Source organism: Nomascus leucogenys, chromosome 2 (assembly GCF_006542625.1).
Source record: "Nomascus leucogenys isolate Asia chromosome 2, Asia_NLE_v1, whole genome shotgun sequence".
NCBI lineage: Eukaryota > Metazoa > Chordata > Mammalia > Primates > Hylobatidae > Nomascus > Nomascus leucogenys.
Genome location: NC_044382.1, coordinates 3,140,885 through 3,212,973, shown reverse-complemented (window position 1 = coordinate 3,212,973; position 72,089 = coordinate 3,140,885). Strand labels below are relative to the sequence as shown.

Sequence of the window (72,089 nt, the reverse complement as noted above, 5' to 3'; positions counted from 1 at the left end):
CCAACACTTTGGGAAGCCGAGGCGGGTGGATCATGAGGTCAGGATATCGAGACCATCCTGGCTAACACGGTGAAACCTTAAAAATACAAAAACGAAATGAGCCAGGTGTGGTGGCGGGTGCCTGTAGTCCCAGCTACTAGGGAGGCTGAGGCAGGAGAATGGCGTGAACCCAGGAGGCGGAGCTTGCAGTGAGCCGAGATCGCACCACCACACTACAGAGCAAGACTCTGTCTCAAAAAAAAAAAAAAAAAGAAAAGAAAACCTATAGAATGGGAGAAAATGTTTGTAAATCAAATTCCTAATTAAAAATTAATATTCATAATATGTAAAGGACTCCTATAACTCAACAACAACAATTAAAAACTAGGCAAAGGACTTCAATAGACATTTCTCCAAATAAGTTATACAAACGGCCAATGAGCACAGGAAGAGATGCTCAGCATCACTAATCATTAGGGAAATGGAAACCAAAACCACAGTGAGATCCCACCGCACACCCATTAGGATGGCTACTATCGAAGAAGCAGAGAATAGCAGGTGTTGGTGAGGATGTAGAGGGATTGGAAGGAACTCTCGTGCATTGCTGGTGGAAATGTAAAATGGTGCAGCTACTATGGAAAACAGCACAGAAGTTCCTCAAAAACGTAAAAATAGAATTACCATATGATCCAGCAATTTTGTTTCTAGGTGCATAACCAAAGGAATTGAAGGCTGGAACTCAAAGAGTTATTTGTACACTTATGTTTGCAGCAGCGTCATTTACACTAGTGTGAAAAGATCATCGTGGGCATGTTAACATTTTAAAGCATTTATTTGAGCAGACAATGATTCATGAATCGGGTAGCACCAAACTGCGAGTAGTTTGGGCTCCACCAAGAGGGTGTGAGGTGAAAATTGTTAAAAGGTGTTCATGAAAGCAAGACAAAGAAAATATTTGATTGGCTAAGGCAGGAAGTCTCCAGTTAGAGGTCAGCTGGAGGTTTCTGATCTGTAAATTCTGTAGTGAGAGGTTAGTTAGCAGTTTCTGAATGGTTAAGCTGGGATTTCATTTTCCTAGGCCATGGTCACTCACACTGAAAGGGGTTTCATTTTGCTTATGTAGGAATCCAAGGTGCTGGGTTCTCAGCCAAATGGACTCCAAATTAATTTTTTTTTAACAATAGCCAAAAGGTTAATCAGCTCAAATGTCCATTGATGGAATGAGTCAATGAGTCTGTTTACTCGTCTATGAATGAGTAAACAAAATGTGGTATATACATACAATTAAATATTATTCAGCCTTAAAAAGGAAGAAAATTCTGACCCATGCCACAATGTGGATGAACTTTGAAGACATTATGCTAAGTAAGATGAGCCAGTCACAAAAATAACAAACTCTGTGTGATTCCCCTCATAGAGGGTCCGTAGTCAAATTCACAGAAACAGAGTAGTGGTTGCCGGGGCTGGGTAGAGGGGGAGTCATGGTCTAATTTGTAGTGTTAAATTAAGCTTAGCCTAAAGCTGACTGCTTACATATTTTAAGTTCAGCCCAAAGATTCCTCCATACATGGTGAACTGTCCCCTAACTGGATGTATGAACAGACTGTAACCTACTCTTGTACCAGTCACTGAGTTTCTGCAAATCAAAGGTGGCCAGCCCCAGTTTAAATAAGGCAAACATTGAGCTGTAGCCAATACAGTAGTTTCTGCACCTCACTTCCACTTTCTGTACATTACTTTCCTTTTTCTGTCCAGCAATCTTTGACCACACTGCAGCAACAGGGTCTCTCTGAACCTATTCTGGTTTAGGAGACTGCCCAATTCACGAATCTTTCTTTGTTCATTTAAACTCTGTTAAATTTAATTTATCTGAAGTCTTTATTTTAACAATTACAGAGTTTCAGTTTTGCAAAATATAAAGAGTTCTGTGGATAGATGGTGGTGATGGTCTCACAACAATGTGATGGTAGTCAACGCCGCTGATCCGCACCCTTAAACAGAGTGAAAATCGTCAATTTCATATTATTTTATCACAATAAAAAGAAAAGGAGGTCAGAGCTGAGCCATCAGGCAACAGTCTCCGGAGTGATGCTCTGTCCTTGCGTGCTGTTGAAGACCCCGGTGCTTCCCTGACCCCTCCATGGCAGACCTGAAGGATCGGCACTCCTTTCTAGCCTGTGAATGCCCCGTTATGTTTACCATCAAGTCCCCTTTTGGACGAAGTCACCCAGTGTAGGCTTCTTTTTGCCAAAGAACATTCCCTGAAATGCCAGCATTCTACATAAAGTGGCTGCAGCTATCTGCCTACCAGACAGCCATCCCCAAATTGTTCTATGGAACAAAGAATACCTGCCGTTTGCTTGCCACCCCTTACGCATCCTGCTGCCACCTCGTCCCAGGGTCATCCTAAGCCATCCGGAATGAAGATTTATTTGGCAGTACATTCATGTTTTTATTTTGGTTTCTCTCTAATATTCTTTCCTATTTTCTTGTTGTTTTTTTTTTTTTTTTTTTTTTTGAGACGGAGTCTCACTCTGTCGCCCAGGCTGGAGTGCAGTGGCGCAATCTCAGCTCACTGCAAGCTCCGCCTCCCAGGTTCACGCCATTCTCCTGCCTCAGCCTCTCCGAGTAGCTGGGACTACAGGCGCCCGCCACCATGCCCGGCTAATTTTTTGTATTTTTAGTAGAGACGGGGTTTCACTGTGTTAGCCAGGATGATCTCAATCTCCTGACCTCGTGATCCGCCCGCCTCGGCCTCCCAAAGTGCTGGGATTACAGGCCTGAGCCACCGCGCCCGGCCTATTCTTTCCTATTTTCATTCCTGTAGGTGACATGTACCACAGTTTATGGGCCAGTAAAAGCTACCAATTGCACCAGTCCTGATTCCTGGGCATGATGTGATAGTCTGCACTCATCCCGTCTGGGTGAGGAGCTTGTGCAGACATCATCTTCATCTTACCCAAGAGAAAACAGAGGCTCCAAGAGGGGAGGGGATTTCCCCAAAGTCTCAGAATGAATAAGATGATGGAGCCAGTGTCTTGCCCAGCCCTGTCTAACTTCAAAGACCATAATCTCTATCCATTGGAGAAAGTGTGGCTGGGATGTTCTGTATATTGGAGTAGCTCTTAAATCAAATGCTGAAGAGTCAGAGATAACTCTCCAAATCACATAGATTGATTTGAGACTAAGACTCGTTATTATTACTTAGAAAATAGATTTTGTAAACTACTTACAGCATGAAAAACAAATCTGCAAACTGAAACAAGGCAGTCAATAGATCAACAGATGTCATTTTTTAAAGCCAAATTTAACACATTCACTAGAGCATATGAGACTCAGTGGCAAAGCAAGAGATCATGAAATTAAATTAAATTTACTTTAATTAATGTGTAAATTTACAATTTAATTAATTGGGTTAAATTACTGCAAAACACAGCCAATCTCAAATGGAGGGGTTTCTGAATCAAAGCCAGTATAAAAATGTTGTTCTAATGAGAACACATGGACACAGGGAGGGGAACATCACACACAGGGGCCTGTCAGGGGGTCGAGGGGGAAGGGGAGGGAGAGCATTAGGACAAATACCTAATGCATGTGGGGCTTAAAACCTAGATGACGGGTCGAAAGGTGCAGCAAACCACCATGGCACATGTATACCTATGTAACAAACCTGCATGTTCAGCACATGTATCCCAGAACGTAAAGTAAAATTTTTTTAAAAAATGTTCTTCTATATTTGCTGCAACATAATCAATGTCATGTTATTGCTCATATATGTTGCAGTGAACACACACGCCCAAAAAATCATGATGACTACAAAACCAACACAGTGAGAAGGAAACTAATGTTTTGTTGGTGCCCTCTATGGGCCAACTGTGATGAAAGTTTTATCATCCTTGTTTTGAATATGAAGAAACTACAGCACTGAAATACTGGTTAACTAGCCCGAGGTCATATACTAATAAGAGGCAAAGCCGAGCTTCATACTTGATTCTATCTGATTCCAAAGTCTGGCCTTGTTCCATGATCTTTCAAGTTTACGTATTCATTTATCCAATGACGTATTTAGACACACACATTACGCACACTGCTCCTAAATCACCGTGAATTTATTTACAATTTATAATTGTAATAATTTCTATGAAAGAAAGCAAACAATAGGAAGTATTAAGAGAAAATACAGACCGGGGGTGACCTTTTTGGTAAATTATTGTTCATAATATTTGCTTCCTGTCCTTCGGAGAATATTCTACTTGTCCAGCTCATTGACTTCAGGCTTAGCTATGGGACTTTACACATCCCTAAGGAACACATGCTTTGTACTCTATGGGACTATTATAGGTCCCCACCCTGGGGAACTGGGGAGTGTCCATGTGACTTGATTTAGCCAATAAAATGAGGCTGGAGAGATGTGTATTATTGTCAGGAAGAAGCCTGGTTTTTATGCTTATGGCTCACCGTCTTTCTTCACTCCGCCCTAAGTCCAGCAATGTCCCAGTGAAGGCAGTTCATCAGCCTGTGTCCCAGAGTGAAGTCTTTGTGAAGAGGAGCTGCAGCTGGCCCTCGATAGCACTGTCATTGTTGGACCAGGCACAGTGGCTCACGCCTGTAATTCCAGCACTTTGGGAGGCCCAGGCGGGTGGATCACTTGAGGCCAGGAGTTTGAGACCAGCCTGGCCAACATGGCAAAACCCGGTCTCTACTAAAATATAAAAGTTAGCTGGGCATGGTGGCACACGACTGTAATTCCAGCTACTTGGGAGGCTGGGGCATGAGAATCACTGGAACCCGGGAGTGGCCGAGATCGCGCCACTGCACTCCAGCCTGGGGCACTGAGCAAGACTCTGTCTCAAAGACAAAACAAAACAAAAAAAGAATTATTATCATTGTAAGTCACTGAGATTTGCGGATCATTTGCACAACATAATTTGACCTATCCTGATGGATGAGCCTTCTTAACTTGGGGGTGAGTGAAGACCCCTTAGAAGAAGTGACATTTGAGCTGAGACCTGAATAAAGAGAAGGATTCTATCTGTGAAAGAGCCAGGAGGGAAGAGATTTCCAGACAGTGCAAAACAGCCAGTGCACATGCCCCAGGGTGGGAGAGAACTCAGCACACTTGAGGAAAGGAGGCCTGAGTTACTGAACTGACAAGAGTGGTGAGGGATGAAGCCAGAGATGTGTCCACGCCTGAGCACAAGGGCATCGCCAGCCACGTGAGGAGGTTGGGCGGTATTCCATGTCTGACAGGAGGACACCCAGGGAGCCAAGCGGTGGAACGATGTGGTCAGATTCAAGCATGTGAGATTGTCCTCAACGCTGGGTAGTAGAGGAAGCAGAGAAACCAATTAAGAGGCTTTGTTCAGGCCTGTTAAGGGCCGAATGGTGTCCCAGTAAATCACATGCTGAAGTACTAACCCCCAGTAGCTCAGAATGTGGCCTTCTATGGAAATAGGGTGGTTGCATGTATAATTAAATTTAGATGAAGTCACACTAGAGGAATGTGGTTCCTTAATCCACGTAATTGGTATCCTTATGAAAAAAAGGAAATTTTGGGCCAGGCGTGGTGGCTCATGCCTGTAATCTCAGCATTTTGAGAGGCCGAGGCGGGCAGGTCACGAGGTCAAAAGACCGAGACCATCTGGGCCAACATGGTGAAATCCCATCTCTACTAAAAACACAAAAATTAACTGGGCGTGGTGGCACGTGCCCGTAGTCCCAGCTACTGGGGAGCCTGAGGCAGGAGAATCACTTCAACCCAGGAGGAGGAGGCCGCAGTGAGCCAAGATCATGCCACTGCACTCCAGCTTGGCAACAGAGTGAGATCCTGTCTCAAAAATATAAAATAAATGACAAAGACGAAATTTGGGTGCACACGGACACACAGGGAGAATGCCATGCAATGAAGGCAGACATTTGGGTGGTGCTCACACAAGCCACAGCATACCAACAACTATCAGCAAACCACCAGCAGCAGAGCCAAGGGCATGGAACAGATCCTCTCTCACAGCCCCAAGAAAGAACCAACCCTGCCGACACTCTGAACTTGGACTTTCAGCCTCCAGAACTGCAAGACAATAAATTTCTGTTGCTTAATTCACTCAGTTCATGGTACTTTGTTACGTCACCCTAGCAAACTAACACAAGGCTAGAAACCGTGGTGCCTTGGACTGGGGTCATAGCACTAGAGGTGGTCAAAAAGTAGATGAATTCAAGGTTTTTTGGGGGTTTTTTTGAGACACAGTTTTGCTCTGTTGCCCAGGCTGGAGTGCAGTGGCGCTATCTCGGCTCACTGGAACCTCCACCTTTCCAGTTCAAGAAATTCTCCTGCTTCAGCTTCCCCAGTAGCTGGGATTACAGGTGCACACCACCATGCCCAGCTAATTTTTTGTATTTTTAGTAGAGACAGGGTTTCACCTTATTGGCCATGCTGGTCTAGAACTCCTGACCTCAAGTGATCTGTCCACCTTGGCCTCCCAAAGTGCTGAGATTACAGGCGTGAGCCACCACGCCCAGCCTCAAGGTACATTTTTGAAGGTGGAAATAATGGAAGTTTCTATTGGATTAGACATAGATTAAAATGGAAAGGGAGGAATTAAAGAGGAAATTCTCAAACTTGTGTATCATGCACTGTGTTCAATGCTTTCAAGGATTATTGCCTAATTTCATCTTCACCAAAGTCCCATGTATCAGTTGGGTCCCCTGGGATGCAGACACTGAGACAAAATTAAGAATACAAGAAGTTTATTGGGGGTAATACCTGTGGATGATAAAAAGGAGAGGAAGCAGGATTGGGCAGGGAAGAGACTGCGATGCAGATGTGACAGAAGAGTCAGCCATCCCAACCCAACAGGGATCTTCGGAGCAAAGATTTCCCATCACAAGCATCGTGCATTGGCAGAAATAGGCCCTAGTGTTCCCACCATGCTTGGTCATTGGCTGGCAGGAACTGGAAACAGTGTGGCCTCTGCTCAAAAGTGAAGGTGGACCCTGAAGGCTCTGACAGCTAGAAGCTGTCAGCTAAATTCACTCCTAACAGTGAAACAGCAAGTTCTTATTTGAAGAGAGATCCAAGCTGCTCACCATGCTCTGTAACGTACAATTTCTAACCATATTTCTCAAATTAGGAGACGGAGGTTCAAAAATCAAACTTTGAAACGTTGCCTTGAATGTGAAAATATAGACTCTGGCTCTGCTCCTCTAACATCATGGTCTCTGCTGAATTATGGTGAGTACTTGTGGCAGAGACTGAAAGCTGGCTCACTCAGCACCCATTCCAGTACCCTCGAAGCTTGCCTCACAGCACGATAGGGGATGAAGAGCTAAAAAACAAAGTCTCAGATTCCTTTGCAGTGTGGGTGCAGGTGCGTGACCTGCTTTAGGCCTGTCTGATGTATCGCTAGACTTGGTCATGACTGTCAGAAGTGAAAGGTAGGACTGTGGCAGCTAAGACGCTCACCTGGACAGCTCTGTGGCTAAGTCTCTAGACCCACAGGTGCTGAGTGGCAGGTGGTTAACAGCTGCATTGTTTTTGCTAGAACAACCCTTGATATGACTGACTGATTCTCCCAACTGTGTTGTGCCTGGTTCTTTAAACACTCCGGAGTTTTGCAAACTATCCAATATCCTTTAACAAATTACCTTCTGTTTACACTAGGAGGAAGGACCTCTGTTGTCTGCAATAGAAAGCCTTGAGATTCACAATACTGGCTAGAGTACACTGAGCCATACAGACACAAATGCACTACTTAGCAGAGAAATTGAATTGAAATCCAAGTGCATTTTTCAAGCTCTGGCGTACTCCACTGCAGCCTTTCTCCTAAATGAATCGAACACATTTTGGCCTTAGCCGCATGCAAACATGTCTAAAAAATCAAGTACACATCTGGCAGGCAGTATGTTGGTTAAAAGGGTCTCAGGTCTCCTAGAAATTGTTGTGCAAGAACCAGACTTTTTTCCAGTTGTATGCAAATTAACTATCAGCATCTTTAAACAAAGCAAAATACTAACTGAAAAATCGAGTGCCTCAGCTACAACATAGAATAGGTGTTCACAGATTTTTGTTTAATACAAGGCCCTCTTAAAAAGTCCCATTTTTATCTCTGATGTAATTCAAAGAATGTGTATGATTTTTTTCCTCCCTACCTGTCCATCAAAAGCAAATCAAAGGCCTTTTTCCTCAAGGAAGTTTCCACACTATGCAACAGCCAAGAATGTCAAGAGCTGATTTGCAGGCTGAGCTCAGTCACATTAGGGACTTCTTCCTATGCAAGCGGGGCTGTTGAAGGCAACAGTGAGATTAGTAAGGGTGATAGTCAAAAACCTGGACCCTCCTCACAGCCCGGCAAAACGACGCTGACTGCGTAGTGCAAGCTCTCCCTTCCCTGAGCCTCTCTGTCCTCCTCTGCAATCCTGCCTCAAGCGGTCATTTTCAGGATTGCGCTGAAAATCTGACAAAGCAGGAAGCTGATACGGTCTACAGAGATACTGAATAGAGGTAAACAGAAATTTCAGAGGCCACCTCTGCATGGAGAAGCCACAAGCAGAACCGTCCAGTGCACCACCACCTCGGACCACACCTCCCCAAGTCATCCAGTCCCCAGAGCCGCCTTTTTCTGTTGTTCTGCTTTTTCTTTAGAGATAGGATCTTTCTCTATTGCTCAGGCTGGAGTGCAGTGACATGATTATGGCTTACTGCAGCCTTGAACTCCTGGGCTCAAGCCATCCTCCCACCTCAGCTTCCTAAGTAGCTAAGGCTACAGGCTCTCACCACCTTACCTAGCTAATTTCTTTACTTCTTTTTTTTTTCTTTTCATAGAGACAAGGTCTGGCTGTGTTACCCAGGATGATCTCAAACCCCTGGCCTCAAGTGATCCTCCCACCTTGACTTCCCAAAGTGCTGGGATTACAGGCATGAGCCATCGTACCTGGCAAAGCCTCTTGGCCAAAAGCCCCACTCCAGTGGCTCCCAAGAAGCTGGTCTCAAAAATCCTATCTGTTCAATGGATAAAAAATCCAGCATCCTTATACAATGGAATACTACATGACAATGAAAAGGAACAATGCACTGATGCACGCAGCAACGTGGAGGAATTTCACAGCCATTGTGATAAGCAAAACAAGACAGACACAAAAGACATGCTATAGGGATTCCATTGATTGGGCATGCTAGAAAAGGCTAAGCTAATTTAGAGTTACAGAAAGCAGACTAATGGTTGTTGGGGATGGGGGCTTGACTGCAAAGGGGCACAAGGGAAACTTTTTTGGACACTGGATATATTCTAAATTTCAATTGTGATAGTAGATATGCAAATGTATATACCTTGGTCAAAACTCAACGAACTATACAACTTACCGTGAATTGTGCATATATAAACTATGCCTCAATAAAGTCAACAAGAAGAATCCTGTCAGGATGACTAAGACTTTCTATGTGAAAACCCCTTTTCTACGTGTTCCTCTTTAAATACCTGCCCCCTTGTTCTCTCTGAGGGCATAGATAGTTCTGCTGCCAGTTAAACCTGAATTACAGTTAACCTCATCCCAAAATGTTGTCTGAGAAAAATATGTAGTCTCTGCACTTACTTTCTGTGTGACTTTGAGTATAATACTTCACCTCTCTGTGACTCAGTTTCCACATGTGTACTATGGAAACAGCAGTACAAAGAGGGCTCAACAACACAGCTTACACAAGACAGCCCAGCCCAGAGCTGGGCATATGCTGTGTGCTCAACAAAGCCTGGTTTCCTGTCTTCATGCCGTCAGTTATGGCTCTTTGGATTGCATATAACAGAACATCTGGCCCAATTTATTCAGAGGCGACACTAATGGCAGAAGAGCCCAGCGCTTGTACTAACTCTAGAAGGTCAGCATCGAGGCCAGGCACTGGATTTCTCTCCCTCTCTCTGCCATGCACTTGGGCACGTCAGCATAATCCTCTGGCCCCATGTGGTGCACTCCCTCCCAGCAGCACCCACCTCTCCCTTTGAGCCTCCAGAGCTCTCTGCCTCCCGTGCCATCCTGGAGGCCCTCTCTCTGTCCCCAGTTGGGACACACACCTTTTGTCTTAGCCAAGAACTGCAGCTACGGGCATGTAACATGCTAGTAGGATTAAGCAAATCATCCTGGAGCTGAAATCTGGATTCTACGCTCCCCAACCAAGTGGCTGCTACAAAATGGGGTACAAGTGACTGCTTCTCTCAGCAGAAGAAGGGGAGTAATGATATGGGAAGATAATCAACAAATGTCCATCCAACACTTTCTGTCTGTCCGGGAGTTCATCAGGAAACAGAAAATACAGAAGTTATTTTAATAGAGGATTTAATCTAAAGAATTGTTTTAACAGGTGACAGAACACTGAAGCCATCACAGCGTAGCAACTGCAGGAATCAGCTACCATTCCTAATACCAGGGGAATGAAGAGGAGAGGCTGGGATTATGAAATCAGAGAGACTCGGGGAAAAGAGAGCACTCTTTGGCTGGTGCTCCTGGCCCTGAGCTTAGAGGAGAGGCCCTTTGGTTCTAGGACCCAGAACCCTGAGGAGAGGTGCTGGGATCTCTAAAGGGGTGTAATGGGGCTGAATCAGGGTGTGTGGAAAAAAACTAGCTCTTGGATGAAGAAGCAAGGCTGGAGTGATGCCAACAAGAATAAGATGCAAACAGGAAGGGACCTGTCTCTCCTTCTGCTTTCAGTCTTTCCCCCCTCCCTAGGCCTGCATTAGGGCCAGCTGGCAAAGCACAAATGTGGCTTACAGAGTCATAGAATCACAAAGCATTGTACAAAAAATTGGGTTTGGAGCAGAGAGACGATTACTTAACAACTAGCCCCCAAACTATTCCACAATCAGGGTATCAGTGAGGACATTTTCGCTGCAAGAAGTAGAAACTCCAACTTAATTAGCTTAAGCAATGAAAACATTTTCTTCCCCAGGAAGAGCTACTCCAGATTTGCTTAATAATTCCACTGTCCAACATTGCTGTTAAAGACAAGGTTCTTTCCATCTTGGAGGAGACGCTTCTTGGTTCTGGAACCCAGAACACTAAGGGGGAGTGCTGGGGTCCACACTGTGGATATGTGTGTGGATATATCACATATGTGGATATGCATATGGGCACCTCAGGAGGTTTGCTGTCATGCATATACATATATACTATATGTGTATATATATGCTGTATATATGTGTGTGTATAGAGAGAGGGAAAATTTATTTTATTTTTTAATTTTTATTTTTAGTTCTGGGGTACAAGTCCAGGATGTGCAGGTTTGTTACATAGGTAAATGTGTGCTGTGGTGATTTGCTGCACCTATCAAGCAAATTTATTATAAATATGCTGACATAAAGGATGTGTAGAGCAAAATTTACAAATGATAATAAATTATACAATACTCCTCATTCTAAGTTTCATGTAGGCAACTGGTTCTCACAGGATGCTTTCATTGATTTTTGCCAAACTCTTGGATTCTTTTTTTTTTTTTTTTTTTTGAGACGGAATCTCGCTCTGTCGCCCAGGCTGGAGTGCAGTGGCGCAATCTCGGCTCACTGCAAGCTCCGCCTCCCGGGTTCACGCCATTCTCCTGCCTCAGCCTCTCCGAGTAGCTGGGACTACAGGCGCCCGCCACCACACCTGGCTATTTTTTTGTATTTTTAGTAGAGACGGGGTTTCACCATGGTCTCGATCTCCTGACCTTGTGATCCGCCTGCCTCGGCCTCCCAAAGTGCTAGGATTACAAGCGTGAGCCACCGCGCCCGGCCTAAACTCTTGGATTCTTAGCCAACCTATGGTTGCAACTGATCAAGTATAGTTCAGGCATGACCTTGCTTAATGTAGTAAGACAAACTGAAACCATAAAGAGGTATGTGTGAACTTCACTTATTAGCCAATAACATGAGCATCTCCCATAATTGAGCTAAAAAAAAAATCTCTATCTGGAGCCCTCCTTCCACCGGGGTGATTGAATGTTCATCTTAGTTAATTCAAAGTTTACCTATCTCCTCATTTTCTAGGGATTACATCTGATTTCCAGGACATAGTGGGAGGGCCCATGTGATCTTGCAACAGTTCAAAGAGCTCACTGTTGACATAGTTGCTCATCCGTCTGTCAGTACTTGTGTTTACACATCCCTCATTCCCGTCCGTGGGACGCTTTGGATCTGCTGGCTCTGTTTCCATATCCCACACTGAGAGCCCAAGAATCTCCACGAAGCAAAGTCCCCATCTCCCAAGACTCATCAGCATGCTCTGTCAGGGAAGCAGGATGCAGATTCCTTCTCCCTGGAGCACATTAATATCTGAGTTTTCCACGTTTTCCCTCTGCTCTCCTCTTCCTTCAGACTGATGAAATCATTTCCATTCTGTGGGAGCAGTAAATCCCTACATGCCTTAAATGCCCTGATCCAGTTTAGCTGAGAGTGCAAGGGAAACTGGCTCACTCTTTGAAGAAAAATAAAGCTGAATCCCTACCTCTCATACTGCATACAAACTCTAGACAGATTTTAGATTATATTTTACCTTCTAGATGAATGAAAGACCCAAATGTGAGGTGTAAATTATACAACTAAAGCATTAAACATTAGAACAAACCTTTTAAGCCCAGTGTTGAGGGAGACCTTCTCTAATAAGACGTCAAAAGGCCAAAACAAAAGAAAAACAAATTGATGGATTTAATTACACCGATGTTCCAGATAATCTGTTCAACAAAAGTACACTGTTGACAAAATTCACAGCAGGATGACAGGGTGGGGGAAGATATTCACAATGTTTTTGGCAGACTTGGAACACTTACAAAGATATAAAGAAAAGGAAAAAAGGCAACAAACATAAACAAGTGCTAATAAGTAGAGGAGAAGATTCTCAAATTTTTTAATAACCAAAGAAATACAAATTAAAATGACAATATAGCACTTTATTCCCATCAGATTGGCAAAACTTAGAAAGAAGAATAACATCAAGTCTTGGTGAGACATGAAAAAAACAGGAGCATTTTTGCACACTGGTGTTGAGTTATACAATGACTCATCTGGAATGATATTCCAGAAATATCATTCCAGAAAGTCCTCTTGCAGTGCTATCTAAATTAGACATGCAGGTATCTACAGAAATTTCACCCTTGGATATGTTTCTGGAGTCCTTATTAAACAAGACCATAATTGGCTATATGTTAATAAGTTTTTGCAGGGTTTATGGTACTGAGAAGTACCATAACACATCCTAGGTAGTAGATAAGTAAAATGCATCCTAGGTAGTAGATAAGTAAAACGTGGTGGCTCTACACCAGGGAATTTTATCAGGAGTTAGAAAGAACAAACTAGATCTATACAAAACAACATAAACAGATCCCAAGCACTCAGTAGTGAGTGACAAGTGAGAAAGCAAATGGGATCTCCAAAAGAATACCATTTTTATAACTTAAAACCATATGCCCAAAGCATTACATATTCTGCAAAGATGTTTTGTAACGTGTTAGAGCTGTTGCCTACAGAGGACAGGAAAACAGAAATGGAGGGCGGGAATAAAGTGAATGATTTCTTTCAAACATCTTGTCTCCATTCAGGTTTTCTCCATCCCCCTAAGGATTCAGATTTATTGGCCCTAGAGTTCTGAGTCTAGAGCCTTTCTTTCTGCCTTGATGCAGCTTATCATTGAGAAAATTAGCCCAGAACAGCTCAGTCATTGGATGAGGAAGGAGAGGAATAGCAAAGGGAGTTGGGGGTTGGATCAGCTAATCAGCTAACCAGCCAAAATCTTGATGTATCATCCCACCACGAATGTTTCAGGGTTCTTGGTGAGAGTTTTCAAATCCATAACAAAATAACCAGAAAAAGAATGTCTACTCTATGTTGCAATTTGCCTATGACTTGGGTGAGTCTGTTTCAAATGACCCTCCATGAGGACTGCCACATTCAGTTGTGCAGCCTGTGCACTGCACAAAGATGCTCCTGCCCAGGGGAGCAGGAGGAAGCTGGAATTCACCAGGGACTCTGTTTAGGAGCTGGGCCTGCCTGGGGCTCTTTCAATCATAGAGAGGAGCCTCAGGAGGTCTGCTGTAACTTGTCTGCCAGAAAGGGTAACCTTGCGAAATTCCTACAATGGTGCTGTATGTACTTGCTGGAGCCCTGACTTAGTTTACCCTCAGTCTCCCCATGCCTCAGTCTGGTCAATATCCTTATCAGAAATTCACACTAGCTTCCTTTACAATCTGCCTTTAGGACAGTCCTGAGGCAAATTTCACTTGTTCTTCCCTCTGCCTGGAATGCTCTTCCCCAGATAGCCACATGGCTCACTCTCTTCCTTCACTCAGGCCTCTGCTCCAACATCACCTCAACAGAGAGGCCTTCCCTCCACATCTCCTCTAAAATAGGCCCCCATCCTGCCTTGCTTTCGCCTCTCATCCCACATTCTTCATCCTGCTTATCACCCACGGAATGTGTATGTATTCATTTATTGCAAGCTTCTCAAAAGGAGGGACTCAGTCTCACTCACTAATTGGTGCCTGTCCTGCACTGGCACAGAGTAGGTGCTCAGCAAATACATGTTAGATGAATGCATGGATTGGATCTAAACAGCAAGCAGAGTATGGTATTCCTCTCCAAAGAGTGCAGGAAATAGAACAGCAAATGCTGAACGAGGGCAAAAAGAAATGTGAAGTATTACTTCTTCCTTAATTCTGCCCTATTACATATAATAAGATTAATTTGACTAATGAACCAGTTCCTTAAAACCCATAATGGAGTGGCTCAGTTTTCTCAGAATGATAAACATTGTCTTTAGCCTCTAGGAACTATTTCAAAGACATAATTGGCTTCTAAGCGATGCTTAGCACGCTTTATTTTTAAACCAAGAGCCAATTCATGATGTGTTCTTCAGATGCTTTGTATGTGAGGCTTACTGGGCTTTCACTCTAAAACAAGAAATGCTGGCCAGGGGGATGTGAGAGGGGTAACATTAGGACAAATACCTAATGTAAATGACAAGCTAATGGGTACAGCAAACCAACATGGCACATGTATACATATTTAACAAAGCTGCACGTTGTGCACATGTACCCTAGAACTTAAAGTATAATAAACAAATTAATTTTTAAAAAAAGTTTGTGCTTGAATGTTCTTGGCTGCTTTATTCATAATAGCCCCAAACTGGAAATACTGTAAAGGTCCAACAATTGAAAAATGGATACAAAAGGAAATGTGATATGTAACAGAATTCTATGCCACAATGGGAAAAAAATCCAACACTGTGGATAAATCTCAAAAACATGCTGCGTGAAAGAAGCCAGACATATATACACACATAAGTGTAGCCATATGATTCCATTTATATGAATAATAAATGTTTCAGAGCATGAATGAGTTCCAGAACAGGCAAAAGTATTAGCTTGGTGCAAACGTAATTGTGGTTTTTGCCATTGAAAGTAATGACAAACAACGCAATTACTCTTTTTTTTGTTTGTTTTTTGTTTTTTTTGAGACGGAGTCTCGCTCTGTCGCCCAGGCTGGAGTGCAGTGGCGCAGTCTTGGCTCACTGCAAGCTCCGCCTCCCGGGTTCACGCCATTCTCCTGCCTCAGCCTCTCCGAGTAGCTGGGACTACAGGCGCCTGTCACCACGCCCGGCTAATTTTTTGTATTTTTAGTAGAGACGGGGTTTCACCGTGGTCTCGATCTCCTGACCTCGTGATCCGCCCGCCTCGGCCTCCCAAAGTGCTGGGATTACAAGCGTGAGCCACTGCGCCCGGCCCGCAATTACTCTTGGCTACTCCAGACAAGTGGTTAGGGAAGGCACCTCTGAGGAAGGTGACACTAATAACTGAAAATTAGTGTCAGAAATTATGGAAAGCCGGTGACAGAAAACAGGATAACGTGATGTCAGGAGTGCGGGTATCCTGACTGAGAAAGGGCAGGAGGGGACTTCTGCGTCTCAGTGGGAGGCAGGCGTCATTGGCCTCTACAGGAAAGGTCTGATGTTGCCTGGCATGTGACCTCAGCTCAGCCAATCAGATGCTCCTGCCCAGACAGTGGAGACTCCATTCTGGTAGTGGCTGCAGCAACCAGTTTCAGGAGAGGAGTGACTTTCATCCAGTGTTCAGGGGTGGAGACCACAGAGTCCTCACCACAATGGTTCCGTGGCATAATCTGGGCTGTGACAGTAACTGCAGGCACTTTTCAAGGAGCTGAGAATATAGCAGGGGATAAAGAAGACAGGATTCCTGCCCTTATGGTAGAAAATTCTAGCTGAAAACATAGAGAAGAAACAAATCAAAAATAAGTAAACACGGTGATTTTTTGTTTAGTTTGTTTTGGGTTTTGTTTTGAGAAAGAATCTTGCTCTATTGCCCAGGGTGGAGTATAGTAGAGTGATCTCACCACACTTCAGCCTCAACCTCCCAGGCTCAAGCGATCCTCCCACCTCAGCCTCCCAACTAGCTGGGACTACAAGTGTGCCACACCATGCTCAGCTAATTTTTTAATTGTTTGTGGAGATCGGGTTTTACTATGTTGCCCAGGCCGGTCTTGAACTCCTGGGCTCAAGTGATCCTCCCACCTCAGCCTCCCAAAGTGCTGGGATTACAGACATGAGCCACCATACCTGGCCTAAAGGAGGTAATTCTGAATAGTGACAGTATGACAAAAGAAATAAACAAGCAATGAGCTCCAGTGTGAGTGAGAGGGGCTACTCCAGGTAGGTGATCAGGGAAGACATCCCTGAAGAAGTGACATTGGACCTGAGAGCATTCCAGGCAGTGGGAACAGCATATGCAAAGGCCCTGTGGTAGGTAAAGTTGCCCTGTGGAGCCAGCATTACCATGAGCACGGGGAGCAGTGGTATATGGTAAAACTGGAGAACTGGAACAGGACAGATCATGAGGGTCCATAGGCCACAGTAAAGAGTTCAAATTTTATCATAAGTATAACTGGAAGCTGTTGATGATTTAAAAGCAGAGGGAGCATGATTTTATTTACCTTTCTAAGAGATCAGGGACTGAACAGTTAGAGGCAAGAGTAGAAATGGAGATGTAAAATCAGGGGTAGATTAGTGTGACGGTTGCTTTTATGTGCCAACCTGGCTAGTCTATAGAGTGAATTAATCAAACACCGATCTAGGTGTTGCTGCGAAGGAGTTTTGTAGATGTGGTTGATATCTACAACCAACTGACTTTAAACAAAAAAGATTACCCTCGGTAATGTGGGTGGACCTCATTCAATTGGTTGAAGGCCCTAAGAGGAAAACCTGATTTTCCCGGTGAAGTTCAGCCTCAAGACTACAGCATCAATTCTTGCCTGAGTTTCCAGCCTGCTGACCTGCCCTAGAGATTTCAGACTTGCCAATCACCACAATTATGTCAGCCAGTTTCTTAAAGTAAATCATTCTAGACAAATAGATGGAGAGAGAGAGATGGATGGAGATATAGTATATATAGAGAGATATAGATACAGTGTATTGGTCCATTTCTCTAGAGAAGCCTGACTGATATAAGTAGTTAACCCCTCAGGGTTCCAGTGAAGACGAGAGAAGATATTTGTGCAAGTGGTTAGGGTATGTGTTGCCTGCCCTGCTCACAGTGGACACTCAGTTACTGGCATTCCTCTCCCTCCTTTCTGTTAGGCTCTGCGGAGTTTCTGGACCCAGAATCTCCAGGTCTTCCCTCACCTGAGAAGAAACCACACTGAATCCAGTGTGCATGAGTGGGTAGTACAAAAAGACTTTTTTCGACAGGTGGGGTGGACGCTGACACACCTGCTCCATGAAATGTTCTACAGCCATTCAAACAAGAAAGGGCACCTTCCCCTAGGTCTTCCCTGACCTCGCTCCCTGTCACCCCCATACCCCCTTCTTTGTTTACTTATAGGACTTACTACCTTCTAACATGCCATATATTCTACTTTTTTTTTGGAGACAGAGTTTCGCTCTTGTTGCCCAGGCTGGAGTGCAATGGTGTGATCTCAGCTGGCCACAACCTCCGCCTCCCAGGTTCAAGCAATTCTCCTGCCTCAGCCTCCCAAGTAGCTGGGATTACAGGCATGCACCACCACACCTGGTTAATACTGTATTTTTAGTAGAGACGGGGTTTCTCCGTGTTGGTCAGGCTGGTCTCAAACTCCCAACTTCATGTGTTCTGCCCGCCTTGGCCTCCCAAAGTGCTGGGATTACAGGCGTGATCCACCACGCCCAGCCTTATATATTCTACTTATTCATTGTGTTTATTGTCTGTCTTCATTTCCTACACAGTCAACTGCGTGAGGGCAAGGGGCTACATGTGTTCCATTCACTGTAGACTCCTTAGCACTTAGAATAACGACTTATGTAGAATCAGTCAGTGTTCAATAGGCATTTAGCGAATCAAAAGCATGAAAGAATGAATAATGAAGATTACGATGTGACTTGAGAACATGTTTATAAAATATAACTTTGAGTAAAGAAAGCAAAACATAAAACACATGGACCAGGATTCTCACCACATATTTAACAAACAAATACAGCATTCACTGGATGTCCTGCTAGACACTGGGGACAGAAAGTTGAATGACACCGAGTTTCTTGTTTGAAAGAGTTCATGGTCTAGAGAGAAGACAGGACTGTAAAACTATGCAGAGAGAGTTTATGAAGCCGCAGGAGCCATGAAGCTGGAACTCTAAGAAAAACAGCTCTCAATTATCAAGGCTCACCATTGACCAGGCACCCTGCTCATCTCTGCACATATGTAATCTCAGGTAATGGTCACGATGGCCCCAGGTAAGTGTTAGTCTTACCCCATTTAGACATAAACCAATGCACAGCAAGATCAAGGAACTAATTTGTGTAGGGTCTCACACCCGATCCAGGCAGAGGTGGAATCAGAACCCAGGCAGACCCGTCTGCAGATCCTGTGTGCTTAAGCACTGTGCCACGTGCTTCTGGGCTTCTGCATACAGAGAGCTGAAACTCAAGCATGGGATGAACAGAAGTTTGATGGGTCAGAAAAGGAATGAAAATATTGGAAGGGAATACACTAAAAATCTAGCAGGGAGATTTCTGGGAAGTAGCATTGAGTGTACACTTGTACTTTTCTGTACTTTCAAATTCATTTGATTACGTATTTCTTTTATAATCAAAAACAACGTGGCGGCCAGGCGCAGAGGCTCATGCCCGTATTCCCAGCACTCTGGGAGGCTGAAGTGGGTGGATCATGAGGTCAAGAGATCGAGACCATCCTGGCCAACATGGTGAAACCCCGTCTCTACTAAAAATACAAAAATTAGCTGGGCATGGTGGCGTGCAACTGTAGTCCCAGCTACTCCGGAGGCTGAGGCAGGAGAATCGCTTGAACCAGGGAGTCAGAGGTTGCAGTGAGCCGAGATCCCACCACTGCACTCCAGCCTGGCGACAGAGTAAGGCTCCAGGAAAACAAAAGAAAAAAAAAAAAACCATGGCTAATATCTTCTGGAATTTAAAGTTTTCATTAAAGAGTTCATTTAAACAAACAACAAAAAATATGGTTCTCATTGGATTACCTGTCCTGTCCTGATGAAAACTTCACTTTGTGATACATTCAGCAAGATCTTTCCTCAGCTCCCTGAACTTTTGCTATGCTCAGAAATGCCCCTAACCTTTGCTGATTTAAGCGCTGTCTTGTTTTTGCTGTTCCCTGAATGGTCAAAGTCCGTATTAAAATGCAAGGGTTTTGCAACTTTTGTTGATGCAAGCCTAGCAAGAATTCCCAAGTATTCGTTTTCTGAATCAAAGAGAAATGTCATTTTAGCTTTATGGAAGCTGTTTCTGAAAGGGTTGTAATTGAAACAATGACTGGAAATCATATAAACCCTTTCTTTCCACTTTTAATTCCCTCTCATTTTTCTTCCTTCATCCATCTGCTTTTCCCGCTTTTTCAAATCTGGTCGCACTAGCTCGGATGTCACCACCTCTATGAACATCTCCTCTCCCCAGTTAGTCAGGGATGGAAATTCAACTCACAAGAGCTTAAGATTTTAAAAACAAGGAAAAAAGAAAAGGAAGGGAAAAGAAGAGTTGGGGCAGGGGATGGGGGTTACTGACTCCCATAGCGGGAAGCCCAGGCGGTAGACCAGGAGGCAGACCTAGCCTCGGGGCTTGGCTGAGTTCGGGGCCTGATATGATGTCATCTGACCTCTGTCTCTCACATCCTTTAGCCTGGCTTCACTTCCACAGCTCTAGCAGCCCTTAATCCACATTCTCTTAGATTAGCTGTCCCAATATATGTGTGTGGTGGGGAAGGGAGGCGGGGAGGAGAGGTTACTTCTCTTCCCCAGCGCCTACATATAAATTCAGGGCAGAATTCTGTTTGGCCCAGCTTGGGCCATGTACCCATGACTGTGGCGGGCAGGAGGAGATCAAGTACCGTGATTGATAATCGGACAACGTCAAATGAAATGCGGGAGGGGAATTCCCCAAGAGAAATTGAGATGCTGGAAAGACAAAAACTACACGTGACAGAATTTTTGAAGAAAAAAAAAATCCACAATTCTCCACGAGTCTATATGTCTACACCTGCTTACCATGTTGCTTGGCAGCTCCTCTCATCAAAAGATAAAGTCTATTTCACCCTGAATAGGGGCTGGCCTTGTTGACCTGCTTTGACCAATAGGATGCCTTGGAAATGAAGGTTTGCAAGTTTCAAGCCTTGGCCTCAAGAGGCCTTGAGTGCATCTACTCTCTCCTTTCTCTGCCTTTGCCATTTGAACATGTCCAGGCCAGCCTACTGGAGGAATGAGAAATGGAGCAGAGCCATCCCGACCCAGTTATCCCAGCTGAGGCCCCAGACACATATGAGAGAGCGCTGCCAAGATCGGCAATGCCGCTGATGGCCCAAAGGTGACCACAGACACATGAGCAAGCTCTGCAGAGCCCAGCTCAGGTCAGCAGAACCTCCCAGCCAACCCATACACTCAAGAACAAAACTAAATGTTTACTGTTGCATAGTCCCAAGATTTTGTGGTTGTCATATAGCATTACTGTGGCAACAGACAACTGATACATTTGTATCTACTAAACCTCTTCCACATGCCCATTCTGCAGGCAACTAGTCAATCCCTTCTCTGTGTTCTCATGGCTCTTAGTTATACAATATATTCCACATTCTACTGTTGCAAGTTTTCTATTGAATTGTTAACCATTTATTTTAAACAGTTATTTACATGTTTACCGCCTTGCTCATAAGCTCTTTGGAGAAACTGGTTTTGGTTTTTTCTTTTGTAAATTTTTTTATAATTGTTAGTTTTCTTTTGTGTGTGTGAGAGAGAGAGAGACAGGGTCTCACTCTATTACCTAGGTTGGAGTGCAGTGGCACAATCTCAGCCTACTGCAACCTCCACATCCCAGGCTCTAGCAATCCTCCTACCTCAGCCTCCTGAGTAGCCGGGACCATACGCCACCATGCCCAGGTACTTTTTTGTATTTCTCGTAGAGATGGGGTTTTACCATGTTGTCCAGGCTTAAACTTCTGAGCCCAGGTGATGCACCCACTTCAGCCTCCCAAAGTGCTAAGATTATAGGAATGAGCCACAGTGCCCAGCCAAGAAGGGGCGATCTTTTATATATCTTTTTGAGCCGAGCACTTGGCACAGCGTATGGTACAGAGAAAAAGCTAGTTAAACATTCATAGGAATTTGGAGGATGAGGAATACCACTCAAAATATCTGGGGCATATTGCTTAAGTTTTAGAAGTTTTGTTTTTCACGTTTGGATCATTAATCCACCTGGAGTTGAGTTTCATGTATTATACAAGTAGGGATTTGGCTATCCCGGTACTGTTTAATGAATATCTAACCTTTTTCCCTGACCTGTGATGCCAACTCACAGCAGGTTTCTACATGTGCAGGTTTCTACATGGATAGCAACTCTATTTGGCTCGTGAGGCACTTTGTTGACCCCGGAGCAAACACACCACCTTTCTTATTTACCAATGTTTTATAACAAGTTTTTTATCTGTAGGACAAGCCACTCTGCCTTGCTCTTTTCTTAAAAGCTTGTTTGGCTATTTCTGGCTCTTTATTTTTTTCATATACATTTTGCAGTCCGCTTGTGCAGTTATAACACACACTCCACCATGCACACTAGTGTTGTCGAATTTTTTTTTTTGAATTGTCATAGGTCATTTGGGGGAGAATTTACATCTTTAAAAATGGAATCTTCCTATGTAATTTATGATGTAATTCACCATTTATTAGATTTCATTTGCCCTTTAAATATGCCCAGGTTACCCACCTGGTCCAAAACACCATGATTCCTCTCCTTGATAACCACAGCGTCTCGCTAAACAGCCTCTCTGCCTGCACATCCCCTCCCACACAGTCTGTTCTCCGTAAAGAAGACAGAGTGCTGTTGTTGTTGCTGTTATTGTTGTTGTTGTTTAAGACATAAATCAGGTCGTGGCACTAAAGTCCTAAAATCGCCTTGTAGCGCCAGTCTTGCCAAGCTCCACACTTTAATTGGGTAAATGAGTGCGTGAATGGATGCTGGCTATGCCAAGGCCCTGGGAATAAAGAAATGATAAAGAAGCAGTCCCTTAAGGGAAACCCAAATGGAACATAGTGGCCCCAGCCCGCGCAGAGCCCCACACCACCGTGAGGATGGGCTTGGAGTTCCTCGTGGAGCCGGGGCGCGGTCGCTAAGCCAGAAGCGGAGTCGCGGGCGCGGGGCGGGGCCTGGACCCGGAGGGCGGGTCCCTGGGCCTCGTAGCTCCCGGGCCCGGACGCGCGCTCGCGGGCCCGCGCGAGGACGCGCTCCGGGGACGCGCGAGGACGCCGTGGCGGGAGAAGCGTTTCCGGTGGCGGCGGAGGCTGCACTGAGCGGGACCTGCGAGCAGCGCGGGCGGCAGCCCGGGGAAAGCGGTGAGTCGCGGGCGGCAGGCCCAGCCAGGTGGGTGGGAAACGCGCAGTGGGCCCGGCGGAGGCGCGCAGGCTCGGGCAGGCTCTGGCCGTGCACCCGCGGGCCGGCTGCGGGGAGACCCCGGGCTCGGAGGTCTGAAGCCTCTTTGCGGACTGGGGATGCCTCGGGCCGGGGGGTCCCTGCACCTGGGGATCCTTGCCATCCTGCGGCCGGACAGCACCCCGCTTCCAGCATCCCGAAGCCCAGCATCCTGTGGGCCTCGTCCCCGGTGGGAAGGGCCCTCCGCCGCATCCCCGCGCGCCTGGCCGCGCTGTCTTCGGCGCCTGCGTGGCGAACTCGCCCCGGAGACACCAAGATGGCTGCCTCGGGGGCAGCGGCAGCCAGGTGGCCCGGTGCCTGGCCCAGCGCTCGGCGCTCTCGGCTTTGCCTCCTGGTGCTGGGGGTCGGAGGGGAGACCACCTGGTTCCTGCCCTAGAACTCGCAATCCAGTAGGGAGGTGATGTGCAAGGAAGTAGATTCTTGGAATAGTAGTTGGTCCTACAGGGACCTTGCGTTTTCACGCTTTTCTCCTGAACTTTCACATCTGTCACAGGTCTCTAACCTGCCCAGAATGACAATAAACAGTCTACTAAGTGCGTGCCAGGTGACTTAGGTCCATATACTTTTACGCCCTTCCGGCCCTGCGAGGTACTGGGTGTTGGCTCTATAATCCAGATGAGAAAACTGGGGCTCAGAGAGGTTGAGTGCCCAAGGTCACACACCTGGCCATCCATAGTCCAAGGCCATCGGAGTCTCAGTCGTAAATGCTGCGTTCTCAAAGACGCTTTTCCTTGGCTATGTTGTCTAAAATTGCACCCCCCCATCCCCATACACACCCTTTGTAACACAAACTCTGGGTTTTTTCTCTTGTCTTTTGTCACTAGTTGAAATTAAAGGTGTTTACTTGTTCTCTTCTCCTCATGTGAACAGGGCCTATTTTGTGTTGCTCAGCCTGTCTATCCCCTGCGCATAACAACTGCCTGCACCAAGAAGGTCCTCAGTGAATATTTGTTGACTGCCTGAATGAAAAAGCGTAGCTCTGCTTCACTCCAGAGCTTGGGCACTTAGCTGCTCCGTAGGCAACTCTTTTCTGCGCCCCCATAGCTTTTTCCTTGTACATTTCTCACAGTCCTAGTCCCTCTTCTGCCTTGACTTCTAGATTTTGACTTGGGTGCCTCTGGATTCTCCCTTCTTTGTCCATCCCCCTTTTACTGATCTGCTTCAATGTTCTAGGCATTGTTATAGGTGCCCAGGGAGGATGCAGGTAAATGAGGAGGTTTTGCAGCTCCTACTGCTTCAGACTTGATACAAAAGATGAGAGGGAACTGTTTGGGAGGATGAATGGGGTGGCTACCAAGAAGTTCTGGGACCTCAAGCAGATCCTTTCTCTCCTCAGCACTGAGCAGGTGTCTTACTTTCAAATATACAGTGTTTGGGCCGGGCGCGGTGGCTCAGGCCTGTAATCCCAGCACTTTGGGTGGCCGAGGCGGGCGGATCACGAGGTCAGGAGATCGAGACCATCCTGGCTAACCCGGTGAAACCCCGTCTCTACTAAAAATACAAAAAATTAGCTGGGCGTGGTTGCGGGCGCCTGTAGTCCCAGCTAGTCGGGAGGCTGAGGCAGGAGAATGGCGTGAACCCTGGAGGCGGAGCTTGCAGTGAGCCGAGATTGCGCCACTGCACTCCAGCCTGGGCGACAGAGCAAGACTCCATCTTAAAAAAAAAAAAAAAAAAAAATACAGTGTTTGGCAGGGAGGAGCTATCAGCTCCCATCTCAGCTCAGTACGTATTCAGAGGTTAGATTGAGGCTTTCAGGCCACATGGATGTTCAGAAAAGGGATGATATCTGTGGTTACAGTTGTCAGAGAGGAACATATATGGCAAGGGGTGTCATAATTCACGATCAGTGAAGTGTTTAGCACGTTCTTAATTTTCTGTAAAAGTTCTATGAAATCCCATGGGGATGGATGCAGAAAGGCACCAACTGGCAGGGAATATCCCTTCCTGCTCCTCACTTCCTGCAGAGAAAGCTGAGAGGACAGCCAGGGCAGCAAAGGTGGTAGGAGCAGACCCGTCATCAACCGTTGTTGTTCTGGAAGACTTACATTGAAGTCAGGCATCTGTATACTGTTGTGTAGCAGTGGTGAGCTGCATTCAGTTAGAGTAGAACCATGAGTGTGACCAATTTTTCCTTTGTGGGTAAAGGTAAGAAATCAAAGTAGTGAATCCATTTTTTAAAAAGGGGGGAACAAAGGGCTGTTGTCCAGAAAGTGAAAAGTCATTAAATTAGACTGTATCAAACCTGCACTTAATTACACAACGTTCAAAGTTACTAAGTTTTTCTTTAGCAGCTGTTAATTTGTAAAATAGTTTTATAGACTTTGGTATATGGCATCTCTGAGTTGATTCTTATAAATGGATGGTAAAACTTCATCCAGATATGTCTAAAATACTAGTTTGGTGGTGTTCATCATTTTTTGCAGGCTGATATCACCATCTCAAATAGAAATCAGTAGATTTTTTTTAACTGTAATAACATCACCCATCCTAAGATACTGCTTAAGAAATCCATGCCCATAGTTGATCTTGAGGACTAGAATATGAGCAATGGTTGTAATGTTACATCCGTGTTTTTGTTTTTTGTTGTTGTTGTTTGTTTGGTTTTTGAGATGGAGTCTCGCTCTGTCGCCCAGGCTGGAGTGCGGTGGCACGATCTCAGCTCACTGCAACCTCTGCCTCCCGGGTTCAAGTGATTCTCCTGCCTCAACCTCCCGAGTAGCTGGGATTACAGGCGAGTGCCACCATGCCCGGCTAATTTTGTTGTATTTTTAGTAGAGACGGAGTTTCACCACGTTAGCCAGGATGGTCTCGATCTCCTGACCTCGTGATCCGCCCACCTCAGCCTCCCAAAGTGCTGGGATTACAGGTGTGAGCCACCGTGCCTGGCACATGGGTGTTTTAAAGTTAATAGAATAGTGGGACCTGCATGGGAGGGGAGAACATGGCAGAGGGAAAGGCAAGGCCTTGATTCTCCATGTCTTCCTGATTCTAGGCAGGCCCCACATCTCCATACAGAATTATCCTGAAATAGGGAAGCATATGCAACACAAATCCATTGCTGAGTGGAAATAGAATGAATCTAATGCTTTGCACAGAATTCAACTCTCTGATATATAATTCTATCTCCTGTGTGGCCATGCCCATAAAAAAGGGATACTATATGCAGGTGACCAGCCCAACAGAAATCAGGGAATTTGGTTTTTAGGCTCCTTGAGTTAGTGTGATTGTCCTTGGCAGACACATCTTCTCTGGCCTCCAAAGAGTCAGAATTGAGTTTCAAAGTCAGATAGAACTGTGAAGGCTATGTCATCTTGGGCATGGTACTAAATTTCTCCGAGTGGCTCTATAAAACGGGAAAATATCTTGAAGGGCTGTCATAAGGATTTAGCAATCTAACAATGCATGGAAAGCCTAGTGTCTGGGTGCTCCATCATGTCCCCTGGACAGTGGACAGCAGTGACTGACGGGCTGTCTCACACCTGCCTGGCCCTAGCTAAACAAACTGGGCAGTCAGACTCTTTCATAACTCTTTCAAAATACAGTAGTTTTAACCAACAGCTTTCCAGCTTAATAACGCAGTTATCATTGTTAATCTTTAGCCAAGATCAAAGGTCTTTGTACTAATTCCTAATAAAGCACATTCCCTGCTAACTTGTTTTCTACAAAATTTTGGAAAATTCTTTTTTTCTCCAGTAGTTAAGCATTTTCTTAGCATGCAGCTAAAAATTTGAAATAAAGTTTATCTTGGAGATAAATTCTTTTTCTTATATGTTTCTGATCATCTTCAGGAGGCTTAGGAGCCATTCCTGGCACCAGGAGCTGCATTTATGCACAGGACTGTGGCCAGTGAGGACAGGAGCTTCCACTCGTGGAAAGCCAGCTTGTTAATAATGATCCCACTTTTGTTTGGCACCTTAATGAAGATTAATAAAGGCCTCTTATACTCTTCAGTTTGCTGATCCTACCAACTCTATGAGCCAACTCTTATCTGTGTTTTATAGATGGCAGAAGTGAGGCTCAGAGATGTAAAGTAATTCACCCAGTCACATGTCTAGAAAGGAAATGACAGAATCAGGACTGAAATCTAGATTATATTTGCTTAAGTCCAGTTCTCATTCCATAGGTTATCAGGGTAGATGCTCAGGAAATTACGCCACAGGGCGGGGGGCCTCCATCAGCAGAAACCAGCCAGAAAAAAACAGCTGTGTTTGGTCTTTCCAAACCCAGGACCAAGCCAGTGTTGAGCACATAAGAGGCCTTCAGTGGATATGGAAGGCATAAGTTAATTTTGTTTGTGAATGAATAAATAAAAAGACTTTGAGAAAGCTATTGGGATGAGGCTCCATGAAACTATATTTACTCAAAACCTTAGTTAAAAGATTGAATTTAAACAGTTTTTAATTTCTCTATGAAATTATTTCTGTCTCTTTATAGGGGTAAAATAATTTTTCAACATATATCATCTCTAAAATAATCTGTTCACTTAAATGCAGTATAATGTCATAATTATTAACAGTTCCAGATAGCCAGCGTCATTGTGAGAATGCCTTTATGTGATAAAACCTTAAAGTCATTTTTCTCCTTAGCATAAGTGGCATCAGCCAAACACAGAATTTTTTTAAGTCCCACTTTTTTCTCATACCCCACCAAAATTTCTTAATACGGTTAAAATCCAAATATTTCTTTAAAATCATTCATGAAAAAATTCTTAGAATTAACACCTCAGTTGGCCAAGCACCAGGAAGCCACATTACAGCTATTGCAATACACGGAGACCGTCTGTCACCAATCATTTTCTTCTAGCGCGTCTGTTCTAGCCCCTTTCTCTTCCCTCCACACCCCATTGCACCATTTCTTCAGTTCATGAAAACTGAGCTTGCTGGACATGAGAAACCTGCCAGTGTGGTGCTGTGTAAACCATAACATTTTGCTGCTGCCTTTCTGCAGTCCTGAAGCCAGCTAATAACTGCTCAGTGAGCGCCTCTTCCACAGCTTCCCTAGGTCGCTCTGTGTCTATGGTGGGCTGGGTCCTGCTCCCCTGTCTCCTAGCCTCTCTGAGTGCCTGAAGGCACCACCCCAGCGCTTCTGCATAACTCTCAAAGCCTCAGGTGAACAGGGCAAAGAGAGCACCCTCCCCACTGACTGTCTCCTCACTCTCCCTGGCATCTTTCACTTGCTTCAGGTGCCGTGAAGCTGATGAACCCACACATTCTTGGAATGGAACACATTCTTTGGCGTCCTGTGCAGTCTGTCCCTCTGAGGGACATTCTTCATGATCCTTGCTGCATCTGCAGTGGGAACGCAAACATCTTGTTCTCCAAAACTTTCTTTTGAAGCATCTGTGGTTTCATGATTATTCACACTGTTCCCAGTGTCAGCACAAGGCTGTGCAGCACGACTTCCTCCAGCGCAGTCTGCAGAAATCCGGAGTCGAGAAGCCTCTGTCCTAGCACTGCCCCATCCTAGGTCATGAAAGACTGTGATTGATGTTCAAGACACCTCTGTAACAAGATATCTGATCTTTACCCAGTTTCAACCTTCCAGACAAGCCCAGGGGCCATAATTTGCCAGATGGATGGCTGCATAAGCCAGACCATGGAAAAACAAAGGCCGTTGCTGCAGTCACCCCCACCCCAGGACCTCGTTCCCTCCCCACGATGGTGCCCGCGGCAGCCCCGCCCCACAACTGGCCCTGCTGACCCGTCAGTACCAGGTGTGCGGGGCACATGCCCTCAGCGCGTCTCTGCCTTGCCCGGGGCCAGCAGGTGCACGCTGGAATGCTGCGGACCAACCAAGTGGCCCGGCCAGCCCTGACCCCGGCGGGTGTAAGGGGGTGCACCCTGGGGATCCTTACATAGCGGCCAAGGCCTTAGGGATACCAGCATCTCGCTCCCTGAATAGACTCTAGACACAAAGTGAAGCCAGCCCAGGGCGCGTCTGGGCGCACCCTCCTCAGCCCAGGCCCCACGCATGAGGAGCGATCCATGTCAGCGTGCTTGCTAGACCCCACTGATTTTTAGAGACAGGTTTTACTGTGTTGCCCAGTTTGGTCTCCAACCTCCTAGGTTCAAGCAGTCCTTCCACCTCAGTCTCCCAAGTAGCTGGGATTACAGGCACGCACCACCACGCTCAGTGCTGTTGACTTTAATGTGAATAGGAAATAGGTTTTGGTGTTTGTTTTTTTTAAGTGGGACTCCTGTTTTTTAAAAATGGATCAATTTATCTGGAGTGCAGGCTGCTCCTGTGCTTGAAGGTGGAAGTCAGTTCATGCGTGAAAGAAGTCTTGCCTAATTGAAACATGGCATCATGGTTAATAATTAAAATGTTATCTGATTTGAGATCAGCTGTTTTTATGAGAATGCTAATGTGGCATTCCTGATTAGTCTGTATGTTTGTTTGTTTGTTTTTAATTCCAGGGGCAGAGGAACACAGATTATCAAATCCAGTTGGTATTTCTTACGCCACTATAGTACAACTTGAAATCCTTTTTAAGTTGAGGAAACAGTGTTGTATTCATTTCCTATTGCTGTTATAACAAATTACTACATATTTAAGGAGCTTAAAACAACACAAATGTATTATCTCAGAGTTCTGGAGGTCAGAAGTCTACAACAAGTGGGCCTTCCTTCTGGAAGCTCTAGGGCAGAGCCCCTTTCCCTGCCCTTTCCAGCCGCTAGGGACTGCAGCTCACAGCCCAGCATCACTCCAACCTCTGCTTGTTCCCACATCTGTTTCTCTGGCTCTGCCTCTTCTACCTCCTTCCTTCTCTTATAGGGAGCCTTGTGATGACATTGGACCAACCAAATATTCCAGGATCATCTCCGCATCTCTCAAGATCCTTAACTTAATCATATCAGCAAAGTCCCTGCACCATGTAAGGTAACATATTCACAGTAGTAGGTGCTCAATAAATAGATATTAAAGATAGCAGTATTTTTTATTAGACCTTCTCACAGCTTCTGGGGATGAGAATGAGACATCTTTGGCAGCCATTATTCTCCTCATCACAGGTACATGCAGTAGGCGCTTCCAGTGCCAGGATTTTGGTGGGTTTAACTGGAGTGTGCAGATAAGTAGTTGGAGTCAAGAACTCCTGCTTCTTCCGTTGCTGGAAAGATGGGGTGGCTTTGAGTGACATCCCAGAATCTGATTCTTCTGTCTGAAAAATGTGTATAGGATGTCTGAATCACACTATTGTTATGAGAAATGAGGTAGAATATTCTCTAATGTGGCAAGCTTAGGCCAGCATCTAGCCCAATTCCTTGTATATAATGGAAATTCTTAAGATGTTAGGGTTGCCCTCTCCATCTCTCTCCTTTTTCCTTCCTACTAAGGAAGACATTTTTTGTGAGGCCTCCACAGCATTCTTATTCACTTGTACTGTAGAGTAACCTTAAGGTTATTGTAGTATAGAACTTCATAGTGTAAAGGTCAAGTTTTTATTTAAAGGAAAAAAGGGGGGGCTTCCAAGATATCATTTCTCTGCAGACATCAGTTGGTGTCATACTTCAAGAAAAATGGCTAGAAGAGAGTGGTGAGTGGAAAGCTGGCCAGTGCCCTGGAGGCTGGTCCTTCTTTGAGTTCTCCCAGACTTGTTTCTGCTACCAGCATCCGCCATGCAACCTGGGCAAGTTATTTCCCCTCTGGACCTCGGCTTCCACATAATAAGCACATTGGATAAATCATTTTTAAAAGCATCCAGCTCTTATACATGATAATACTTATATTTTATAGAGTAACCAGATTTTTGGCTGGGTGCAGTGACTCACACCTGTAATCTCAGCATTTTGGGAGGCCAGGGTGGGCAGATCCACTTGAGCCCAGGAGTTCGAGACCAACCTGGGCAATATAGTGAAACCCTGTCTCTACAACCAGTACAAAAATTTAAAAAAACAAAAACTAGCTGGACATGGTGGCAGACACCTGTAGTCCTAGCTACTCGGGAGGCTGAGGTGGGAGGATCACCTGAGCCCAGGACATCAAGGCTGCAGTGAGCTGTGATTGCACCACTGCACTCCAGCCTGGGTGACAGAGTAAGACCCTGTCTCAAAATAAATAAATAAATAATAAAGTAACCAATTCTAAAATGAGACCGTGATGGCAGCAACTTGCCCTAAAGGTTGCCTTATATTTAACAAATTAGGGATAGTTTGTTATTAGGAACTAGAATTCTATAAAAGCTACATATTAATTTTTGTTTTCATTATTTATGTTAAGCACAAAGGAAAAATAGTGATAGTGAGAATTATAGTTAAAAGGGAAGAGAGATTCCTTGGTATTCAATTTTCTGAGAAAAACCCATAACAGATCTCCACCGGTGAACATCACAGATCACCTAGGCCCGAGGGCAGGCACAGGAGGGTAGAGAAGGGTGCAGGGAAGGAAATGGCTCACGGCCTCACATACAGCCACAGCCTAGTGTCCGTCCAGCACGAGGTCCACACCCAGAGCGCATGCTGAATCCCATGCCCAGCCGTATGCTGGACCTCCTGGATCAGAACCTCTAGAAGGAGGATAGTATTTGTCTTTATAAGAAGCTCTCCAGGTGATTTTGATGTGTTCCATTGGTGCAGAACCATCAATCTACACCAGCAGCTTTGCAGGAATAAACAGTTTCCCAAGGAGGGGAGGTTTAACGTGTTGTTCCTCTTGCTACCACCATCATTGCCGTTAAATCCACCTCCTCCCGCTTCACTATCCAGAAATGGAAGTGACCAACTACCAAGGTGTCTTCCTTTTGGCCAGTCAGGCTACCAATAGATTTACCTCTCATCTTTCAGGATGCTACTCTCTCCTGGTTTTCCACCCACCAGTCACTCCCCAGCCCACTTTGCTGTGCCTTCAGTCCTTTCTGACCTCTTCACATCAGAGTCCTTGGATCTCTTCTCTATTTACCTTCGCTTCCCTGGTGATCTCATCACATCGCATGACTTTAAATATAATCTCTGTCTGACAACTCCCACGGATAATCTCCAGATTACACTTCTCCCCTGAACTTAGACCTACTTATTCTGCTGCCTGCTGGACATCTCCACTTGCTGCCTCCTAGGTGCCTCAGACTTACTCCGTGCAAATCTGAGCTTCCTGTCTTCTCCCTTGGCCCTCTCCTCCTCCAGTTTTTCCAACCAAATACCTTAGGAACCATGCTTTTTCTTTCTCTCACATCCCACATCTAAGATGTCAAGAAATCATGCTGGCACCATTGAAGAAATACCCAGAATTCCAGTACCTCTTGCCACCTGCGCTGTCCCCCGGCTCTGTCTGGATCTCTGCAGTAACCTTGCCACTGGTTCCTCCTGTGTTCACTCTTATCTCCCCACTGTCTGTTCTCCACACAGTAGCCAGAGAGATCCTTTTAAATTGTGAGTCCGTTTATTTCAGTCCTCTGATCAGAACCTTCCAGTGACTCCCATTTTTTGTAGAGTGAAATTCAAAGACCTTACAGTGGCTACATGACCCACATCATCTGACTCCAACCTAAGCCATTACATCTCTTACCTCCTCATCTCCCATCTCCTGCTTCCTCACTCCGCTCCAGCTCATGCCTTCTTGCTATTCTTTGAAGACACCAGATGCATTTCTTATTTATTTATTTATTTATTTATTTATTTTGAGATGGAGTTTCGCTCTTGTTACCCAGGCTGGAGTGCAATGGCGCGATCTCGGCTCACCGCAACCTCCGCCTCCCAGGTTCAAGTAATTCTCCTGCCTCAGCCTCCCGAGTAGCTGGGATTACAGGCATGCACCACCATGCCTGGCTAATTTTGTATTTTTAGTAGAGACAGGGTTTCTCCATGTTGAGGCTGATCTGGAACTCCTGACCTCAGGTGATCTGCCCGCCTCGGCCTCCCAAAGTGCTGGGATTACAGGCGTGAGCCACCGCGCCCGGCCAACACCAGATGCATTTCTGCCTTAAGGTCTTGGCAATGCCTTTTCCCTCTGCCTGGAATGCTCTTCCCCCAGATATCCACATGATTCAATTCTTTACTTTCCTCTGATCTTGCTGCAGTATTACTTTCGCAATGAGACGTTCCTTGACTACCCTGGACATGATGGCAGATGCCTGTAGTCCTAGCTACTCGGGAGGCTGAGGTGGGAGGATCACCTGAGCCCAGGACGTCAAGGCCCTGCCCATGATCCTTCTTATCCTGTTCTGGGGTGTTTTTGTTTGTTTGTTGTTTGTTTGTTTTCCCTAACCACTTACTGCCTTCTAATATAATGAATAGTTTACTTATCTTTTGTGTTTTTTGTTTATTGCCTGTTTTCCTTTCACTCTGCCATCCCACTGTCAGCACCAATAGGGCAGGAATTTTTGTCTTTGTTCACCAGTGCAGCCCAAGAGTCTGTCATGTAGTAGGTGTTCAATAAATAGATATTAAAGATAGCAGCATTTTTAAGACCTTTTAGAAAAAAACAAAGCTAACAGATTTTTTTTTCTCCTGAGTATTTATTCTGTTATGCATTCAAACTATGGTCTACTTGAAGGTAGGAATTGTATCTTTTATTGGCACATTCAGAAATAGGAGGAAATTAGGCCAGATTATCTGTCTTATTCAGTTGTATGATTATGTATGGCATTTATTTGATGACCTCTAAGAATAGAAACAAATGCTGAGTGATACACGTAATTGTAACTTCACAATGTGCCTCATGGACAGGGGCCAGCGTGTGAACCCACCTGCTTGAATTCCCCTGCACGCCCTGCAGGTTGCTAAGATGCCTCAGCAGAGCCCAAGCCTCTGTAGACGAGTCTGAAGAGTGCTGCTTTTCAGAATAGGAACTGGACTCTGCTTTTTGTAATACACTTGATATATTCTAATTCAAAATTTAGTCATGTCTCCATACAATGACATACATTTCTTGTATCCCCATGATGGTGGTAGCAAGAAGGAAGACACTACACAACACATTCAACTCCCCTCCTCAGGGAACTGTCTATTCCTGCGAAGCTGCTGGTGCAGATCGATGGTTCTGAACCAGTGGAACACATCAAAATCATCTGGAGAGCTTTTTAAAAAGACAAATGTTATCCTCCTTCTAGAGATTCTGACCCAGGAGGCCCAGCACAAGGCTGGGCATGGTATTCAGCCTGCACTCTGGGTGTGGACCTCATGCTGATGGGTACCAGGCTTTGGCTGTACATGAGACCATGAGCCATTTCCTTCCCCACACCCTTCACTACCCTCCTGTGCCTGCCCTTGGGCCCAAGTGGACTGTGATGTTCCCCAGTGGAGATCTGATACAGATTTTTCTCAGAAAATCGAATACAAAGTAATCTGTCTTCCCTTCAGCCAGGCGCAGTGGCTCATGCTTGTAATCCCAGCACTTTGGGAGGCCAAGGCGGGTGGATCACGAGGTCAGGAGATCGAGACCACAGTGAAACCCCGTCTCTACTAGAAATACAAAAAAATTAGCCAGGCGTGGTGATGGGCACCTGTAGTCCCAGCTACTCGGAGAGGCTGAGGCAGGAGAATGGCGTGAATCCAGGAGGCGGGGCTTGCAGTGAGCCAAGATCGCGCCACTGCACTCCAGCCTGGGCGACAGAGCGAGACTCTGTCTCAAAAAAAAAAAAAAAAAAAACTATAATTCTCACTATCACTACCACATCCCTGTTTCCTTGGAAACTACAAAGTTAAGATGGACTTGCAATGTTGTGTCCAAAAGTTTCCTAATCTGAAACTCTGCACCTGGGCTGGAAATCCAGGCCAGCTTCCTATGTCAAGAGTGGGATGTTTCACTCTTCACGTTATGATTTCAGGTAGCAAAGTTTCTGACCCTCGTGATGACAGAGAACAAGGTTTCTCAGTGAGATAAGAAACAGTGGTCACAAAAAAAAGAACTGTTAGGACACCGTATAGCTGCATTCTGACCTTGGGGAAATAGGCTTCCTGTTAGCTTTGTAGCTGGCCTTCTCTGTTTGTTACCCCAGCCTGCTCTAGGAATAGCCGGGCTGATTTTTACCTTCTCACTAGATTCCTCACATCTGCAGACCTAACATGCTCAGTTTTGATCCTGTGGTCCATGATATGTGTTAATTGGAGATTTTGAGAAAGTATACAAGAATGCCCAGCATTCACATCTGACATCTTAATATACCTCCGAACCTGTAAAGCACTAAGAAAGTAACTTAAGCCTGCCTGCCTGCCTGCCTTCCCTCCCTCCCTCCTTTCTTTCTTTCTCTTTCTTTCTTGCCCTTTCTTTCCTTCCTTCCTTCTTTCCTTCTCTCTCTCTCTCTGTCTCTCTCTCTGTCTCTCTCTCTTTCTCTCTCTCTCTCTCTCTCTTTCTTTTTCTTTCTTTCTTTCGCACGGTCTCCCTCTGTTGCCCAGGCTGGATTGAAGCGGCTTGGTCTCGGCTCGCTGTAGACTCCCTGCCTCGGGCTCCCGTGATTCTCCTGCCTCGGCCTGCCAGGTGGCTGGGATTGCGGGCGGGTGGCTGGGATTGCGGGCGCGCGCCACCACGCCTGGCTGGTTTTGGTATTTTTGGTGGAGGCGGGGTTTCGCCATGTTGGCCAGGCTGGTCTCCAACTCCTGGCCTCGAGTGGTCTACCCGCCTCGGCCTCCCAAGGTGCTGGGACTGCAGATGGAGTCTCTCTCACTCGGTGCTCGGTGTTGCCCCGGCTGGAGTGCGGTGGCGTGGTCTCGGCTCACTGCAGCCTCCGCCTCCCAGCCGCCTGCCTTGGCCTCCCAGGGTGCTGGGATTGCAGCCTCTGCCCGGCCGCCGCCCCGTCTGGGAGGTGGGGAGCGTCTCTGCACGGCCGCCCATCTGGGAAGTGAGGAGCGCCTCTGCCCAACCGCCGCCCCATCTAGGAAGTGAGGAGCGTCTCTGCCTGGCCGCCCATCGTCTGGGAGGTGAGGAGCGCCTCTGCCCCGCCACCACCCCGTCTGGGAAGTGAGGAGCGCCTCTGCCCCGCCACCACCCCATCTGGGAAGTGAGGAGCGCCTCTGCCCGGCCGCCCATCGTCTGGGAAGAAGTGAGGAGCGCCTCTGCCCGGCCGCCCATCGTCTGGGAAGTGAGGAGCGCCTCTGCCCGGCCGCCCATCGTCTGGGAAGTGAGGAGCGCCTCTGCCCGGCCGCCCATCGTCTGGGATGTGAGGAGCGCCTCTGCCCAGCCGCCCCGTCTGGGAAGTGAGGAGCGCCTCTGCCCGGCCGCCCCGTCTGGGAAGTGAGGAGTGCCTCTGCCCGGCCGCCCCGTCTGGGAAGTGAGGAGCGCCTCTGCCCCGCCACCACCCCGTCTGGGAAGTGAGGAGCGCCTCTGCCCGGCCGCCCATCGTCTGGGAAGAAGTGAGGAGCGCCTCTGCCCGGCCGCCCATCGTCTGGGAAGTGAGGAGCGCCTCTGCCCGGCCGCCCATCGTCTGGGAAGTGAGGAGCGCCTCTGCCCGGCCGCCCATCGTCTGGGATGTGAGGAGCGCCTCTGCCCAGCCGCCCCGTCTGGGAAGTGAGGAGCGCCTCTGCCCGGCCGCCCCGTCTGGGAAGAAGTGAGGAGCGCCTCTGCCCGGCCGCCCCGTCTGGGAAGTGAGGAGCGCCTCTGCCCGGCCGTCCCGTCTGGGAAGTGAGGAGCGCCTCTGCCCGGCCGCCCATCGTCTGGGAAGTGAGGAGCGCCTCTGCCCAGCCGCCCATCGTATGGGATGTGAGGAGCGCCTCTGCCCGGCCGTCCCGTCTGGGAAGTGAGGAGCGCCTCTGCCCGGCCGTCCCGTCTGGGAAGTGAGGAGCGCCTCTGCCCGGCCGTCCCGTCTGGGAAGTGAGGAGCGCCTCTGCCCGGCCGTCCCGTCTGGGAAGTGAGGAGCGCCTCTGCCCGGCCGCCCCGTCTGGGAGGTCTACCACGGAGGCCAGAAGCAATGTGGGGACTGGACGTGGTGGCTCACACCTGTAGTCCCAGCACTCTGGGAGGCCGAGGCGGGTTGGTCACTTGAGGCTAGGAGTTCGAGACCAGCTTGGCCAACATGGCGAAACATATGAAAAATACAACAAACAAACCAACCAACCAACCCAGCAACAACAAAACAGGTCTACCCTGGAGTCATACTCTAATTTTTTCCATTTTCCTCCCTTTCTGATCCTTTATCCCACTTTCTTTTTCCTCCTCTTCCTTCTCCTTCTTCTTTGTCAAAGACATAGAGGATTGAGTTATTATCATTGATCCATACAAAGTCCCTCTCTCATTTATTTTCTTTCATTCCCACCCCCCATTTCTATTCCCGGTCTTTCCATGTGCAACCTTCCTAATATGTTTGATATGCATCTTTTTGTTTGTATGTATTTTTAGAAAATGTTTATTGTTTTGTGTGGGGAAAAAAAGAAAAAAATTAATAAAAAAAAAGAAAAGAAAGTAACTTAAGGAAAAGTGACCTGAAAAGAGAATTAAAATTAAAACTGCTATTAAAAATGTAGGGCAGGGAAACAGGTATAAGGAAGCAATGATTTAAAGCCTTTGTAGTGGTGAAAATCCTTCGGCCTGCTAATATCATGCAAAGAGAGCTAGTCTGAGGAAATCGCTAGCTATAAGGACAAAGATGCATAGACAAGGATAAGCATTATATGTCATGATGAAAAACCAAAAACCACTTAAACATTAAAAGTGTAGTTATATATCCAAAATGAACAGCGGCCACAAGGATGCTCATGAAATAAGTGTAAAAAAATCAGGATCTTAAAATATACAGTATAATATCAACTAATTTTTTTCAATTGTATAATAACATGTATAGAAAATGTCTATAAGGAAATGTACCAAAACAGTAACGATGATTTCAGAGTGCCTGGATTATGGGAGATCTTGTTTCTTTATTCTTTATTTTCTATAATAAGCTTATATTTTTCGGAATACCACAGTAAGCATCTATTACAACAATACAAGGCAGTTCTAAAATAAACATGTATTACTCAGAGAAAGAAATTAATTACTTTTGGAAAAAAAGTAATGGCTCTTTAGCCAGAAAATAAAAATGTTATGAGGATAATTACATGCTACAGAGTTATTCCTATTGATGGGACTGTGCAAATGTGTTTTTCACGCTATGTTCCTGGTAGCTTGGAGAACATAATTTTTAATTTTTGATTGGTGGTTTATGTGCTAAACAAGGCTGAATGAATCTGCATCCTTTTTAGTTGTGTAATTTTTAGCATTTAAACCTTTTTTTAATCATTAGTCATTTCTCCTAGTAGGAATAACAACTTTAGTAGGCGTTTGACGTTGGTTGTTTCACTCAGAAAAATGGGTTCAAATTTCAGACCTTGTTGCTGTTATTATTTTTAAACTTTTTTTTTTTTTTTTTAGAGACATGGTCTTGCTTTGTCACCCAGGCTGGAGTGCAGTGGCGTGATGATAGCTCACCACCACCTCCAACTCTTGGGCTCAAGCGATCCCCACCCCCACTGCCACCTCAGCCTCCTGAGTAGCTGGAACTATAGGCATGCACCACCATGCCCGGATAAGTGTTTAAAATTTTTTGTAGAGATGGGGTCTTGCTGTGTTGTCCAGGCTGGTCTCAAACGCCTGGGCTCAAGGGATCTTCCCTCCTCGACCTCCCAAAGTGCTGGGAATGTAGGTGTGAGCCACCGCACCCATCCTAAAACTTTTCATACCTTTATTTTCTCCAGAGTAATTCTAGATATCCAACAAGTAAATATTAAAATACTATGTACTTATAAAGAGAAATATGTAGGAAACTATTGAAATTTAGTTAAGATCAATTGAGATTTATAGACAAACTTAGCTTTGAATTTAGGTGGCCTTTTTGCCATTTATAGCAAAATTCTTTTTATAAATAGGAAGAGTATATAAATCTTTACTTGAAAATTTAAGGTGACCGTAAAGTTTCTAAATATGTAGTGACATTGTAAGCCTTACGCGAACTTGCCTTTTTGACTCTTTGCAGTCTGGGACCATGTCTGGAGAACTACCACCAAACATTAACATCAAGGAACCTCGATGGGATCAAAGCACTTTCATTGGACGAGCCAATCATTTCTTCACTGTAACTGACCCCAGGAACATTCTGTTAACCAACGAACAACTAGAGAGTGCGAGAAAAATAGTACACGATTACAGGTAACATTAATTATTGTTTTTTGGTTTAATGTATAAATAGATCATCATGTTAGGCTGCTATCTTTAAACCTTCACTTAGTGATTTTACAACTTTTTTTTTTTGCAATGGAATTCTTTTGACCAAAAAAAAAAAAAAAAAAGGAAGAAAAGAGTAAAAAGACCTGTTCTATCCCCCATTGCTCACCCTTAACACAGATATCTAGGGTTCATATTAACCTGACAATGAGAGTCATCCCTCTTAGTTGTAGATACCAATCCCTTTTTCCTGGCAGCTTGCCTGCTGTTCTCCGATAGCACCACCACCTCCGCTATGACAGCCACAACCCCTCCATGCATTTTTCTGTCTCTGGACAGAAACAGCATTATGCAAAACAAGTTGCCAAGAATCGGGTAGGTTGGTTCCTTCTGAGTTATAGGCCCAGGAAGTAAAATCCTGTAGGTAGGAGCTCAGATGGGAAGGGTGCTGGTGGCAATGCCTACAGGGAATGCAGATGTGGGATGCACACCATTAGCTGAGAGAACCATGCAGGAGGGAGGAGAAGATGCTACCGGTATAGAGATATTCCAAGGCAGCAGTTGGCCACTTTTTCTGTAAAAGATCATATGGGAACTATTTCAGCCTTTGTGGGTCTCTGTCACATACTATTCTTAATTTTTTATTTGTGTTTTTTTGTTGTTGTTGTTTAACAATCCTTTAAAAAAATGTAAAAACCGCTGGGCGCGGTGGCTCACGCCTGTAATCCCAGCACTTTGGGAGGCTGAGGCAGGTGGATCACGAGGTCAGGAGATCGAGACCATCCTGGCTAACATGGTGAAACCTCGTCTCTACTAAAAATACAAAAAATTAGCCAGGCTAGGTGGCAGACGCCTGTAGTCCCAGTTACTCGGGAGGCTGAGGCAGGAGAATAGCGTGAACCCGGGAGGCGGAGCTGGCAGTGAGCCAAGACCGCGCCACTGCACTCCAGCCTGGGCAACAGAGTGAGACTCCATCTCAAAAAAAAAAAAAAATGTAAATACCACTCTTACCTGGCAAGGCACACAGGCCACGACCAATAGTTTGCTGACTCCCGCACTGGGGGAAAGTCAATCGAAAGCTGGGGATTGGATTGTTAGAAGCTTTGTGCCTAAACGTGCCCAGAAGTGATACATCAGAAGCAGGTCCTTAACCATCATCTAGGTAGAGAGAGAACCAACGACAGTCAATAAACACTGAGTCTGGCCAAGTTCTGCCATGTGCCAATGTGTGTAAAGAGGGAATACACAAACAGCAGATATACAAACAGCAGAACATCCTGGAGCCTTACGAGAAAGTAGTGAAGATAGGCAAAAGCCATAGAAAGCGGAGAGGTTGAGATGAAAAGACAACTACATGGTTGAAAAGAAGATGGCATAAGGAAGATTGCCAAGAACATACAAATGTAATTGAAATTGAAATGTTTACTGGAGGCAGTGGTAAAGGACCAACATCAAAAATCGCACGTAAGAAAAAGTAGAATTACCGATGGAGAGGATGAACCTGAGAAGCTTCCCGGGGTGAAGACCAGAGGTCGGCAAACTTTTCCCATAAAGGGCCAGACGACAAGTATTTTAGGCTTTACAGGCCATGCATTCTTTGTCACATATTCTTGTTTGTTTTTACAACCCTCTAAAACCATAAAAGCTATTCTGAGCTCACAGGCATAGAGAAACAGGCCAGGCCATGGACTGGTGTTTGCCAATCCCTGATACAGATGGAAAAGAAGGGTATGAAAAAGACTCTATAAGAGGAAAAGAGAATGGAGACTGAAGATAAAATTAATTGGTGCTCCTAAAAGAGAAACTAGAAAAAATGCAAATAAGCAATATTAAATATATTTCATAGCAACAGAAAGTAAAATGGAATTTTCCTCAGGTGAGGAAAACCGTTTCTCTAATTAAAGAGACCTGCCCTATTTCAAGCAGAGACACCCACACATGGCAATTTTTTTCCTTTTGTGTTTTCTATAAACTTTTAAAACTTCCAAAAGCATCCATGAACAGGAAAACAACAAAAAGCTATTAAAAAGGAACGTATCAGAAAGGGCTCAATCTTTTCATCTCTATACTGAACGCCTGAAGATGGTAAGCAATGTGTGCAAAGTTCTCAGGAGAAAGAGTTGTCACTTGGGAATTTTAGAGCAGATCGTCTTTATTTGCGACAGCAACAGAAAATATGCAAGTGCGGCCGGGCACAGTGACTCATGCCTATAATCCCGGCACTTTGGGAGGCCAAGACGGGCAGATCGCCTGAGGTCAGGAGTTCAAGACCACCCTGACCAACATGGTGAAACCCCGTCTCTACTAAAAATACAAAAATTAGTCAAGCATGGTGATGCCTGCCTATAATCCCAGCTACTTGGGAGGCTGAGGCAGGAGAATCGCTAGAACCCGGGAGACAGAGGTTGCAGTGAGTTGAGATCGCACCACTGCACTCCAGCCTGGGCAACAGAGCAAGACTTCATCTCAAAAAAAAAAAAAAGGGTTAAAATGGTAAATTTTATGTTATGAATCTTTTACTACAATAAAAAAAGAAAAATATAAGAAAGTCATATAAATAGACAAGTGATGAATGTTGAAACACATAGAAATAGCTGTATCTCTAGTATGAAATACTGTATAGAATAAAAGAAATTAAAAGTGGCTTTTTTTGTGTGTGTGACGGAGTTTCGCTCTTGTTGCCCAGGCTGGAGTGTAGTGACGCGATCTCGGTTCACTGCAACCTCCGCCTCCCAGGTTCAAGCGATTCTTCTGCCTCAGCCTCCCGAGTAGCTGGGATTACAGGCATGTGCCACCACACCTGGCTAATTTTGTATTTTTAGTAGAGACAGGCTTTCTCCATGTTGGTCAGGCTGGTCTCAAACTCCTGACCTCAAGTGATCCGCCCTCCTCAGCCTCCCAAAGTAGTGGGGTTACAGGCATGAGCCACTGTGCCGTGCCTGGCCTTAAAAGTGTTTTATAAAAAATTGTAATAGATAGCCAGGCATGGTGATGCGCACCTGTAATCCCAGCTCAGGAGGCTGAGGCAGGAGAATCACTTGAACCCGGGAGGCGGAGGTTGCAGTGAGCCAAGATTGCTCCCTGCATTCCAGCCTGGGCAAGAGTGAGACTCCGTCTCAAAAAAAAAAAATAGTAATAGCTATCTGAATCGAAAGCCCTAGATTGCAGTGTCAAAAAACAAAAAGGAAATGGAAGAATTAAAACGTCTTGTCTCAAATAGGAACAAAACTCAGAAATATACACGGTTTTGCTCCTTACTGTATTCAATAAATGCATTAACATGTTTCATTTTAAAGTTAGTAGAATATGCATGAACAGAAAATTGTAAGCCTTAATAATTTACTAACATAACAAATTAAAAATTTTAAAAATCAAATCAAAGACTTTAAAATTGGGTGGAAACACTTAAAAAGCTCAGTGATGACATGACACCCGACTTAGAATACCTGAAGCTTGCATGATGTAATTGTACTTATGAAATTACAATACATTTTTCCAAGAATCCCTAAATGTCTCCCTTTTTTTTTTTTCTTTTCACCTTTTTAAAGCATATAGACCCTTAAAGTCTGGGTGGTAAATTGCCTAGGCCTGTTCCAAATTAGCTTTGGGATATTTGTTAGGTTCTGTGCTGATATATACTCTTTTTTTTTTTTTTTTTTTTTTTTGTGATGAGTCTTGCTCTGTTGCCCAGGGTGGATTGCAGTGGCGCACCAGCTCACTGCAACCTCCACCTCCCGGGTTCAAGCAATTCTCCCTGCCTCAGCCTCCCAAGTAGCTGGAATTACAGGCTCCTGCCACCATGCCCAGCTAATTTTCATGTTTTTAGTACAGCTGGTGTTTCACCATGTTGTTGGCCAGGCTGGTTTTGAACTCCTGGACTCAAGTGATCTGCCCACCTCAGCCTCCCAAAGTGCTGGAATTACAGGCATGAGCCACCATGCCTCACCTATATACTTTTATATATATAAATTAGTAAGCCAGTTGTTGAATCAATATGTAAGAAATAACTCAGAGTTTCCTACCTCCCCATCAAGAGATAAATCAGCCATGAGCCTTCAGGGGAGATTAGTTCAAGGGCTAGTTAGGGTTGAAGAGAACATGTTTTAAGTATGACTGCCAATATATAGTTCTAATGGGATACCCACAATGCTATTTGAACAATGCTATAAGAATCAAAAAGAAAGTAATAAAAATGGCTAACATTAAAAAGCAGGACAAAGGTAATTGCAAATAAAAAGTAAGAAATTACAATTCTGGGCAAATAGATCCAAATATTTTGATATTGGTAAAGATATAGTGAGTGCCAAACAGACAGTATTCATGAGCCAGTGGTGTTCCATCAAAATATACAAAGAAAGGATGGTTAGCAATACAAATAGAACTTGATTAAAACACAATCGTAGGGCCGGGTGCAGTGACTCATGCCTGTAATCCCAGCACTTTTTGAGGCTGAGTCAGGTTAGGAGTTCGAGACCAGCCTGGCCAACATGGTGAAACCCTGTCTGTACTAAAAACACAAAAAGTTAGCTGGGTGTGGTGGTGGGCACCTGTAATCCCAGCTACTCGGGAGGCTGAGGCAGGAGAATTGCTTGAACCCAGGTGGCGGAGGTTGTAGTGAGCCGAGATCGTGCCACTGCACTCCAGCTCAGGTGACAAGAGCAAAACTCTGTCTCAGAAAAAAAAAACAACAACAACAATTGCAGTAGGAAATTCTAACATACCTTTTATTATCTTTGATAGATCATCTAATCACATTAGAATTTTTATGCTATTTTAATTCTTTGATCACAAAAATAAAATTACAAAGTAAAAACAATGAGAAAATTAATAAGAAACCTTAAGGAATTGTACTCAGGGGAAAGTTTATAGCTTTACGTATCTCTGTGATTAAACAATAAAACCAACAATGAATGAACTGAGAATCCAGCCTAAGAAATTAGAGAACAACAGAATAATAAGAAAATAGTAAACCCTGCAAGGTGCTTCCTGGGTGCTGGATACTGTTTTAATCATTTCGCATTTACTAATTTAACCCTCACAACCTTTGAAGGTAGAGAATGTTATTTCCATTTTTCAGATTAAGAAACGGAGACATTAACAGAATCCTGCTGCAGTAGGTGGTAGAGCCAGGATTAAAACCCAGACGATCTGACCACAGAGTTCATGCTGTTAACTACTATATACACTGCTTTTCAAAACGGAGAGGGGTGAATTTTAAAAGTCAGAAATTAATTAATAGGGTTAAAAAATAAATGTAAGAAATTGTCCTTTGATAAATCCGGAAAAGGATAAGCCTCTGGTAAGTCTAACCAATCTAAAGAAAACAAATAAAACTCAAAATATATAACAAAAGGAGTAAGAAAGCTACCTAAAAGAGAAATAGAATATAAAAATAAAGCCTACTGTATAACATTTTTGCTAAAGATTTTAAAAATCTTAGTGAAATATATAACATTCTATGAATACAATATATAGATTACCAAAACTGACTCGATCCAAAAGAAGGCAGGGAAAGGGGGAAAAAAAGGAATGAGGAGGAGATGAGACAAACAGAAAACAAATAGCAAGATGGTAATAAAACAAAAATGTTTCCCACAAAAATCTCAAAGGCCAGGTGGCTTTACACAGGTAAAGAAAGAATTTTTTCACAGGAAGAATATCAAACCAGCCAGGCACAGTGGCTCATGCCTGTAATCCCAGCACTTTGGGAGGCTGAGGCGGGCGAATCTCCTGAGGCCAGGAGTTCAAGACCAGCCTGGCCAACATGGTGAAACCCCGTCTCTACTAAAAATACAAAAATTAGCCGAGTGTGGTGGCTCATGCCTGTTATCCCAGCTACTCGGGAGGCTGAGGCAGGAGAATTGCTTATACCCAGGAGGCGGAGGTTGCAGTGAGCCGAGATGGCACCACTGCACTCCAGCCTGGGCGACAGAGTGAGACTCTGTCTCAAGAAAAAAAAAAAAAAAAAAAAAAGATACCAAACCACAAACTCCAGTAGAAAGCAGAAGAGTCAGGAAAGACCATCATTCATGAAGCTACAAATACCCTGATGCAAAACCAGAAAAAGGGATTAGAGGAAAAATGACTAATACCCCTCATAAACATAGACACAAAAATTCTTAACAGAATTTAACAAATCTACCCAGAAAGGGCAGTACCCAAAATAAGCAGAACTCAAGTGGAGTTATGACAAGAATGCAAGATTGGTTTAACATTTAAAACATTTAGTCTATCAGTAGACTAAAACAGAAAACCATATTATCATATCAATAGATGCAGAAAAAGCAGACGAAATCCAACATCCATTCATGATACAGCTGTCAGCAAACTAGGAATAGAAGGGGAAGGTACAGCTACAAAAACCCTACAACTAACATCAACCCTAATGGTGAAAGTATGAGCACGTTCCGCCTAAGACTGGAGGGCAAGGCAATTTCTGCTCTCGTTACTTTTCTTCAGCGTTGTGCTAGAGGTTCTAACTAGGGCAATAAGAGAAAATTTAAACTTTTTTTTTCAAAAAAGACAAAGATGGGAAATGAAAAAGTAAAACTTTCCTTATTCACAGAAAACGTAATCATCTATATAGAAAGAATTTACCAGGCCAGGCACAGTGGCTCATGCCTGTAATCCCAGCACTCTGGGAGGCCAAGGCGGGTGGATCACCTGAGGTCAGGAGTTCAAGACCAGCCTGGCCAACATGGTGAAACTTTGTCTCCACTAAAAATACAAAATTAGCCAGGCCTGGTGGCGCACGCCTGTAATCCCAGCTACTTGGGATGCTGAGGCAGGAGAATCACTTGAACCTGGGAGGTGGAGGTTGCAGTGAGCTGAGATTGCACCATTGTGCAATAGCCTGGGTGACAAGAGCAAAACTCTGTCTCAAAAAAAAAAAAAAAAAGAATTTACAAAAAAACCAACTAGGATAAATGAGTTTAGTAAGGTTACAAGATACAAGATCAATATACAAAAATCAATTTCATTTCTATCTAGTAGCAATTAACAACTGTAATTTTGAAATTTTTTAAATAATACCATTTTCAGTAGCAACAAAAATATTAAGTACTTGGAGATCACTTTAACAAAATATATAAAATGCCTGTACACCAACACACACACACACAAATTACAGAGAAAAAAACAGAGCTTGGGTTTTTTTAAAAATGGAGAGATATACAGTGTTCCTGTATTGGAAGATTCAATATTGTTAAGATGTCATCTCTTCCCAAATTGATGTAAGATTCATTGTAATCATCAAAACCCCAGCAGGCTCTTTTTAGACACTGAAAAGCTACTTCTGACGTTTACATGGAAATACAGGGAGCCTAGAATATTGGAAACGATTTTGAAAAAGAACGAAGCTGAGAAACTCACACTACCTGGTCTTAAGACTGACTGTAAAGCTCTCGTAGTAACGACAGTTTAGCATTGTTGTAAGGAGACACATTTAGATCCATGTAACAGAAGAGAATCCTGAAATAGGCACAAATGTGTATAGTTAACTGATTTTACGTAAAGGAGCCAAGATAATTCAATGAGGAAAGGATACTCTGTTCAATGAATAGTTCTGGAAAAATTAGATTGTTATATAAAAAATGGATCTTGATCCTTAACTCTTCCTATAAACAAAATTTAACTTGAAATGGATAGTAGACCTAAATATACTAGCTAACTCTTCAACTTGTAGAGAAAACGGGAGAAAATCTTTATGACTTTGAGATGGGCAAAAATTTTTTTTTTTTTTTTTTTTTTTTTTTTTGGAGACAGAGTCTCGCTCTGTTGCCCAGGCTGGAGTGCAGTGGCACGATCTCAGCTCACTGCAACCTCCGCCTCCCAGGTTCAAGCTGTTCTCCTGCCTGTGCCTCCTGAGTAGCTGGAATTACAGGCACGTGCCACCACGCCCAGCTAATTTTTTGTATTTTTAATAGAGACAGCGTTTCACCATGTTAGCCAGGATGGTCTCACTCTGTTGCCCAGGCTGGAGTGCAGTAGCACATTCTCGGCTTACTGCAACCTCCGCCCCCCAGGTTCAAGTGATTCTCCTGCCTCAGCCTCCGGAGCAGCTGGGATTACAGGTGCCTGCCACTGCACCTGGCTAATTTCTATATTTTTAGTAGAGACGGGTTTTCACCATGTTGGCCAGGCTGGTCTTGAACTCCTGACCTCGTGATCCACCCACCTTGGCCTCCTGAAGTGCTGGGATTACAGGCGTGAGCCACCACGCCCAGCCTATTAATTTCTTAAGGTTGCCATAACAAATTGCCACCAACTTGAGCCTCACAGTTACAGAGGCTCGAGGTCTGATATCAAGGTGTCAACAGGGCCGTGCTCCCTCTAAGAATCATTCCTTGGGGCTTCCAAGGTTCTAGAGGCTCTAGGAATGTTTTGGTGCACCTTGGCTCATGGGTACATCGCTGTCATCTCTGCCTCCTTCATTACTTGGCCTTTTTCTGTGTCTGATTGCACATGGCCTTCCTATAAGGACACCATTCATTGGATTTAGGGACCACTCTAATCCAGTATGCCATCATCTGAACTAATTGCATCTGCAAAGACCCCATTTCCAAATAGGGTCACATTCTGAGGTAGCAGGTGGATATGAATTTTGGGGGAGACACTGTTCAATCCAGTATAGATTATATAGAAGAATATCTGAAGACACAGAAAAATGTTTACAGTATATTACTGAATAAAGAAGGTGGTTCTAAGCAGCAGGTCTGGTGTGATGCCTTTAAGAAAACACATCACATTTAGATTCTAGAAGAGAGACTGAAAATATACGCATGAAAACATTACCAGTGGAGATGAGTAGGTAAAGACTTGAGTGATTTTAATTGCTCTAATGGATTCCTGTATTTTCTCAATTTTGGGCAATGAATATGTGCTTCTTTGATAAAGGGAAGAAGTAAAGAATGATGTACCTAATTTTTTTTTTTCATCAAGAGTCTTCTGAGGCTGGGCATGGTGGCTCACGCCTGTAACCCAGCACTTTGGAGGCCATGGCAGGCAGATCACCTAAGCCTAAGAGTTCAGAACCAGCCTGGGCAACATGGTGAAATCCTGTGTCTACAAAAAATGCAAAAAAATTAACCAGGCATGGTGGTGCATGCCTATAGTCCCAGCTACTTGGGAAACTGAGGTGGGAGGATCACTTGAGCTCAGCAGTTCAAGGCTGTAGTGAGCTGAGATTGCACTCCAGCCTGGGTGACAGAGTGAGACCCTGTCTTAAAAAAAAAAAAAAAATTCTTCCTGAACTAGCTTTTCATTCTATAGGTACAAAAATGAATTAATATCCTTGATTACCATAACTTTTGTCTAATTGTTTCAAGTATTTTAGAGTTTACAAATTCAAAATACATTATAAAATATGTCACTTAAAGAATATTTCAAAATTGAATGCTTTCCTGTTCCCTATATATAATTTCTTTCCTGGCTTTTCCAAACTACAGATAATTTGAGATGAATAGGTTTGATTTTTTTTTTTTTTTTTTTTTTTTTTTTTGAGAGGGTCTTTCTCCGCCCAGGCTGGAGTACAGTGGTATGATCACTGCTCACTGCAGCCTCAACCTCCTGGGCTCAAGTGATCCTCTTGCCTCAGCCTCCCAGGTAGCTGGGACCACAGGCATTGGCCTGACTAGTTTTTATTTATTTTTATTTTTTTGTAGAGACAGAGTCTCACCATGTTGCTCAGGCTGGTTTTGAACTCCTGGGCTCAAGCAGTCCTCCTGCCTCAGCCTCCCAAAGTGCTGGGATTACAGGTGTAAGCCACCACACCTGGCCAGAGCATAAACTTTTAAAACCTTGTAGCCACTTGTCTCTAGGGCACTGGGTAGATATTTGAAATGAGCAATTGCCATATTATTTGTTGTTTTCTTAGGCAAGGAATTGTTCCTCCTGGTCTTACAGAAAATGAATTGTGGAGAGCAAAGTACATCTATGATTCAGCTTTTCATCCTGACACTGGTGAGAAGATGATTTTGATAGGAAGAATGTCAGCCCAGGTTCCCATGAACATGACCATCACAGGTTGTATGATGACGTTTTACAGGTATGTTATGAATATGTAGCAACGGTGTGTTTACCATTACAGAAGCTCAAAGTATATTTTTGTATGTAAATAATTTTGTTGAAATAAGTATTATTTCATAAATATATGAAGTGACAAACAAGGTAATTAGCTTGATTGAATCGTTCCATAATGTACTTATGAATCAAAACATCATGAACTCCTTTAGTATATACAATAAAAAATAAAATTGAACACAATAAAAAACAAAAAATGGGGTATTATTGATGTAAAAAAAAAGTCATTTCACTTTTAGTTCCATTATGTTTGAATGTTGCTACTCTGGGACTCTTTTTTTTTTTAACCCTTCACCTCTGCTAAATAGCATCTTCTTAGTTGTTCAAGAGGAGGTTGAATTTTTTTTCTAAATCTTAGCCCCAAAAGAGAATGAAGTGGAGAAAGAAAATAAAGAGTCTGCAGGCAAATTCTCCTTTGACTCCATTCACATAGATATAGGTATAGGTATAGGTATAAGTGTAGATATAGGCACATTAAAGGCGTATGTGAGGCCAGGCGTGGTGGCTCACGCTTGTAATCCCAGCACTTTGGGAGGCCGAGGTGGGCGGATCACGAGGTCAGGAGATCGAGACCACGGTGAAACCCCGTCTCTACTAAAAATACAAAAAATTAGCCGGGCGTGGTGGCGGGCGCCTGTAGTCCCAGCTACTCGGAGAGGCTGAGGCAGGAGAATGGCGTGAACCCGGGAGGCGGAGCTTGCAGTGAGCCGAGATCGCACCACTGCCCTCCAGCCTGGGCGACAGAGCGAGACTCCGTCTCAAAAAAAAAAAAAAGGTGTATGTGTAGACATAGACACATAGCATTGCACGTGCTGTTAGGAGGGCCCAGGACCGCTTAGCCTACAAATTGTATCTTTTTTCCCCAAGAGAAGGGATCTGGCATTTATTGAATGTCTATTCTGTACCAGGCTCTCTACAAATTTTATCTTACTTCATCCTCATAGTAACCCTCTGAGCTTGGTGTTATCTGTATCTATGGAACAAGGAAACTGATGATCCCAGAGGATAAAAGCTTGCCCAGCACACAGATCCTAAGCCTGTGGCCTTGTGGCTTTCTCCCTTCCCCAGTACGTCTCCTCTCTGGTTACTGGTGTTCACGTTTTCTGTTCCATGCAGCGGCTGGGCCCAGTGATGGTGGGTATGTGATGGATGGCTCTGTTTTAGGACTACGCCGGCTGTGCTGTTCTGGCAGTGGATTAACCAGTCCTTCAATGCTGTCGTCAATTACACCAACAGAAGTGGAGACGCGCCCCTCACTGTCAAGTAAGGCTACGAGATTTGACCACTGTCTGCAGTTCTCCAACCTTCCTTTTATTAAGTGGTGATACTCTCCTATTTAAAAAAGCATATGTGTACACATTTTTATATTGTTCAGAATATTATGTAGCATCTTTTTTTGTAGCTTTTTTTTTTTTAAGTGTTTCTTTCTCTCTCTCTCTATCAAGAAAACTGTCTTCTTCCAGCCTGCCTTCTCAAACATTACTCATGGCTTTGGAGGTACTGGTAGGATGATACCTCCTTCTCACCCTGGAGCTCATGGCCTTGTAGAACACATGGCAGGCAGCACCGGCCTGGCCTCCAGTAACAGGCTGTTCCCCCATCTACCCTGCCTGAGTCAACAGACACCAACGTTAAAAGTAGAGGAGACAAAGTGTGGTCTCTGCAGAAATCAAGGGGAGACCATGACGGTGTGACCTTTATATCTGATATGTTTTTAAAATAGCTCATCTGTGGAGTCCAAAAGAAAGCAGTGAGTTTAATTTTTTGTCACCCTGTTAAAAAAAAAATAGGCTCACAAGATTAGTTAACCAAAAATGTTCATTAGCATACTTGTATTACACTTGAAAGAAAAGTGTTTCTCTTTTTTATTACTTAAAATTGCTTTTGACAACCCATATTCTTCTACTATTGTTATATGGAACAAAGGATCTTGAAGTCTGCAACCCAGTGGTGTTTATCGCAATTAAAATTTCTTTTAAAAGAAGAGAGAATTGCTTGGGCTTTATAGTTTTTGGACGATAAGACTTAGTATTTTTATGCAGTTCAGATATCATTTTTTAAATGGCAGCACTTCATTTTTGCTTTCAGTGTGTATATTAATATTTTGAGAAATATTTTTAAGCAAATATGCTCCAAACATTTAGCCCAATATGCATTCCCCTGTATTGATAGCTTCCTGCACACAGCTCCCCTCCTTCCCACGAATACAAAGTCTGTATGTTTGTTTATTTATTTATTTTAACCAACTCACTTCAAACAATACATGTCTACTTTTTTGGAGTTATAGTCAAGATACGTGTGAAGAATCCCATTTTTTATGGATCTGCTTGTTTTTTCTCTAGATTCCCCTATTCGTGGAGTGATAGTGAATGTTGTTTTGTAGACTCTTAATTCTGAATCATGCTCTTTTATGTTTCCCTTTTATTTCTTCAAATAATGTTGCACCAGAGTTTCCTGACATGCCCTCGTCGTCTACACGATACCCTTTTTTCTTTTCAGTGAGTTGGGAACAGCTTACGTTTCTGCAACAACTGGTGCTGTAGCAACAGCTCTAGGACTCAATGCATTGACCAAGGTACTCAGATTTTTATTTCCATAATAAAGCTGCTTAATTTGTTATCACCTGTCTGGCTCTAAATCCCTCCATTATTTCTTAAAATAGTTCAAGTCATATGGCTTTCTTGTTATGGTCCTTATCTTCAGCTGCATATTTTAGTTATATCTTACGATAAGTTTGGGAAGAGTTGTCACCAGTGACACCTACCAGGACTGTGGTCCGTGCCTGACTCTGTGTACGAAGTGCTAAATGTTCACCCATCCTGACAGCCCCCCAGAGGCATTGCAGAGGGCAGTGTGCCTCAGGCCACAGCTCTGAAAAGAGGCAAGAGCATCTCTCTCTCTCTCTCTCTCTCTCTCTCTCTCTCTCTCTCTCTCTCCCTCTCTCTCTCTCCACTCCAAAGCCCATACACTCCTCCAACCACACTAAACTATGATACCTTAGAAGCTTGCATGGTCCCAGCACACCCACGTGGGAAATATACAAATACTGCTAGGAAAAGATTTGAAAGTATTCTTGGCCTGAGTTTCTATGCAAATAGGACTCTGCATTTTTCAGAGTTTTCAAGAAGAAATAAGTTATTTCCATTCACTAGTGCAGGAAAAATAAGATAAAGCTTTTGAAATTTTCTCCTCTGCAGCATGTGTCACCACTGATAGGACGTTTTGTTCCCTTTGCTGCCGTAGCTGCTGCTAATTGCATTAATATTCCATTAATGAGGCAAAGGTAAGACGAATATGCACTCTTAGTAGGGACGTGTACTTGACAGGAGAGTCTCTTGTAATAATTAGCTTTGTTGAAACTGCCAAATGTTTGTTTTAATACGTATAGGTGAAATTATATGAGATCTTAGATTTCTTTCAAAATACTCTGGAGTTGGGGATGAGAATGGGCATATTGATAAAACAAGTTTAGCCATGAGTTACTGATTATTGAAGCAGACTGAGGAGTGCGGGGAGGGGGCTGATGCTGGAATAGTCTTTCTGTGTCTGTATAATAAAAAGTTTAAAAGATATATCTCAAGCTTACATTGAGTTGTGCTTGGGTTGGACAAAGTCTATCCAAAGAAAGTTTATTCTCTAAAATAGATTCCTTTTTTTTCCTCCAGAATTTTCTTTTGGGGCTTAAAGTACATTATTCTATATCTTTGGAAGTGTTGTTTTAGAACTGGCAAAAATTAAAGGAGAAGAAAGAACAACAAAAGCATTTTGGAATGGATAACGAAAAACAGGGGTAACGGTAGAAGTTATACTTAGTGTTAGTAAATGTAGTTAATAAACATACAGTAGGGCCATGTGCGAGTGACTGTTTCCATGTCTGCATATTAAGTTTGTTGACTTAATAATGCTGTGTATTGTATCTGTTTCTCATTTGGAAAGTTGCTCAAATTTGCACATGAGCGTAGATTGAAGTTAGCATATCCACCCTTCAAATCGTATTGTTACTGAAAAAGGTACACCCTGTTTTAAAAGTTTACTAGTGTTGTTTTACTTTTATTTCTATCAAAGGAGGATTAAACTTGTCCATGGTATTTAAAAATAGATGTGTCTGCTGGGCGCAGTGGCTCACGCCTGTAATTTCAGCACTTTGGGAGGCCGAGGCGAGTGGATCACCTGAGGTCAGAAGTTCAAGACCAGCCTGGCCAACATGGCAAAACCCTGTCTCTACTAAAAATACAAAAATTGGCCAGCACACTGGCACACGCCTGTAATTCTAGCTACTCGGGAGGCTGAGGCAGGAGAATCGCTTTGAACCTGGGAGGTGGAGGTTGCAGTCAGTGGAGATAGCACCACTACACTCCAGCCTGGGCAACAGAGTGAGACTGTAAAAAAAAAAAAAAAAAGAAAGAAAAAATAGATGTGTCAGTAGCAAAAATGACACTTGAGTGGGTATTTGAATTAAGTAGAGGCTTGATCTTTCCCAACATAGTACTATTTCAAGACGTTTATTGAAGGCATTGGTGGAGCTCTCTGTATGTGTTTTGCTCTGCAGGGAACTCAAAGTTGGCATTCCTGTCACGGATGAGAATGGGAACCGCTTGGGGGAGTCGGCAAACGCTGCGAAACAAGCCATCACGCAAGTTGTCGTGTCCAGAATTCTCATGGCAGCCCCTGGCATGGGTTAGCAGGACTTTGTCATTTATTCCATAAATACAGGTTGAACCAGCATTCATGGATCTGTGAACCAGAAAACAAACACAAATATTGCACCTCTTAGTGGAAATTGTCTTCCAGTGGGGGTGGCAGAAAATAAACAAGTAAATAAAGTATATAGTATGCGCAGTGGTGATGAGGGCAAGGGGGCAAGGGGGCTAGGGCGTGTGGATAGGGCAGCCGGGGAAGAGCACTGGATGGAGGTGTGGGAGTGAGCCAAGTGGGTATCGGTGATGAATATTCTGGCAGAGGGAACCACAGGCAGGAGTTGGCCTGGTGTGTTGCCGGCATTATGGGTGCAGGTGCAGCTGGGGCACAGTGGGAGGGGTGGGGAGCAGTAGGAAGGGAGTCAGGAGGCCACAGACGGCAGAGCGTGGATGGCAGCCCTGGCGTTTCACACTTGGGTTTTAGTCTGAGAGGTAAGAAGCCAGGCAGGGTTTTGAATACAGGATCAGCACAGTCTGACTTAGGTTTTATCTGTGTGACTCTGGGTGGTGGGTTGAGAATAGGCTGAAGGAGAACGAGAACGTTCAGTGGAGGCTGCCTCAGTAATCCAGGCAAGAGGCGGTGATGGGCTGGACCAGGGCCATACAGTGGGAATTTGACCAGAAGGAACTGATGGAGCAAATTGGAATGGTTAGAGCAGGTACTGATAAAATGTGTGCCAAGCAACTACTCAGTTTTCCCTATAGGGACTGGGGTCAGCATGACCAAAAATAGAAAGTCTATATTGTATTTAGTTCTGCTGAGAATCTCTAGTCCACCCTAAGGCTGCTTAGAGCTACCTTCAGACCAGGGGCCTAAAGAAAGTTCTCAGACTGAGAAATCAGAGGGCCTGGGAGTTAGAGTGCTCTTCACAGAAAAAAAACAGAAATTAGTATGTTTAATTTTCATCATCTAAACTGAATGCAAACAGCACTTGGCAATTAAAATGAAGCTCTCCAATGAAGTATACTTCATCAGCTGCCGTCAAGTCATCCATTAATACTTCTTTGCAGTTTTTAAATTCCTTTTGTCACTGTGACTGCTCATCAGCAGGCAAGGAAGAGCAGGCAACAAAAGTTGAAGAAAAGTGCATGAAGGAAAACTTTGAGGAACAGTATATTCACATTCCAGCAAACTGGGGAAAAACTGCTATTATCTGATTTAACACAGGAGTGCCTTCTTGGTGCCCTGTCTGAGGCTAATGTGTTCTGTAGGGGTGGCTGCACAGCCATGGTCCTGAGACATGGGAAAGCATCCCCTGAGTCCAGGGACCAGCACGTTTATCACTAACCTAAGAGGAGGCTATGGGGCCCACCCTGGTGTGCCTACTGAGCCCTGATTTCCAGATTTGCTGAAATCGAGGTTGCAGCTCCAGATTCTGCCCGGGGTTTGTTTTGTTGTTGTCGTCGTTGTTTTTGAGACAGGATATTGCCCTGTCCCTCAGGCTGGAGTGCAGTGCTGTGATCATGGCTCACTGCAGCCTCAACTTCCCTGGGCTCAAGTGATCCTCCTACCTCAGCCTCCCAAGTAGCTGGGACTACAGGCATGCGCCACCACACCCAGCTGATTTTTATATATTTTATAGAAACAGGGTTTTGGCATATTGCCCAATATGTCTAGCACTCCTGGGCTCAAATGATCCACCCACCCCAGCCTCCCAAAATGTGAGGTTTACAATTGTGAACCGCCATGTCCGGCCCTGGGTTTGCTTTTGATTGTGGTCTTTTCTATTTTGAATCGCCTTACTCCTCTTAGAGTTCAGCCAGCCCAGGCGGACAAATCCATTTCTAGTGATTTGGTTATTTTAAACACTATTTAGTCCCCGGAGAAGAAATACAATCTTTCTGTGCTAGTGCAATTTATAAGAGTAATTGACATATTGAAGTAGTGGATATGACAGTTTCGCCTGATGAAAGTTGTCAGCAAATGAACGAATGCTGTCCACCACATACCCAGTGTTTTACATGCATTATTGTATCCAATTTCCTCCATTTTATAGAAAAAGAAAACAGCTGAGGCTCAGAGAAGTTAGGTAACTTCTCCAGGGTCACCCAGCTAGCAAGTGGTCTAGCCCAGCGGTCCCAAACCTTTTTAGCACCAGGGACCCATTTCATGGAAGACAATTTTTTCATGGACCAGGGGTCAGGGGGATGGTTTCAGGATGATTCAAGCACATTAAATGTATTATGCACTTTAGTTCTATTATTATTACATTGTAATATATAATGAAATAATTAGACAACTCACCACCATGTCGAATCAGTGGGAGCCCTGAGCTTGTTTTCCTGCAGCTAGACAGTCCCATCTCGGGGTGATGGGAGACAGTGACAGATCATCAGGCACTAGATTCTCATAAGGAGCGGGCAACCTAGATCCCTTGTATGTGCAGTTCTCAATGGAGTCCAGGCTCCTGTGAGAATGTAATGCGGTGGCTGATCTGACAGGAGGCAGGGCTCAGCCGTAATGCAAGCAATGGGGAGCAGCTGTAAATACAGCTAAAGCTTCATTCATTTGCCTGCTGCCTTCCTCCTGCTGTGCGGCCCTATTCCTAACAGGCTACAGATCCGTACCAGTCCATGGCCCAGAGGTTGGGGCCCCTGGTGTAGCCTGTACGGAAGTAGTTTCTGCCTGACTCCAAGGCAGGATTCTTTACACCGTCCTCCCTGCCATGTGCCCTTTGTTTTATTAATATAGGAAGAAAAAGTTCCTGATATTTTTATTTTTGCCTACTTAAACTTAAAAGTAAAGTTCTTTTCAAGATTATAAAACTTTCTGGCTGGCAGAGGATGTGATATTACTCTTCAAAAATTTAGAAAATCGGAACAGTTTTCAATTTAATGAATTCAAGTGTAATAATTTAAAGAATTGCTACAAACTGTTTTTACTGTGACAGTGGAAATAGCCTAAAAGTTACAGAAGCTTTCTGTCAAATGGTTGAAAAAAAAAAAGTAAGCTGAAAATTGGCATTAAATAAAGATTTAAGTAGATCTATCTTTATTTCCAGCCATCCCTCCATTCATTATGAACACTTTGGAAAAGAAAGCCTTTTTGAAGGTAAGCTGTGGTTCTTTTGTCATTTTCTCAACCCTTTTTATTTCTTTTCAGATTTCAAACTGTACAGACTATTTCCTACCTAAACAGTAAAGAAATTGAAGGCCAGTTTCCTGGGCACTTATGTAAATAAAAAGATGTTCCCAGGAAGATTTTATTTCTAATCTCAGATATTTGAAAAAGCTTTTTGTAAATAAAGACTGCTACTATTGAGAGGTTGTAACTCAGTTACACACACAGTCATCTGTTGGATGCCTGGCTGGGTAAAAATGAAGAGATGATGTGAACTTAGAATGACATGTGTACAAGTAAGTAGTCATCCTATCAGGAATGAAAAAATCATTTGGAGTAGCAGCTTCAGGGGGTCTCAGTTTGGGAACAGTTACCACAGTTCCTCTCAGTGACAAACACTGAACAGAAGACATAGTTGGGCATGTTGCATAAGTTTCTTGCTGTGACAGATGGAAATTTCTGTAGATGTACCCTGGCATTTTCTCATGCGAAGGAGCTGGCAAATGATAAAAGCAGTTAGCCCCATCTTAGCCCACCATTGCCGCATTGTTCCAGGCTGTTACACAATGACAAGATGATTAACTATTGTGTTCTCCCCACTTTCATCTTAAGTTGTGGTTTTTTTAGCTTTGCTTGATATTGTACCCTTTGATCATCATTTGGAAGTGTGCCGCCATGCCTACTCTTCCCACCGAAGCCCCCTACCTGCCCCACTCCCCACGTGGAAGGGCCCACTGGTTTCAGAACCCCATTGTGAAGGTCCAGAGAGATGATCAGGACAGCTCATGGCTCAGTCCTGGCACCTCACTGGCTACAAGGGGTCCTGGTTGTAGCTGTACTCCTTCAGACCTCAATGAGAGATACTGCTCTGAAAAAGTAATGGCTAAATACCATTAAGGTACCCATACATACCTACCATTTCCCAAGTTCACGGTTGCTGGTATATGTCAGTGTTGCATTTCACCCATGTAGAGAGGACCATAGGACAGAAATGATAGTATAGTCATTGCTAAAATAGACACAGAGGCAGCTTATATTAAAATCCCTACTTTTCCACAATCAAAACACTTTCACACTGTATTGCGAAGGCGGGCTTCACCATGCCTCTTCCGCAAAGGCTGAAGAGGTCACTTCCTTGGCAGCTCATGATGCCCATGCGGTGGTGTTCACCTTGGTTGGCCTTCCTCTTGTTCCCATTGCCCCAGGGCCAGGTGTGCCTCCTCTGCAAGGAGGTACTTATCTGGGCTTTTACCTTAGAAATGACCAGACTCCTCCGCAAACATGAAACTAATTGAACATTCTGGGCTTTTTTAAACGGTGATGCTTGGGGAGCATTCAGCATGACTCATCCATCCCCCCACGCCTTATCTCTCCCCAAGTGGAGAGCTGGAAAAAAGGCGTCAGCTGTGGGCAGGTGACTCACGGAAATTTTTGCAGTAAACCAAAAAGTTCACCGCCTAAAATCTGGTGCTTCTGTGAACAGTTTTCTTGAAGAATAGTTCCTGTTGTCTCTTTAAACTTGGGTCATTCTTGATGGCACTTTCGTTGGGAGTGAAATTGATATGGTTTGGGTCCTATGCTAGTTCTTATTCCTTAAGTTGTAATTCTTTTATATTCTCTTTTATAAAAGTAGACTGCTGTGTCTACTCAGTAGGCTTTCAGGACTGCTAATTGAATGGGAATGTAACGTTTATTTGTTCATTCATGTTTTTTTCAGCAGCCCTTTGCTGAATGCTTGTTTATGCCAAGCAATATGGTAGACAACTAGAGTCCCAGAAAGAGGATATGACCCCTGCTCTCAGGGAGCATGTAGCATGGTATGGGGAAGAGGCGCAAGACACATTGTTAAAATACACAGTGTTTAAAGTTTGGGGCACAGAGGGAGCGCATAGGAGGTATCTTACGCAACTGGTGTAGGTGAGCAGAGACTTCTTTGATGAGGACTGGCTGAGGGCCACATGCTCTACAGAAGCTCGGCAAGTACACAGAGCATGAATTGTTGGAGATTTGTGGATGGTTAGGTTGGCTGGGATGTAGGCAACGTGTAAGGAATTGACTACACCATATGTAAAAATTAGCTCTCAGTGGTTCATAGAATCTAAATGTAAAAGTCTACAACTATAAAACTTCTAGAAGAAAATACAATAGAACACTAGGGCTAGGCAAAGACTTATTAGACTGCACACAAAAAGCACAGTCCATAAAAGAAAAATTGATAAATTGGACTTCGTCGGATTTTTAAAATTCTGTTCTTTAAAACAATATGGAAAATGAAAAGAGAAGAAACAGCATGGGAAAAAATGTTTACAGGGCATGTATGTGATAAAGGACTTGTGTCCAGAATACATAAAGGACCCTCAACACTTAAGCTGGGCAAAAGGTTTGAACAGACACTCTACCAAGTACATACAGTTCTCAAGCACCTAAAAAATGCTTAGTATCTTTAGTGGTTGGGAAATCTAAATTAAAACCACAGGAGCTGCCACTAAACGCCTATTAGAATGTCAAAAACTAAAAAGATTGATCATAGCAAGTGTTGGTGAGGAAATGGAAGAACTGAAACCCTCCCCACTGCTGGTAAGAATTAATGTGGTACAGTCATGTGAGAAAATAGTGAGGCAGCTTCTTACAAAGTTAAACAGATGCTGCCCTATGATCCAGCCATTTCCTTCCTAGATCTTTACCTAGGAAAAATAGAAGCACGTGTCCATAAAAGACAAATGTTCATAGCAGCTTTATTTGTAATAGCCAAAAACTAGAAACAGCTCAAATGCCAATAAAAGGAAAATGGATAAATAAATACCTTGTGAATACAAGGGAATACTTAGCAATAAAAAGTAACAAACTAGTGCTACACACAACATGAAGGAGTCTCAAAGTAATTACACAAAAGAATAGATACTGTATGTCGAGTCCTAGAAAATGCAAACTAATATCTAGTGACAGAAAGATGAGAGGTTGCCATATAATGGGATGCAGGGTTTATGGAAGAGGGAGGAACTGCAAAGCAGTACAAGGAGCAAGAAAAACATTCGGGGTGGTGAATAGTTTCATTATTTTGATTGTGCTTATGGCTTCACAGCCACATATGTATGTCAGAACTTACACACATTAAATATGGGCAGTTGTATGTCAATAAAGCTATTAGGAAAAGATCACTGGGGAGAAAGAATTTAGAGTCATTAACTTTTGAGGGGGTTTTTTGCTTTTTTTTTTTTTTTTTTTGAGACCGAGTCTTGCTCTGTCACCAGGCTGGAGTGCAATGACACAACCTCAGCTCACTGCAAACTCCGCTTCCCGGGTTCAAGTGATTCTCCTGCCTCAGCCTCCCGAGTAGCTGGAACTACAGGCATGTACCACCATGCCTGGCTAATTTTTGTATTTTTAAGAGAGACGGGGTTTCATCATGTTAGCCCGGATGGTCTCGATCTCTTGACCTTGTGATCTGCCTGCCTCAGCCTCCCAAAGTGTTGGGATTACAGGCATGAGCCACCATACCCAGCCTAACTTTTGAGCTTTTTACTTCATTGAATATATATATGTACATATATATATATATATATACACACACACACATACACACACACATATATATGTATTTATATATCTTTTAAACGTACAATTACTCTCTTTAATTCGTTTGGACTTTTCATCTAAACATCCTCTGTTTGCACAGTTCTGTTAGGTAAGATATGTTCCTACCTTGAGAAATGTTGTGAATATCTAGTGAAACACCAAACATCCTCAGCTGACTAATGTAGTATCAGACTCTAGTTGTGAGGTAGGGGTGAATAAGGCAGGATGGGGTGCTGGGGTAGGAGCTGGAAGAAGACATGGCATCAGGTTGGGTTTTGCAGGATACTGAAATTGTCTAGGAGCCTTGTCTGTGTGAGGAGCCTTTCCATCAAAACCCTCTGCATGAGCCACAGTCAGCACGTAGTTTGCACATGCCCACCTCCAAGGTGGCACACAGCTGCTCTCTTTTGGGTAACAGGTTAGCCCAGTTTGCTGCAGACCAGAGTCTACTTACAATGAGGAGGCTGCTCTCACAGGGTCAAGTTCATCCATGCACAGGCTCTCACTAAGTACTATGTTTACTCTCCCATCACCAAATCTGTCCCGGCCCAGATGTCACCTGGCTAGGAAGTGCTGGGGAGTATTTAGCATCTCCTTATGACAATCCTTCATCATCAAACAGAGACAGTTGCCAAAGATAGTGTTTTCCTTTTCATTCTATCTTTTGAGGAGAGGGGCCCCTCTGTGTAACCTGTGAGGACCAGTTTCCTTGATGATGCTTCTCCCTTCCTCTCTAATGCATCCCTTTCCCCCCTTATGCCAACCCTCCTGATGAACCTTTTCTCCAGAGTAGTCTCTTTGGGGACAAGGGTACGCCTCCCGTGCACGTTGTCTTCTAACAGCTTGTGTTGACTCCTCACTAAGCTGGCTGATTTCATTACAACCAGCTCACACCTTGGTTGCAGTGATTTCTGTGGCCTTATTTATATAACCATATATCTCATCACTCTTTATATTGTGTATTTAAGTACCACTCCGTTTTTAAAACTAAAAATCTAACAGCATTTATTCTCCAGAAGACCAACCAACTTGTTCATTTCCATTAAAAAAAAAGTGTGACTAGCAAGAATGTTTTATGCCAGAAATAGTTTTAACCATACTGACAGCAACTAAAACCAACAATGATGAGGTGCAAAGTAGGGTGAGGGATGGTAAGCATTTGTTGGGTTTCTGATATGTTCCAGCCACCATACTAGGTGCTTTATGAATGTGATCTGGCATATCTTCATCCACACGCTTTTAGGAAGCTATTAATGATGTTCATTTTGTACCATAACAAGGAAACGGAAGCTTGGAGAGGCTAGGCTCTGCCTGTGGTTCCCCACAGTCGGGAACTAACTGGAAGGGTGGAGACTTGAGACCTTGGCACCAGGCTATCCTACCTCCCCAGCCAGGGGATTCATTAGAATTAAATGGCAGCTACTTCTCCACCTCCATTATATACCCAAGCAGTGGTCAGATTAAATGGGCGACTGGGGGAAAAAATAGAAGCTACTTGATCTTTGCGTGTGTGCTGATTTACAGGTCAAAGAAGGCTACAGGAAGTTAGGCTAACACCCTTGTTGCAGCGTTTCCCCCAAATTTCACTAACCACATTCTATCTGGATCTTGAAATGTGGCGAGAGGTTCCTTCCAGTTAATCAGAAGAAATTGCCTCCAAGACCCTATATAAAAAGTATTCAAAGTCATTTATTTCTCAATACAGAGGTTCCCATGGATGAGTGCACCCATTCAAGTTGGGTTAGTTGGCTTCTGGTGAGTAGAAATTACTTTTACATAATTAATTTCTTTTTAAAATATAAATACACAGCGTATGAAAGGTGACTGGGTAATATGGGATATAAATTTTGAAAATGAGGCCATCTCAGAACGTCTGGAATGCATGGCCCCAAATAATTAAATAGAAGTAAACTGTCTTTAGAGAAACCTACAACATGGGGGGCTATTCGTGTGATTCTTTTTTAAATTGTTATCTCTGTGACTTTTTCATTATTTTGGCAATCCTAGGTAATAAAACTTACACAAACAGGACTTATTTTTGTTAGACAACACAGAACGTAATGCTCTGAAGAAAGAAGGGATTGTTATAAAAGTAAAATAGAAAAATAAGCTGAAAAATTAACCATTTAAAATGGTCTTTTTTTTTGTATTTTTTTTAAGTTTGGTGTTTGCTACACCCCTGTGTTGTGCCCTGTTTCCTCAGAAAAGGTATGTATTTGTTATTCTTCAGAATAATCATGAGTTTTAATCCTAAAAACCAATTGAAGGCACAGGTGCCATTATTCCATTTCATTGGCAGGGAAGTTGAGACTCAAAAGATACTGAAGCCAGGATCCCTTAAAAGGAAGGGATGGAGGCAGAAATCAAACCCACATCTGTCTAATTTCAGATGTACCCAGCTCTTTTCTACCCCCTTCCATTAAATTTGAAAATGCTTTATTCTTTTGTAAGAATCAGATTAACTCTGATGCAAATTTGCTTTTATGAAAATTTAAAATATGGTCCAATCCACTGGCAAATGCATCTGTAATACAGATATGATAGGATGCAAGTTCCACCTCCAGGGACAGCAATTATATGCACTTAGCTTAGGTGGTTGGTATATTTGCTTCCCTTCTTCCCACTTACTTTTTTGCCTTAAAAGCTTTCTTGTGCATGCCTTTCATCGCAAACTGCCCTTGAATCCTGCTTTTGATGTGAGAACAGGACTAACTGGCATTAAGTCGGCATTTTCTACATCAGGTCTCCAGCCTGCTCTTGACCTGACACCAACACACAAAGCAGCGGCATTTTGTTGTCTGTCATTTTCTGTAAGTGTTACCAGGCCCCTTGCCTTGGTAATACCCTCTCCTTTGTGGGCCAGTAGGTCCCGAACATACGGTCTTTAATCCCCTAGCCTTGCAGAGTTGGTTTTGGATGAGGTGTTCTGTTCTAGAACAATGCTGTCAGATCCCTCTACCTGATCTTGAACTCCACCTTGTATCTGCTCTCCCACTCTGTCTCCGACCCTGCTGTTCTTGAATAGAAATTTAAGCCTCGTGGACGGGAGCCCTTCATCACCTTGGGGCCTACTGAGGAGCCTGCCTTGAAGAGGGCAGGACCTTCAGAACTTGCTCTGGGAGCCTGATTCAGATGAATTTCCTCATCTCTACAGTGGGATAATGATACGTGTTTAATTGTACAAACGCCAGAGTCTCAGCTCAACCTGAGAAGGTCCATTTCTGTAGTATGTGGCTTATGAACACTGGTGTTCAGCAGCTGACCTTGATTTAGCAATTTAGACTTTGAGCACATAAAATGCCAAGGGGTGTGCCTGATACCAAGGAAACACCTAAGAAATGTAGCTGTAATTATTTTCAGATTGAAAGGATTTTAGATTTGAAAACCTGTAGAGAAACTTTCTACTTTGGCCTTGATTTTCTTTGAGTGCTGCGAGAAAAAAAAATATAGTCTAACATTTACTTTTTATGATTCATTTAAACTCTAGGGGTAGAAATGAAAAGCTTTCTGTAACTACTAGTGTCCTTAGGTCAAGGCCCTCAGAGAGCGTGTGGTTTTACATTTGGGAAACCAATCCTCTTTGGTTTCACTGTATTTTAAAAGAGCTTCTCACTCTGCTTTGTTGTTTACACATTGTTTGTATGTTTGGCTTCTTGAGGTCTCTGGCTCCTCAGTTTTTCCTTGGCTCGTAACATAGTATCCTCATTGATCCAAGCATGCCCCTGTTTTGCTTATTTTTATTTTACTTATACTAATAATATAATTAATATCCACAAATTCAGTGCCCAATGAGGCAGGAGAAGCGCTGGAACCCAGTAGGCAGAGGCTGTGGTGAGCCAAGATCACGCTACTGCATTCCAACCTGGGCAACAGTGCGAGATTCCGTCTCAAAAAAAAAAAATATATATATATATATATATATATCTCCAATAAGTTACATCTTATAGGCTCCTCCCAACCTGTGTCCCTGCCTCCCCTGCAGATTTAACCACTATGCTGAATTTCATGCTCTTGCAGTTTATATTTGTGTATATATCTTTGTCTTAGGAACTTTTTAGACAAGGGTGTCACACTGTCATAAGATGTATAGTCTTCTAGTACTTGTTCTTTTTATTCAGTATCAGAACTAAGATTCATCTACATTATTGCATGTACCTATAGTCCATTCATTGTTATTGTTGTATAGTAGTGCATTGTATGAATGCACCACAGTTTCCCGTCTCCTATGTGAACAAGTGATAATGAAAACATTCTTTATTAACATTTTTGAGAAGCAGCAAATGTGTTGCTTTGAGAGATATTTATAGCTTTAAATGTTTATATTGTGAAGAATAGGTGAAAATCAATGCACTAAAAGTCCCAACTTAAAAAAAAAAGCACAAAAGAATAAACATCAGAAAAGAAGGAAGGAAGGAGATTAAGATCAGAAATCAATAAAATAAATAACAGAGTAGAGGATCAACAAAGTGAAAACTTGGTTCTTTGAAAATAGAAACAAAATAGACAGTTGTCTGGTGAGATTAATCAAAACAAAAAGAAAGAGAAAAGCACAAATAATATGAATGAAAAAGAGGTATAACTGTAGATTCAGCAGTGATTAAAAATAATATCAACATTATACCAACAGATTTGAAAACAGGCAAAATAGACAAATTTCTGGAAAAAATATTAGCAAAGCTGAAAAATTAGAAAGTCAGAATAGGCCAGATAGTCATTAAGGAAGCTGAAGCAGCATTTAATCTTCCTCCTACAAAGAAAACACAAGAAACAGGTAGTTTTACAGGCAAGTTTCTCCCAACTGTCAAGAAACAGATTATTCCAATTTTAAACAAACTCTCCTGGAAGATAAAAAAGAGAATACTCCCCATCATCCACCAAGGTTTGAATAACTTTAATTCCAAGATCAGACTTGGGCCTTTAACATACGTTCACAGTAATTACAGATACTTAGGGATCAATGGCAAAACAGAAAGACCAAGAGGTGGCGTAACAGGGCTTTGGGATCAAGAAAGATCTGCCTTCAACATCCCAGTTGCACCTCAGGTTTCCTTATCTGTGCAATTATAATACTGGACTTCTAGAGTTTTCATAAGGATTAAAATGCATAATGTCTGGCCCAGCAAATGAGCAATAAGTCATAGCCATTATCATTACCATCATCAGTGTCATCATCATCATTTAAAATTACTCAAAGGCCCATTACACAAACAATAGCCATCATGGGATTTTTTTTCCTACCTTTTTTCTGTATTCGTAATTTTTAATATTTGTTTTGCATATTTTAAATATAAACTTATATCCTGACTTTTAACCTTACAGTCTATCACATGTCAACTATATTAATCAATTTTTTGATTGTTTTTTAGAGACAGGGTCTCACTCTCTTGCCCAGGCTGGAGTGCAGTGGCACAGTCATAGCTCACCACAGCCTTGAACTTCTGGGCTCAAGCAATCCTCATGCCTCAGCATCCTGAGTAGCTGGGGCCACAGGCATACACCAACACACCTGTCTTATTTTTTATTTTTATAGATAGAAAAATTTGGGTCTCACTAGGTTGCCCAGGCTGGTCTCAAACTCCTGGCCTCAAGAAATCCTCCTGCTTCAGCCTCACAAAGCTCTGAGATTACAGGTGTGAGCCACTGCGCCCAGCCTCAGATATTTTTTTTAAACTAATTACATATCAAAATATTAGCAGTTTTTCTGGTAGGTATTCTGGACAATTTTTCTTTATACTTTAATGAGTGTGTGTTTCTCTTAAAGAAGAAGCTTTAATATATATACACCCATAATACCTTCAAATACGTTTTTAATCACTTAAAGACTAACAGTGGTTATCTCTCAGTGGGATTATGAATGTTTTGGGGGGTTTTTTTGTACATTTTAGTATTTTCTGAAATTTTTTTAATAAGCATGTATTATATACAGTAAACGAAAGCACATTAATGTAGGCAAATTATCAGTGTTATTTCACTGACTGCATATCTCTTTTTTTATCAATGGTGAACATTGCAAATGATTGATACGTTTTTCTTAGGAAGTGGCATTGCCACAAATGGTTTTTCCAACACCAGCAGGGTCTGAGAGTGTCATCACCATACACTCTTGCCAGCAATAAGAGATTTCACCTTTTAATAATATGAGAGGGAAAAGTTGGGTGTTGGATTCTCCAATGCATTTCTTTCATTATGAGTGACATTTTTCTGAAAGGAACATGATCTCGTTTTCTAGCTGCATGAAGCATTTCTCCAACAAGACCCACTGTACCAGTCCTGGGATCTCCACACCTGTGCCTTCTCCCTGCACTTTCTAGGTCCTGATTCTCACCTCTGTCTGTGTAATAACCCTGTCATTTCTCCCTTATCCCAGTTCCATGTCTGTGACAAGCTTGGAGGCCGAGTTGCAAGCTAAGATCCAAGAGAGCCACCCTGAATTGCGACGTGTGTACTTTAATAAGGGACTGTAAAGCAGGGAGGAGACCTCTGCAGCTCATTCTGCCACTGCAAAGCTGGTGTAGCCTTGCTGGTGAGAAAAATCCTGTTCACCCTGGGTTCTCCCAGTTACAGAAACCTTTTAAAGATCCACATTAGCCTTTTAGAATAAAGCTGCTACTTTAACAGAGCACCTGGCGTGGGCCAAGTGCCTGATACTTCCTTACATGGAATCACGTTATGATTTATAGAAATACCCTTCTTGTAGCTTTTATAGTCATTGTTTTTCAAAGACAATATACCAGGCCTCACCCCGAGTTTTAAAAAAAGCACTGGTAGACATAGAATAGGTGCTCAGTATATGGTCAGTAAATGTTCTATTGATTATCAATCCGTGAAAAGAGAAATCTGTTTAAAATACTGAATTTTCATCTCACTCCTATTGCAAATCAAGGAGATCTCAGCAGTGAACTGGGAAAATACAAAAGCTCTGGGCTAATCTATAAAAACTTACCCCAAAATATTAAGAGCAGTTTGCTTCTAGTTTGGGGACTGTGCTGGCCCAATGAAGGTGATGAAGTTTTTGTATTTGGAGGGTAAAAGCTCCTTCACACCCCTTCCAAAAGTCAGTCACAGACCTCTGCAACATGCCTTCCCCTCTGGGTCATTATATACATTCAGATCGTGGGTGGATTGCCTTGGTTGACTTTTAATTTACTGTTTCATGTTCTTATAAAGATGATAATCTTACCTTGCAGTTATTGACTTTATATTCAGTTATTTACATCAAATAATGAAATAACTGAAATGTACAAATGTCAAATTTTGGAAGTATATTCAATACCCATGCTGTATGAGTGGGCTGAATCCAGTTCATTGGTTTTTTTGGTAAGAAGTGAGACTACAGTTCCAGCTACCTACATGTCTTTTCTTGTCATCCTTATAGATCTCTTTGGCTTTCAAAGATACAGCGATAATGTGTATATGAATCAGTCACAGTGAATTTTACTTGAATATTGTATGTTGCATTCCACTTCATTTGAAAATAATGAAACCATGTACCACTGTTTACATCATCTGTAGTGATTTCACAGATAATATATTTAATATAACAGATTATGTTTCAAGTCTGTAGATGTTTAACGTCATAGACAGTCGGCCCTCTGTATCCGTGAGCTCTACATCTGTGAATTCAACCAAGTTTGGATGGAAAATATTTTTTAAAAAGATAAAAAATAGCCGGGCGCGGTGGCTCACGCTTGTAATCCCAGCACTTTGGGAGGCCGAGGCGGGCGGATCACGAGGTCAGGAGATCGAGACCACGGTGAAACCCCGTCTCTACTAAAAATACAAAAAATTAGCCGGGTGTGGTGGCGGGCGCCTGTAGTCCCAGCTACTCGGAGAGGCTGAGGCAGGAGAATGGCGTGAACCCGGGAGGCAGAGCTTGCAGTGAGCTGAGATCGCGCCACTGCACTCCAGCCTGGGTGCCTGGGTGACAGAGCGAGACTCCGTCTCAAAAAAAAAAAAAAAAAAAAAAAGATAAAAAATATACATAACAATGAAAAATAATACAAATTTAAAAACCAATACAGTATAACAACTATTTACATAGTGCTTACATTGTATTAGGTGTTATAAGCAATCTAGAGATGATTTAGCAAGTATACAGGAGGATGTGCCTAGGTTATATGCAAATACTGTGCCATTTTATATCAGGAACTTGAGCATCTGCAGATATTGGTATCGGAGGGCGGTCCTGGAACCAAGCACCCACGGATACTGAGGGGTGATGTTTCATGAAGTGTAGATCATTGTAGTCAGAGATTGTAAGTGAAAAAAATATAGAAACTATTTAGTTTTGGCAGATTTTTTTTCTGACAATGTGACCAGACTGAATTTCCTCATAAAGAAAAAATGGCGTGCCTTGTGTCTGTGTTTCTCTTTTCTCTGAAAGGATTAATAGATCTGAAGCTTTGGGCCACTCGGAGCCTTCCTTGATGCCGCCAGAATCTTCTCATTTAGATTTTCTGTCTTAAACCATTGGAAGCAAAACGGTTTTCCCATGACATTCTGGCCTTGGACAGATTCTGTTGTCCTCGACGCGTCTCTTTATAAAGTGGTAAAAGCCTGAAATTCAGGGCAGATCTCCATGAGATGCTGAAGGGCTCTTTTCATAAGAAGCTAAGGCACTGCTGCCTGCCCCAGGTGTCCCGCTCCTCTCAGAGTCCTCCCCCTTCCAGGTAATCTGTAGCTCCGTTTCAGAATGTTAACCTCCAGTGAAGAACTAATGACAAACTAACCAAAATTTTACACACTCCGGTTATGTGTGTTAAAGGTTATAAAAGGAATGGCCGGGTGCGGTGGCTCACCCCTGTAATCTCAGCACTTTAGGAGGCCGAGGCGGGTGGATCACCTGAGGTCAGGAGTTTGAGACCAGCCTGGCCAGCATGGAGAAACCCCGTCTCTACTAAAAATACAAAAAATTAGCCAGGCTTGGTGGCGCATGCCTGTAATCCCAGCTACTTGGGAGGCTGAGGCAGGAGAATGGCTTGAACCCGGGAGGTGGAGGTTGCAGTGAGCGGAGATTGCACCATTGCACTCCAGCCTGGGCAACAAAAGCAAAACTCCATCTCAAAAAAAAAAAAAAAAAAAAGATTATAAAAGGGACGATGAACATGGAGCTGCATCTTTTTAAACGTTGTTTTTTGATGCTTCAGACTCTTAATGCTTTTACATAAAGCTATCAACTGTGTATGTTAATCACGGTTTATAACAAAGAACAAATAAACCAAGATTGGCAATCTTTGCCGATCTTTTAGAAATACCTTTTCTGTAGGAAAAAATCCACATGAAGTGCAATAAGCTTGTAAAGCTAAGTAGTTATTAATATTTCTATTAACATGATATAAAGGATTATGATTGTAAGTGTTTACTGACTGGCAGTTTTTATTTCAGTATTAGCACAGCGTCTTGCCAGTGTTGGAGGCCATGTATTATTTCAGTTCAACTGGATGAAATGTTAAATAAACTCACAATGAAAATAAATTCTCTCTTTTATTTGTACATAAAGGGTAAAGCAGTTTGTATGTTACAATTGATGGTACTTTTCATTCAAATTTAATACCTACAGTACCATCAGCAACTCCTAATGAAAAGATATTTTTGTATTATGCCTTTAACAAGAAATATATTTCTATTTTGGGCTACCAGTCTTCCACCTTTTTGAACCTCATATACATAGAGGCACACCCACCCACCCCCCAAACCCCTATGACAGTGTGATTCCAGGAATATTAATGATAGGCGTGGGGGATGGATTTCGGCTTTAAATGTTGATGGCCAACACCACTGCACATGACAGTGATGTAAACTTGCTTCTATATTATTGATCTGATTCTAACCTGGAACTGGCATTTACTAACAGAGAAAGTCTAAATTAACCTAAGTTTGGGGAGTGCCTTAATAAAAGACTTGATACAGAGCTGAGCATTTTAACTTCCTTGGCCATGTTTCTGCATTTGTTTTGCTACAGTAACTCTGTTGTCACTGAAATTATTTAAATACATGCAAGAGCGTGGGTCTAGAAGTCAGACAGAGCCAGGTCTAATCGTCATGGCGCCTATTTATAAAATATGCTTTTGGGCCAATGACATTCTCTGTGACCTTCAGTTTTGTGGGTTTTGTTTTGACCGTTTGGAGAAATCACTGAATCATAGAGTTGTTATAAAGATTAAACGAGCTAATCCCTGCACAGCAGTCACCATATTGCCTGGCACTTAGTAAACAGTCAATGAATGGTTGCCTCTTGTATATTTGCTCTAGAGACAGTGGGTGTGCATTCAAAATGCCAGTATATCATTGCTAAAGGTAAGATTTCAGAACCCTGGCAACTTTGCCAAAGATAGCACGCAACTAAAAAATAACAGATTCAGCCGGGCACGGTGGCTCATGCTTGTAATCCCAGCACTTTGGGAGGCCGAGGCGGGCGGATCACGAGGTCAGGAGATCGAGACCACGGTGAAACCCTGTCTCTACTAAAAACACAAAAAATTAGCCGGGCGTGGTGTCGGGCGCCTGTAGTCCCAGCTACTCGGAGAGGCTGAGGCAGGAGAATGGCGTGAACCCGGGAGGCGGAGCTTGCAGTGAGCCGAGACCGCGCCACTGCACTCCAGCCTGGGCGATAGAGTGAGACTCCGTCTCAAAAAAAAATAAAAATAACAGATTAAAATGGTCAAGTGGAGACTTCAAATCCATCCCTTAAAAATGTCCAACAATTAAGGTTTTGAGACAGAAGTAGGAAGAGTCTCCACTCAGGTGAAAAAACGGGCTTGCATTAGTGAAGAGCATGCGCCAGGCTGCTCCTGGTCACTTGAAAACCAGATCTGACACCTGCACCTACAGCCTTGTCCAAAAATGTAGACAACTGGAAGATGCTAATAAAATTGGTTTTTCTTCTGTATATTCAGTTTTACTAAAAGCTGCAGGAAAATAAGACTACATTTGGTGGGATGATATAAGGCATCACTTAAACCCTAGATAGTCAAAGTGTGGTCCGCAGACCAGAGGCATCCAAACTTGTTAGAAATGCAGATTCTTAGACCAGACCCCACACCTGCTGAGCCAGGATCTGACGGATACCAAGAGCCCCAGGTGATCCCTGAACATGTGGCAGCTTGAGAAGTTCTGGCTACAGCCACATTCCTGGTGTTCCCAGGGGTCAGTGAGCTTCATTGGGTCAATTTGAGGAAAACTTATGATTTTCCATGAATTTGAATATTTATCCCTCACCAGATTCCAAGAAACCATGGGAAGGGGTCGTCGTTGACATACTTGGGGGCACAGTAACAATGAGCTCATGATGGCAAGGATTTGGATTTCTGTTCTGTCCATTGCCATATCCCCAGCACCTGGAAAAATTGACATTAGCCCAGGGGCCATGTGGTCACTGGGTTCAACCTGGGCTATTTCTAGGAATGTGCAAAGTATACTTACCTCCTATCCAAATGTGGAAAAGAATCCATTTTGTGTTACAAAGAGGTCATCACCAGCATGTGGAAGGAACAGGGAATATGATTTTCTGAGAAGAGGGCTAGAGGGGAAATAACTGAGCAACCATGTTAGAAGCGTTGTTCTGGAATGAGCCCTCTCCTTGCAGAGGACACAGTGCCTCTGAGTTTCTGAAACAGAAGGAAACCAGGGCTGATACACATAGGGGCATGTTTAATCCTCACTGAACCCATAATATCGCCACTTTCAAAGAAAAGAAATTT

At 43.5% G+C, this 72,089-nt stretch overlaps 1 protein-coding gene across 6 annotated transcripts; it reads left to right on the top strand.

Annotated features, from left to right (window-relative positions):
• Nucleotides 1-22,584: 22,584 nt before the first annotated feature.
• SFXN1 (sideroflexin 1) lies at nt 22,585-67,935 on the top strand. 6 transcript variants are annotated; one of them, XM_030824918.1, is made up of 12 exons: nt 22,681-22,817; nt 29,689-29,793; nt 38,789-38,961; nt 48,851-49,021; nt 50,221-50,319; nt 51,556-51,631; nt 52,254-52,339; nt 53,606-53,733; nt 56,756-56,805; nt 62,096-62,145; nt 62,551-62,598; nt 66,758-67,220. In XM_030824918.1, exons 3-12 carry the CDS (start codon nt 38,798-38,800, stop codon nt 66,852-66,854), a joined length of 969 nt encoding a protein of 322 aa, XP_030680778.1. In that variant the 5' UTR covers nt 22,681-22,817; nt 29,689-29,793; nt 38,789-38,797; the 3' UTR covers nt 66,855-67,220. The 6 variants fall into 6 exon arrangements, with proteins under 6 accessions (XP_030680784.1, XP_030680778.1, XP_030680767.1 ...); XM_030824907.1 differs by lacking the exon at nt 29,689-29,793 and having other exon boundaries at nt 22,681-22,845; XM_030824930.1 differs by lacking the exon at nt 29,689-29,793 and having other exon boundaries at nt 22,684-22,817; nt 48,880-49,021.
• Nucleotides 67,936-72,089: the final 4,154 nt, after the last annotated feature.

What these genes read in the sequence shown, in the direction of transcription:
- SFXN1 (XM_003273256.3), top strand. Translation starts at nt 38,798, where the DNA reads ATGTCTGGAGAACTACCACCAAACATTAACATCAAGGAACCTCGATGG. An exon ending in TGTATGATGACGTTTTACAG is followed by an intron (nt 49,022 to 50,220) that starts GTATGTTATGAA and finishes GCTCTGTTTTAG; the next exon opens with GACTACGCCGGCTGTGCTGT. An exon ending in GCCCTGTTTCCTCAGAAAAG is followed by an intron (nt 62,599 to 66,757) that starts GTATGTATTTGT and finishes CCCTTATCCCAG; the next exon opens with TTCCATGTCTGTGACAAGCT.